General features: G+C 49.0%; 3 protein-coding genes across 5 annotated transcripts; 2 read left to right on the forward strand and 1 right to left on the reverse strand.

Annotated features, from left to right (window-relative positions):
- The first annotated feature begins 1,033 nt into the window (after positions 1–1,033).
- LOC119105583 (uncharacterized) lies at positions 1,034–17,873 on the forward strand. The gene is made up of 5 exons (XM_037229044.1): positions 1,034–1,052; positions 5,993–6,103; positions 13,441–13,558; positions 13,925–14,063; positions 17,691–17,873. Exons 2-5 carry the CDS (start codon positions 6,061–6,063, stop codon positions 17,871–17,873), a joined length of 483 nt encoding a protein of 160 aa, XP_037084939.1. The 5' UTR covers positions 1,034–1,052; positions 5,993–6,060.
- A 31,244-nt stretch (positions 17,874–49,117) lies between these two features.
- Positions 49,118–53,468, forward strand: LOC119105782 (40S ribosomal protein S12). The gene is made up of 4 exons (XM_037229298.1): positions 49,118–49,180; positions 49,286–49,323; positions 52,556–52,802; positions 53,207–53,468. The coding sequence occupies exons 2-4, from the start codon at positions 49,307–49,309 to the stop codon at positions 53,375–53,377; spliced, it is 435 nt and encodes a 144-aa protein (XP_037085193.1). The 5' UTR covers positions 49,118–49,180; positions 49,286–49,306; the 3' UTR covers positions 53,378–53,468.
- Positions 53,469–53,891: 423 nt separating this feature from the next.
- On the reverse strand, positions 53,892–57,590 carry LOC119105781 (PITH domain-containing protein GA19395). Of its 3 annotated transcripts, none has more exons than XM_037229297.1 (6): positions 57,521–57,572; positions 56,895–57,120; positions 56,415–56,458; positions 56,111–56,188; positions 54,916–55,020; positions 53,892–54,334 (listed from the first exon to the last, which is right to left on the reverse strand). In XM_037229297.1, exons 2-6 carry the CDS (start codon positions 57,087–57,089, stop codon positions 54,118–54,120), a joined length of 639 nt encoding a protein of 212 aa, XP_037085192.1. In that variant the 5' UTR covers positions 57,090–57,120; positions 57,521–57,572; the 3' UTR covers positions 53,892–54,117. The 3 variants fall into 3 exon arrangements, with proteins under 3 accessions (XP_037085192.1, XP_037085190.1, XP_037085189.1); XM_037229295.1 differs by having other exon boundaries at positions 54,118–54,334; positions 57,561–57,590; XM_037229294.1 differs by having other exon boundaries at positions 54,118–54,334; positions 57,533–57,560.
- Positions 57,591–71,611: the final 14,021 nt, after the last annotated feature.

Below are 71,611 nucleotides of genomic sequence, written 5' to 3' on the forward strand. Positions count from 1 at the left end.
TGTCAGTCAAGGGCCTTCCACGGATTTTTTTATTCGCCAGAAATGCTCTGTGGGTTATAGTCGGGGCCCATATGTTAACGTGTCGGGCTATTCCCGGTTGCTCGGGGTCCCTTTACGTTGGTCTCAGTTCAGCTACCGAAACACTCGCGACATACTCACGGGCCCTCTGCATTGCTCTAGAGCGTTTACAGTTCTATGTCGCTTGCTTAGGGCTCTACGCTCTTGTCGGGGGCCCCATTTGTTAACCTGCTTATGCACACTCGATCGGTCCGGCCCTCCAAATTGTGTCTTGGGTACTCCCTATTTGAATGGAGGGCGCTGCACACTTGTCAGGGCCCCATCTGTTAACCTGCTCCGGCACACTGGATTGTTTGGGAGCCATGCACATTGGGTGCTTTAGTGTAGGGCCCTACGCTCTTGTCGGGGACATCTGATAGCCTGCTCGGATACACCCGATCTTTCGGGGGCCCTCCACACGGGGTCTTGGGTACATTTTATTTGCATGTTCTTCGCTCTTGTCGGGGGCCTATCTGATAAGGTACTCGGGCACATTTGATCATTCGGGCGCCCTCTCCATGGGGTCTTGGGCACGTCCTACTTGAATGGGGCCCTACGCACTTGTCGGGGCCCGCTTTGTTCACCTCTTCGGCCAAACTGGATTGTTCGGGTGCCCTGTACATTGGATCTTGATGTTTGAATTTAGGGCCCTGCGCTCTTACTGGGGTCATCTGATAACCTGCTCGGGTACACTCCATATTTCGGGGCAAGGTGGGCGGGGGTTGGTTGTCGAACCTTCGGTTCAGCCCCAATAATGTACAAAAATTTACATCTCTGACCATCACGCCACTGTTCTGGGGCCATGCACTCCACTAGCCATCACAATTGTCAACTGCCCAAATGTTCGCATATACGGAAACTACCAAATATTTTGGTATTTGATGTACACTGGCTTACTGACTGCGGAAGACGAGCCATGACGCGACAGCGGCGTATGTCTAGCGCTCAATTTGTAATTGAATCGTCTCAGCGACTTCGTGGATGACGTCGAGCTGGTGGGGCCTGCGTTTGGTCGCGGAAGAGTTTTTGTGAAGGTTGCTGAGAGCTGTTTTCAACTTGGTATTAGAGACTTCAAAAGACACTGAGTGTGTTTTTAGCAAGGTGTTGGAGTGTTACCTTTATATAATTGGATAAATAGGATTTAGACAGGAGTGATAGTTTGTTTATGCGCCCGCGCGCGTGTGCGTGTGTGTATGCGAGTATGTGTGTGTGTGTGTGTGTGTGTGTGTGTGGTCCGTTGTGGAATTGATAGGTCCTATCGACCTATCAAGTTGGCTTGTTGATATGAAGAAAATGAGAGATTCCTTGTCGGGTCATCTGGGAAACCCTGGTTCATACCTAAGAACCAAGCCATAATATGGACAACCACTGAAGTATTTTTCTGTCCATTACTGAACACCACCACCAAAGTTTGGTTGGGCTAAATCAGGCCTTCTGTTGTTTTTTTAGGCTGCCATATTGGTTTTCAACTGAATAACTGTATGAGATTTTTGAACTTTTCAACCTTTCAGTTGTGCTGGGTTTTAGCAATGAATGTTTTCTAGAAAATTGTTAAGATCTTTGGATAGCAATATTAAGACTGAGGACTAACTGGCGGTGGCTCTTTTCTTGAAGACTGCTCTCCTGTGTGCACAATTTCTGTGGCATGTGAGTTTTGAGTTCAGTTAGAGGAGGGTGCGTAGAAGAGTGGCGTGGGAACCATGTCTAGTGGTGACATTGCATTGGGTCAAAAATAAAAATAAAACTATATATGATTCAGCTCAATGTTGCACACTGAGGACAGTATTGTATCAGAATCATTGTTGCTATGTAGGTACAGTGGATATTTACTAACCATGTAGGGGTGGGCAGCTCTATGAGGATGAAATAATTTCTCTGCTTCAGCTGCATTGCCCTTGTGGGTCCCAATCATACAGCAGTCCAGGCATGTAGTTTTGTGCATAAGTTTAGGGAACATAGTGAGCAGAGAAGGTTTTAAACTCAAGTAAATAGTGTAAGCCCTGTTTTGGCCTGAATTTAACCAAATTTCTCTTCAGGGCTGGGGGAGGGAATAGAGTTCCATGCAGCTCAATAGGAAACTATACCCCTGGTCCCAAATTGAATACACCAAGGTCATTAGATGGTTAGGTGGGTGTCACATTGCCTGAGCATCTGCCTGTTGGGTGAGAAAGATTCTGTGTTGGCTGGTAGGTAGCTGCACCAACTACAATGTGCCAGATGTTCCTATTTATATTACAGTAGCTTGCATATTTTAATCATAAGTTTGTCATCATGTGCCCTTGGAAATTATGTAACAGGTGCACAATGTTCCATGCATTTGCTTTGAAGAACTCAGTGGGGCTCATACCTTTAGAATAGAACTGTCAATACAAATAACTTTTCATCTGCTCCACAGCTTTAAAAGGTACTGTAGGTATGAGCACACACTTAGAAATGAAGCACAAAGACAAAACTAAAGCTCAGACTGAAATGTTTCTGAAAGCCATGTTCTTCCAGGGTAATCAACATGATGTGCAGCCAGATGTCGGCATGAACACTTCAAAGGGAACCACACATGCCAATGACCTGCACTTGATTGAAAGTGAGATTGTTGACTGGTTTCAGGAGTTTGGGGTGTCAGGAACCAAAAGGTTCACTAGAAAAACAAGAAGGTCAAAAATGCCTCCACTGTCTTGCTGTGTTTTGACAGACCAACCTGCCCAGGCAAGCTGGAACTAAATTACATGGCATGCCATGTGCATCCCCCATGCTATGATTTGGCATAGAATGCAGAATGTTGGGTCACATAGGAATTAGGTGCCAAAGTGGATGTAATTGTATGACCTGTGGCAACACCTAAGAATAGAGGACCTGTAACCCCCCTTTCTTAAGTCTTGTTTCATGTGAGAAGAGTTTTCAAACTGTGTTTGTGACACTCCCCAGACATTGGTGTGCTGAAGCTCTTATTTAAATTTGTTGACCTCAGGTCAGGTTAAAATGCACTTTGTTTTTACTTCTTTTTGTGCAAGAAAGGTTTGAAGTATGGCTGTGTGAAAGAACTTTTGCAACATATAATGCTCAGCAGTAAAGATTGTGTGTTGAAATTGGTGGTGACTGCACCCCGGGGCGCGGAAACTATGTTCAAGTCCGGAGGGGGGGGGGGGGGGGGGCAAGCTACAAAACATCAAGATGGGCCCCTAAGTTGGTATAGTGGGCCCACTACAAGCCGGAATGGCTCCTATGTCAGAACGGCCCCATAGGGTCAGAATGGGCTTTCTGGAGGACAAAGTAGACTCTTCGCAGTTACGCGCCCGAGTGGCCGGTTGGATATCCTTTGCTCGGGTGGGAACCAATTTGACCCCCTCCCCTCTGAGATCTCTGGGGCTAAGAGGGCTAGAGACACCAGATTCATGGGGTGTGTTGGCCTGTACGTGAACTCACTTAGGTCAAAATTGAAGCCTCCAAGGTCACGCCCTTCGGGTCAAATAAGGTCAGACAATGTCAAACTCCAAGTTGGTCTCTGAAGTGTCCCCAGAACCTAGATACCTCTTCTAAGCAGAAGGTCACATGCTCATTCGAGGTCAGTGACCTTGTTTGATGTTTCGAGGGTCATGGTAACCAAAATCATGGAAGGCTGTTTTGAGTTTTGCATTTGAATATGCAACAAAGAGTAAGCTAGGCAGCATGTTCCTAAAAACGAAATGTTGACTTCGGTCATTTTAGGTCAGTGGCCTACTCTGACCTATAAAAAGCCCACGAAAGATGTCCAATTCAGTTTATGTTATCGATAAATTTGAAATGAGCACCGGAAACTGTATCAGCAAGCCGTGGAGTAATAAAACAGGTTGGTTTTGACATTGGTCTGACCTTCATATCTGACCCTAGGTCAATGGAATTTGGTCTTTCATTTGTTGTGCTGCCAAAGAAAGTATCTTAGAGGTTTATGACTTCGTCGAACACTCCGTTGCTTCCCTTTTAAATTAAACGATTCCCTTGAAATTGACTTAGCTGAATCCATGGCCTGATTTGGGCCTACGGTGGGCCAGCGACCATACAAGGTACATCCAATTTTTTGATACCACACGATCTGCTGTTCAGTTGTCTACAGCTGTGCAAAATCTGACGTGGCTACGCCACGCCGTTCGGAAACAATTACGGAAAAACCTTAGGGAGGTCAATTTGAACCCCAACCGAGCGTATGTTAATAATCGCCCTCTACGAGTTAGAATGGTCCCTCTTCACGTGGAAATTAGACTTCTATGGGCCAGAGCAAGCTCTCATAGGCCTCGGCCTCGATCTGGCACCAATATCCAGAAACCCCATTTGTTTTGACGCCTGCCAAAGCCCACAAGCTGCATCTTCCCAACGTTGACGATCTGTCCTGTGGCACCGAGCCAATCGCATGAAAAGCGCAGTGTCGGCCCCAGTCGCGCCACTGTTGCACTTATGCTACTTCCGACAGGTGACTTTGGGCTGGGTGTCATCGGTGTAGTGCTTCATACTTCACAATTCCGGGCAGCAAGGCCCCAATTTTTTGATACTGCTCAGAAAAGACCCTGACGGTAGCTGCTTTGTTTGCTGTATATTTATTCCCAATGGTTTGCATGGGTGACTTCGGTCTCTGCGCACCCGCTAAGCATAGCGAGTGCGTGCGCCCTGAACGGACCACCCAAGTTGTGTCATCCAGTTGTAAGATAATTTTCAATCAGCCCTTTCGCCAGACAAGCATGTGAAGGGCTATGCGGGACGCGCAATTTCGCGACACGGTAACCTTGGGCCCGGGTTTAATCGTCGTCGGCCAGTTTCATTTGAGCGGGCCGAACAATGCATCCGCTCTGGGACTCGCAGCCGTTACCACTACTGGGTTACGGGTCTAGTTCCATAAGCCACGGAGACGGAAATGCACTTTGCATATAGCCTCAGGGTGTCAGCAGAGCCACCCTAGGTGGCTCTTAAGAGCTAATGTTTCCATTGTCATTTGGGGTGGCCAGTGGCACTAACACATTGCATATTTGTGTGTGTATTTCGAATGTGTTGCATGGTGGCTTCGTCAATAATTAGGTCAATGACACAAAAAAAAATTAAAGTCAGACAATCGGAGAAGTTTCACTTTCCCCGGAACGTCAAGAAGTCGGTCAGTGATATGAATCAGGGCAGGACTTGTTTTTGCGGCGTGGGGGAAACCCGCGGTGAGCATCGGAGAGACGCCGTTCACTCCCAGATAGCATGGGGACCGACCTTGGACAATTCGCCAGTTGGTCTTAGCCGTTACCGGTACCATCGATATTGTAACACAGTATTGGGATATTGGGATATGAGAGGGTGCCCTGCTCGAAAATTCCTTGGGCTGGGGAATGGGTCCATGGAAGTCATTTTTAACCAAGCAGCTGTTGGCGATCGAAGGCATGACTTGATAAATCGCGTCAAAACGGGCCGTAACACACCTGAGGGAAAAACCATCAATTCGCCACGTTGGTTCACCTCGCAACGCGGCACCCGGGATGGACATGGGCGCAGGGAAGCCCAACCGCGAAAACCGCTACCCTAAGCGTGGGATCGCGTGCTTTCTGACAACTTAAACGACTCTCGGGTCCCCTTGCCTCTTGCGAACCGGTGTGGACGCGTCGTGAAGGTGGCCGTTGCTCGGGTCGAGCACATTGCCACGGTCTAGGCAATGACAGGTACAGGCATCCCGAAATATGTGCACAGAGCTGCTCAACTTCCATTCAGGTTACTTGTTCACAAAAGAAGCACAACTTAAAAGTTCGCTTTACTTATTCGCGTACCCCCATCATTCGCCATGAAAATCCTCAGGTTGGACAATAACACATGCGATAAATGACAATGTGGAGTCCATTGCTGCAATCGTCGCCTGGCGTTGCAATCCAAATATGGATAAACTGGTGGTTGGCCAATCATATTTTTTTCTCAAATTGCGCTGTTTGTTATTTTTCAGACCTGTTTACGGACAGCTGCGGGGGTGGTTCGGGGTCACGGGGTCTGTGACCTCCTACCGGTATCGTCATGGCGGGCAGCGACATGAGTGTGGACGACATCTACGAGAGGTGTGAGTGTTTGGCTGACGGTGAAAAAGTTACATGGATCTTATAGGGACGGCTGATGGATTTGGGATGCTTCAGGTCTATTACCGTGTTAGTTTTTAAGCAACCGTTGCGGTTTTGAGAGCATTGGCATGTATTTGAAAACCTTTACCCCAGAAGTGTGTTGTTTCTTACTGTTCCATAGGAAACAGTTTGCTTGTCGTATTAAATCAACTTTATCATTTTGATGGCAAATATTTATAAAATCAACCTGCATAACACAGTGCACAGGCTGCACGAATGTAATTTTTTGTATTATTGTTTGTGGGGGCATGGAGCCTGGAACGTCGGCCAGCACTTCCATAGGGTTTGGAAAATCAGAATGTCACGAAGGGGAGCTATCAGAACGTCCAAGATCGCAGCGTCCAGTGTTCATATCTTCCAAAATCGTACCACCCAGCGTTCATGACATCTAAAATGGTGTTATTTCGTGCCCATTGTCGTAGTTCATAGGACCTAAGCTTGCAACGTCCGAAGTCATAACATCCAATGCTCACAACCTCCAGCGAGCTCGACGTCCAAAGCCATTTCTGATTCATGCCGTTAGATCGCTCCACAGTGGTATACTTCTTTGGAGTCCTGCCGCTATATGGCACAACAATACCACATTTCCTTCTCGCCAACAAATGGCTTAGTCGACCCATTGTTCAACCCATGATCACGTGATAAGTATAGTGGAACATCGTTAGTACGAACCACCTGGAATGCCCGACGGCTGGTGGTCCTACATTCGGTCCCAGCATAGGTTCTTTACCATGAGGGAGCCTAAGCCCCACCATCATCAATTTGATTATAACGCAACCCCGTGTCTACTACGCTCCATGGAAGGGAATTGCCTGGCTAAAATTCGTCGATGTGCTTTCTGACTATGACTCAACGGTGTAACCGTTGGTTCCAAACATTCATTGACACCAGTTGCTGCTCCGTTCCTCTGTGTAGATGAGTAGTAATGGCAGGTACGCATGCGTTTGGTTATGTGGGATACAGTATGCACAATTGGAGACCGGCTTTCCCCACTTGATTGTTATGGCCACACCTGTTTGTTGAGTTAGTAGAATGGGTGGGAAGGGGGGGGGGACGTTCATGCGTGTGTGTCCGCATGCATATAACAATATTTTCACGGCAGACAGGGGAAGCTCGCGGAACTTGCACGAGCGTGCTAGCTAGCTGCGTATCGGTGCGGTCTTGCTCCGCTCCTGCCACTGGCTGAACACATCTGTACCCTCCGATCATACATCATGTTGAAAGAGAATGTCTCACATTTGAACATATTAAAGCAATCATCAGGCATGATGCTACTAGCTCACTGATAACTTGTGGTATATTTTGAGTGGAAAAGACTGTTCTAGACAGCACAATTCACTGTGTAGTAAACATGCTCCTCAATGGGTCGTCGTTTGATCACGTCATAGTGCCCTGCACAACACTGGTTGATAGCCAATTGACGACCGTTATGTCTGGAAATGGCGCTCACAAATGCCAGATATGAATTTTTCTTGGCCTTGATCGCCGCATGGCTCATGGAATGACAGTATGGGAATTTCATGTTGACTTTGAAATACTTTCCCCCCGCACGCCTTTCCCCATTTTCGCGGGCGTATAGCTGAGAATCTAGAGGGACTTAAGTCTTAAGACGGTTAACAGACTTGTTAACCGTCTTAACAGAATTGTTAACAGCACCGTAAGTTCTTCAAGGTGGCTGTTTCAGATCAAAACCCCATATAAACGTGGAACACTCCCGTTAACGATCTTCGCAATGTTGTTGTCAACTGGCTAACCTGCTCTCTGCTGGCGTTGCATTCGAATTTAAGAGGGGTGTTCAACATTTGTGTGAGGTTTTGAGCCGAACTAGGCCTCTTGAAGATCATTCAGTGCAGCTCACAGTCCTTTTCTCCTCAAGATCGAAAACCATCTAGTTTCCAAGCTATGCGCCCGCGAGAATGTGCGCACTATTTCATGCAGACTTTTTCAATGTTACCCAGGTATCCATGATGCCATAATAACGCCATTCAAATTTGGTCATTCTGCTGGTCATGCGGCGCTGGCGGTTAAGACAAGAACGCAGTTGTCGAGTGGTTCTTTTCTGGCGTTCGTGAGCACGATTTCCAAATAATAACGGCCGTCAATTGGCTCCCAATGATTGCTGCGCGAGGCATGATGACGTCACCGATAATGCCACATTAAAGGGAGTGTTCCACACTTATATGGGGTTTTGAACTGAAATAGTCATCTTGAAGACCTTTCGGTGCTGTTTATAATCCTGCCCCTCTTAAGACCAGGCCCCTTTTGGTTTCTGCGCTACACGCCCGCCAAAGTAGGGAAACGCATATCGGGGAGAGCATTTTAAAGTTACCTTGGCATTCATGATATCATAATGACGTCATTCATTTCCTTCCATTCTATAAGCCATGCGGCGGTGAAGGCCAAGAAAAATGTAATTGTCGGGGCGTTCATGTCTAGCATTTGTGGGCGCGATTTTTATATACAGCGGCCGCACATTGCCTCTCAGTGTTGTGCAAGGTACGATAACGTAATCAAGTCATGACGTATTAAGGAGCATATTTACTGAAGAGAGAATTGTGCTGCCTAGAGCAGTCTTTTCCTCGTAGAAAATGTACCAATAGTCATGATAAGTGAGCTTGTTTCACCATGGCTGAGGCTTGCTCCGATATCATCAGATGTGAGACATTTCCTTTAATTTTATTTGTTGCGGAATTGAGACATTGCACTATCTAGAGCAAGCTTTTCTACCTAAAAGTATACCAATAGTTGTAAGTAAGCCCAGTTCATCACATCTGATGCGTGCTTCAATATCGTCACATTTGGAATGTTCGCTTTAAAAGCAAACCAATAGTTACAAGTGAGCTCATTTAATTATATATCATGCTTACTTTAATATCTTCAACTGTGGACTATTCCCTTTCAGTTTTGCTGGAAATAAAATGACTATTGGCAGTCGAACCGTCTACATGGGCTGTCAACACCATAAAAAGCGTGGTAACGGTACACAACATGCAATACAGTGTACTTTGTGATTCGGCATAACTGAACCGTACAGTCAGCCTCGTCATGCATATGCTTGGTTGCGCACAACAGACTATGAGACGCATGATGGGCCATCTGCGCTCTCAATTACCTACCATAAATACATACAAACTTAAGAACTACAGTTAGGGCACGCCCCGCCGCCTCAAGTGGTCATTTTTTTCGTGATTCATCATTTACATTTATGCCTGCGCCCCTGTCTGTCACCTTTTCCGTGTAGGTCTGATTGCGTCCCATTTTGTGTCTACGGCTGCAAATCCCTATTATGTGTTCCACAATGTGTTAGTTCTACATTTTATATACGTGGTGCCTCTTTGCATTTGAACATTTGTAATAAGCACCGCACACTGCGCTCTCTGCTGCCCTTCCCCTTTTTCGTACGGTATCCCGACCTCCATTGCCAAAGGCTTGACAAAACGGCGAAGCGAACTGCGCATATCTAAAATCAATTTTATCACACTCATGTTATCTATGTATACCCGTCTCATCGCTATGCTTTCCTCGGGCTTATGCGAAGTGGTGGTCACTGTCTGGATTACGCAGCTGCAGTCTAGCGCGTGGAAGAATGTGTTTTAATTGGTAGGATGGGGCAAGTTTCTCAGGCATCGGAGCCATCCAACACCGGACCACGGACAGATCACGACTCGTATCGTTGAAGTTGATCTTTAGAGGCGGGCTCAGCGTAAGTTCAAGCAAGGAGCAAGCAGATCTGACATGATCGTCGTCACTCACTGGTTGCAGTCGACTGGCGTTCCGTCTGGTTTTCCGTGCTGTTCCGCCAGGTCGAGTGGTCAAGGTCAAGCCGCCGCGCAGAGGCGCTCCCAGCGAGGTGGCGAGGCCACTATCCCCCTCCCAGTTAGGCTCTCTTCCGCCTGCCCCAACCTCACCCTCTTGCTTTATACTGTTCACTCGCCACACCCGTCTGGAGAGTGATGTACCCCGACACTGAGCCGCGCCAGGGTGCCACTTGTAGCTCCGTCTTCTGTGCTGCTTCTTGTTGGTTGTCTTCATGTTGCTGGTCTTTACATCCGTGTCTTCAGAGTCGTCAGAATATAGATCGATTCCTCATCGCAGAGAACCGTTGTTTGTCCACTGGGATGATTTGCTTATTCGTTTTCTGGTGCCAAACCTGATGTGTATGGTACTGTCGGGGTTGTTGCTCCTTCAGTCTGGATCAGCAGTCGCTCCTTCCTACCTTCCATAGGCTCCAGCTGATCGTAATGGCGGATATCTCGCTGCTGAAAGCCCTGTTCCTTTTCCATCCGGTACGTATTACCTTGTTTACAACTGATGTCAACGAACGGATTGCCCACCGGACCTGAATTTTTTCCGACATTCCCAGCTTCGTCGGTGTCTTCATGAATGCCTTATCTCCCACTTGGTATTGGGTTTCATTTCCACTCTGCTGGATTCTAAACACTCCGTCCTTCTTCTTCTCGTCTCCCCTGGTAGTCGCTTGTTTGTGAGCCCTGGTGAGGTTTTAGGCGATATCTCCTGGCCAACATTTGTTGATAGCGGCGTGGCCAGGCACCAGCAAAAACGAGCGAAATCTTAGTAATTGTTCCAGCTTCCACCAAATCATTGTGTGTTCCTACGCTGCAAAGAACCGATCGTTTCATGAACGCGTTCAACTGCTCCATTTGACTGCGGTTAAAAGGCGCTCACCCGTTCTTTGTCATTCCCCATCGACCTCGCTAATTGCCTGCAGGTCTTCTCTTGCGCCCTGTTGAACCGGAGCTTCTGACACCAATCTCGCAGCGGCTTATCCGCCTGCTGCGCGACTCCTAACTGCTCGACACCCAGCTCCTCCGCAGTGTCAGACGTGACTCGGCAGCGGCGGGGTCCGCCGCAGACTGAGGCGCATGAACATGCGCCCGGCATAGTGCATCGGCCAGATAGTTATTGTCACCTTGTCGGTAATCGGCAATGAGCTGGAATCCCGCCAACCCCTCGATCCATCTGTCATAGCGTCTTTGGGATCCTTGGTATTTCGTAGTCACTGGAGACCGCAATGATCCATAAACCACTGGAATGGTTTACCGAGCGCGTAGGTTGGGAACTTCTGAGAGCGAAAATGAACGCAAAACCTCATTGTCCGGGATGTGCCAATTTTTCTCGCTGTCCGAAAGCATTTTTGAATCAAACCAAACAAGCCTGTCGACTCCATCAGCGTTCTGTTGTGAAAGCCCGCACTCCAAACCGGTATACATCTTATGCATCTGTGCTGAACTCAAAGGCGCTCTGCATGTCCAGAAGGTGCAAAATCGTCGTCTTGCACAGAGCTTGCTTGCGTCTCTCGAACGCCTAGTCTCTACGATCGTTCCAGGAGAACAGGCGTTGCCGAAAATTTTATGCAAGGGCGCGGCTGGAAGATGCAGGTCATGTATTAAGTCGCTGCAGTAGTTACTCACGCCGGCAAATTGACGAACATGCATCGTTGTTTCCGGTTGAAGCCGGTTTCTGATGGTTCCCACCTTAGCAGGGCCGGGCTCCAGTCCAAAGGCTGATACAGAGTGCTCCAACAACTTGATCCGGCGACGGCTGGGCACCGCCTCCGAGCTTTTCGTTGCCAATCCCGCTGGCCGGAGCCGATCTAAACCAGACTACAGCAAATATAAATGTTCTGGTACAGCCTGTCCGCCCACGATGCTGCCATCTGAGCCTGTCGTGTCGTCCAGGCATGATGATGATGTTATGTAAGCACGATGCCTGCCAGCAGACCACGTAACGCCTCCGACATTAGGCGCGTGATGCAACCGGTGGCCGGCCTGCGTATCGAGCGGCACGTCCAGGAATTCACATAGTTTATCCTCCGTTCTGAACGCGAGTTTTGCCGATTGCTTGGAGCTACGGGGACTTGCCAGTATGGAGAGCTCAAATGCAAAGAAGTGCAATCTGCGAGCCCACTAGACTGTCCAAACATGCTTAAACCGTCGGGAGGTACGTGACTTCATCCACTGTGTTGCGATTGAGTTCTCTTAAATGTAGTGCGAAACGGTAGGATTCGCCGGCTCCGTGTCAGGGCTCTTCACCAGGATCGGTATCGTGTTGCCAACGGCGGAACGTGCACGACAAGGAGGGGGAGTAACCCCATACACTCTGTCCTGTATAAAGCAGGGTCAAATATACCACCCGCTCCGAGAAGGGATCCAAAACGTAGCCAGATGCCAGTCGCGCGACTATCGGCTGTACTGGCGTCCCACCCTGCCTGGCCTCCAGCCGGACACACAAGTCACCAATATGCAGGGCCCGCCTTGCGAAATCGACGCTGAAAGACTTCAATTTTCCTGGAACATCGGTGCCGAGTATCGCTGGGATAGATAAGTGTTTTTGCCACTAGTTCACGGACGTGACTGAGCGCTGCTGGCCCGATCAGAATGCTTGCCGGAGTCTCACCCACACAGCGCAGTTCCACGTCATCCTCTCCGATGGGATGTTGTTCTGCGGACGCCGGTGGCAGAGTGTGTGTGCCTGGCAAAGCCGCTGAAACGCACGTAGCTACTGCACCGGTGTGTCGACCGGCCACGTGCAGTCTGGCTTGCCATTGTGTCCCCTCACGTGCAGTGAGTGAACTGCCGGCTGGGCAGCTGACCAAATGGCCGAGGTGGGACCTCTGAAGCGCGCTGATGGGTCTCGGTTACCACCCGCCACTCGGCAGCAACCCGTTTAGTTGAAAGGGAATATTCCACATTTGAAGATTTTAAAGCAAGCATCATACGTGATGACACCAGCTCACTTATAGCTATTTGTATGCTTTATCTGTTTATCATCATTATTATGTTGCGTCATTATTATATTCTTGTTATTATTATGTTCTTATCATTTTTATTTTCAGTACCAAAAAACGTTTGGACTGACTTGAATGTGGACTGACTGACTGACCTTGGACTGACTGAAAGCGGGATTCAAAACGCAGTGTTAAAAGCTGATGCGTGTGTGTGTACAGCAACGAAGCCTTGCCGAATCTAGGTTGGCACTGAGAGTTGGCTCGAAGGGTGTCAGACTGACGTCAGACTAGTCCGGGGCCGGAACCGTGGATTTAGAAAATCTCACGGCCATAATTTGGAGCTTGTATTGGCCAACCGTGTCAAACATGTATCCGTTATGCAATCTAGAGAAAACTCACCCAACTTACGGTTAATTTATTGTCTTGTGATCTTCATGTTCGGACATTTTTCTGCCCTATGTGACATCTTTGTCAGCCTGAGCGGCGCGGACGGGCCTGCGACTGTCCTCCGTTGGGGTCGTGTGTTGGCAGTGCGTCTGTCGTTCCCGTTTGTGCACGTGCGGCGCGCCGACGCGCGGGACACGCCGGAACTGGCCCGCCTCCTGCTCAGCCTGGCCAGACACGTGGACGAGACGGGTGTCTCTCGCAGGTGGGCGCCACACCGGCCCTCGGCCCGCTTCAGTGCAGGCGAAGGTGACCTCCTCGCGTGTGGCATCTCCGGCATTCGCGCCTCGACTGACCCCCACCTTCGAGGCAGAGGCAGCTACGCGGAGGGAACTGTGATTTTCACGTTCGTGCTGTGCGTTATTGTGAAAATCTCTGGGTGCGAACAGTGTCATTTTTAAAACTTACTCTCACCACACATACCAGCAATTGGACTCAAGTCTAGTAGTTTCGGACGTCAGATTTATACGCCCGGTATTTATAAGAACACGCAACGAACACGAAAACGTCGAGTCTCAGGTGCCGTGCGGGCCCTGTGCCTCTCTCAGCTCTCCGTCCCCTGGCTCGACAGCGTGGCTTCCGAGCTGCAGACGGAGCAGAGGCGGCTGGCGCAGCAGCTGCATGGCTACCACGCCACGCGCCTGCTACACACCCTGCTGGAAGAGATGGCGACCGGACTTTCGGCGGCTGGCGACCACACCGACCACCAGGTGAGGGGAGAACTGACCACACCGATCACCAGGTGGGGGGAGAACTGATCACACCGATCACCAGAGGAGGGGGGGGGGGGGGAACTAACCACACCGATCGCCAGGTGAGGGGATAATTGACCACACCGACCACCAGGTGAGGGGAGAACTGACCACACCGATCACCAGGTGAGGGGAGAACTGATCCCACCGATCACCAGAGGGGGGGGGGGGGAACTAACCACACCGATCACCAGGTGAGGGGATAATTGACCACACCGACCACCAGGTGAGGGGAGAACTGATCACACCGATCACCAGAGGGGGGGGGGGGGGGGAACTAACCACACCGATCACCAGGTGAGAGGATAATTGACCACACCGACCACCAGGTGAGGGGAGAACTGACCACACCGATCACCAGGTGAGGGGAGAACTGATCCCACCGATCACCAGGTGAGGGGTGGGGAGAGCTGACCACACCGACCACCCGGTGGGGGCAGAACTGACCACACCGATCACCAGGTGAGGGGTGGCGAAAACTGACCACACCGACCATCAGGGGGCCCTGACCACACCGACCATCAGGGGGCTCTGACCACGCCGACCATCAGGGGCCCTGACCACACCGACCATCAGGGGCCCTGACCACGCCGACCATCAGGGGCCCTGACCACACCGACCATCAGGGGGCCCTGACCACACCGACCATCAGGGGGCCCTGACCACACCGACCATCAGGGGGCCCTGACCACGCCGACCATCAGGGGGCCCTGACCACACCGACCATCAGGGGGCCCTGACCACACCGACCATCAGGGGGCCCTGACCACACCGACCATCAGGGGGCCCTGACCACACCGACCATCAGGGGGCCCTGACCACACCGACCATCAGGGGCCCTGACCACACCGACGACCGGGTAAGATTGAGAGGGAAGATCGGTCTCACACTGGCCATCGGGGGAAATCGGGGAGCACCCAACACGGCGACCGGCGACCATCGTATGAGATAAAGGAGGTGACGGCCACAAGTGAGGTCAAGAGGCGCGCCGACCATGGTGCAGTGTGGCTCATGCAGGCTGCGTGAGTGTTTCGAATATCCATCACGGCAGTTTCTTGTGTGTACTTGTTTTAGTAATAATTATAAACACTTTCGAGTTGTTCAACGTCTTGGCCCCAGCGGTTTTCAGCGCAGCGTGTTTACTGAGCATTAGTTTCTTATCCTACTCCGATCCCTCACTGAATCTGTCGCTGCATTAAACCGCAGCTAGACTGCCGTCGTTGACCCGGCCTGATCGGCATCGCCAGCTGCGTGAGGCTGTGCGGGAAGGCCTCTCGCTGGCCGAGCTCCACGACGCGCTGCCGCTGGCGGCGCCGGCCGCCGACGGCCGCGCCCGCGAGCACGCTCTGCTCGAGCTGACAGAGGACGAGCTGGCGCCGTCGGCCGAGCACCGTCAGACACTGGGCCGGCTGCCGCGTGCGCTGGACCAGCAGCTGGCGCGGCTGGCGCTCCGATGCGCTCCGCTCCTCCAGCAGGAGCATCAAGGTGCGCCTGGGCGGCCACAGCGGCGGCGGGGGGGGGGGGGGGGGGGGGGGGGGGCACGGGCGATTTGTGAGGTGGCGAGTGAAGTCAAGATTGGAGATCTCAGGCGCTGGTTGAAGAGCTGGGCCGCCGGAAAGCGTTGTTGCGCCTGGCTTAGATATCTATTGTGCGGGTTATGCGGGGAGCACATTGTCGACTTCTTCGTAGAGTCAATGACGATGTACCATTTATATCTTTGGCATGAGCTTAATCAACGAACGTGTCGACCCTGAGAGGAGTGCTACCCACCGTTTGGCGTAGAGACTCCGAATTTTTCTACAGTACCTCAACCGCCTCCCGCGCGGTCAGTGAGCGACCCGACCGGTCGACACCTGTCGGCCCACGCGTCGTTCGTCGACGCCGCACGCCGCACCTCTGCAGGCGGTGCGGAGTCGGCGGCGCTTGGCCCGACCTGAGCCGTCCCCGGTGCCACCAGACGCGGAGCCGGACCCGGAGCGGCTGACCCAGCTGCCCGCCCAGCTGGAGGAGCTGCTGCGCGCGCGCGACGACTCGCAGCGCCGGCTGGACCAGCTGCTGGAGCGGCGCGACGCCCAGCTGCTGCGCCAGAGCCAGCTGATGGGCGCGCAGCTGACCATGCTGCTCAGGCTGGTGCGTGGCAGACGGGCCGAGGGCGTTCCCAGCTGCTCCCGTCAAGAGCTTGGTGCTGGGTGGGATGGGCGATAGTAACACGAACGGGCTAGTCTGTGGAGGGCAGGCCGATCGTCGCAAGCCGACGGGATAGTCCGTAGTCCAGGTGGGGTTACGGGACGGTAGTGCGTGCATTTGGCAAGGACAATGGCAAGCGTGTCTTTGACGAGGCGTAGTCATGACGCATGCCGTGGATGACGGAGGGGTCTGTGTTTATCAATAACCGCGCGGCGAGTGACGAGCGTATTGTTGATGGAGATCCGTAAAACTTGTCACGGCCCTGTGATTGTACAATATTTGCTATATACAAGGACATTCCTGGCGGTGTGCTGCCAATCTTTCCGCTTAACTGCGTTGCGGTGATGTTTTCCCGTTCCTCACATTCAGGCATGCTGTCGACGATCACTTGCGCAACCTCCGTCTCGTTTGGGTACGAAAAATATAGCGGGCATCAGGAGAACGGCAGACGGTACAAATTTGGTGTCATGTCCTCATGGAAGAATAAAATGAAATGTGCGGCAGTGTGCGTGCGTGCGTGCGTGCGTGCGTGCGTGCGTGCGTGCGTGCGTGCGTGCGTGCGTGCGTGCGTGCGCGCGTGCGTGCGCGCGCGCGTGTGTGTGTGTGTGTGTGTGTGTGTGTGTGTGTGTGTGTTTTTATGTTTTTTGCATCGTAATTAGCATAGCTGTCCCATTTCCAGGTAAACAAACACAAGCTGGAACACAAGGTGGATCTTGAGAGAAAAACCATTGACCATTTGTCCAGCAACATACAAGGAATACTGCTGAAAATTAGGTAGCGTGTGGCCAGGCGTTTACAGTGGCCTGACACATTTAGCTGTACAATCCCTTTTTGAAGCTATCTTGCCGCTGTCATAGAATGTGAGGTTGTCAGTGCAGGGTTGAATTGGTCATATGCTGTTAGTCAATTTTGGAGTTTTTACTAAAGTCCCTGCATTGAACAATGATGGCTCGTGAAGCGTGCATTGCTGCACCAGAAAACGCGTACTGATGTTAGATTTTGTGACGCATAACTGCGCACACATCTGCGTGTAAGCTTTACAAACTTCGCCCCCTCTCCTGACTAACGCAGCCCGTGCGTGCAGTGTCCTCTAGTGTGCACGTGCGGTGCGCTGTCCTCTCAGCCGACCAATACCCCGCTCGGCGCATACAAGTCTGATGTACTGCGAGTGACGAGTCTGATGTACTCCGAGTAGGCGGACCGCAGACCTGACCGCGAGCGGTGTCAGCCGGCGGCCGGTGGCGCCTGACCGCGCCTTCCCTCGCCGGCAGGCTGCTGACGCTGCAGATCCAGTGCGAGACGTACACCGAGCCGTGCCTGGCGGCGCTCCGCTCCGCAGCGCGCCACGTGCGCGCCGACAGCGCGCGCCTGGACGGCCGGCTGAGCGCCGCCAAGCAGCAGCTGGCCGCCTACCAGACGGCCGGCCAACAGTTCACGGCGCTGGCGCAACGCTACCGCCAGCTGTGCCGCGAGCTGGACCACCAGCGCTGGCTCATCGCCGAGATGGACGCGCTTGCCGACGACTCCAGCGCGGCCACCGCCGCCGCCGCCGCCGAAGGCGGCGCGGAGCAGATGGACTAGCGGGCGGCGAGAGGACGCGTTCGAAGAGCGGCCGCTCGTGGGGCGGTGTGAGCGCGGTCGGCTGTCACATACGGACGCTGGACACAGCGCTGCGCCGCTGAGGCAATGAGTTGACTCGCTGGTAAGGGGAACGTTGCGCTGCTGTATCGTGTGTGTGCCGTTCGGTTGGCAGAAAACCAGCATGCGATTGTCAGGACGCGGTATCTGAGGTGTGGAAGGCGTGGCCATCATCCATCTTGAATGTCTGCACTGACGCGCGCGTCCAGTTTGACAGTAAAAGGTGAATAGTTCTATCGCGGTGGACAGCGGGAAAGTGGCCAGATGTAATGCTTGGGTGTAAGATGATCGTGTTTCGTCTACTATGCGTGTTTTGGTGTATAATTCATGTGGTTCGAAAAGTGCCCTGCATATGTGTCGTTTGATCAGGGGTGTCACTTAACATACGTGCGGAGGGGCCCGAGCCCCCCGCCCTAATGCTGTTCTGAGCTTCTTCCCCCAGTGCTCCTCTGACTTCCCCTCAGTGCTTGTGAGCAGAGGGAGTACTGGGCCAAATAAATACAGAACAATTGTCTGAACTTTGTGTATGTTAGGTAGCATATACCGTGACACATCACTAACTATAAGGTAAGTTTTGTATCCAGTCGTGTCCTGTAGGTGCCTAGTGTTATTGTCATGCTAACTCCTTCATATGTAAGGTCAGGGTACAAATGGTTGAGAAGTTTTCAAATGATAGTGTCTTGATTGGGACAAACAGCAATTGACTGCAGTATGTGCCAGCTTTTAAAAGTACAGGATGGGCCAGGTAAAACTCAACGCATGTTTTTTTCCAAACAGTTGTAAGTGTATTTGTTGCATGTGTGTCTATGTGTCAAAATTATTTTGGGACCAGAGTCTCGGAGGTCGCCATAAGGGGATACGTGCGCAAAACTTGGATTTGTCCGCCTACGATCCGGGTTTCAAATATATATATATATATATATATATATATATATATATATATATATATATATGTATATATATATATATACAAATAGTCACCGGAATGACATCTGGAAGCGTTGCAGTCGGCATCAGCTTTTGTGAAACTTGAAGTGTGAATTTCCACCTCTTTCCTGAATATTAGAAATTGAAATCTGCACATAATTTACCATTATCGGTGTGTGATTTGGGCACTTATCCATGCATTAACAAGGGCAGTGTTCTTAACATACGTGGCTTTCACAACTAGTTTACACGCAGGTTCTCGACAGACAAGTCTGTCGATAAAGCACGTGCATTTCGGTTGAGGTAAAACAAAACAGGTGCCTTTCCATGCAGCAGTTACGAAAATGGTCCTCAAACTTCCCCAGAATAACTTAAGTAGATGCCCTCCTGTTGAGAATGCCCTTCTGCGCGCATTTCGTTACATACGCTTTGCAAGCCTGCTGTGTTTCTGGGGACGCTGTTCCGAACCTTCGCACCTCTGAAGGGAAGCGACCTTGACCCGCTTCATTTCGAATGCATGGCAAATGAAGCCCCGTAACGTCAATGTCCTGCGCAGCGCAGGGCGAGCATAAAAGCGTTGCTAGTTAAGCTGGCTCTTCGGCGGCCACACGCGATCATACTGATGTACTCATACTGGGTGCACAACGAGTTCACCCACGCAGATGCGCAGCTAGAATCCTTGGTAAGGGGGAGGGGCACAGCACTGACAAAGAGCCCCCTCCTGGTGAACGGCCCCCACCCGAAACATAACCAAATATGACTCACTTGATCTCAAAGGTACGATTTACTCCGTTTTATTTTAGTATGTACACTTTTTACTAGAACAAGCCAGAAGGTACCGAAAGATGACATTCTGTTAGTGCTTTGAAGTCAATAACCTGAAGAAGCTAGGCCTTAAACGATGTCATAGAAAAATCCGCCTTCGCTATTCATTTTGTAATTGCTCAGTGAACTCTTTCTGAATGATAACACTTCGGGACGTTGCCGGAATGTTGCTGTGTTGCACAGACACATTGTGGACGTACATAATGGTTAACGTAGACTGTAGATCAACATGGGGTTATAGATTTGCTTGGACATGCCCAATTATTATGTGTCTGCGTATCTACGACCCTTTTCCAGAATCCGGCTGTGAAAGAAGTACATCGCATGCCTTTGACCATGCGCACTCGCAAGCAGAGCAGAAACCATGATGCCCTGCGCTGCAGTCTCAGCAGGGCGCGCGCTGTTGGTCCCGCGGCTGACAATAGGCGCAGCTCAGCGGGTGGATCAAAACGATATTTTTCCGCAACGGTATCTTGAACGATTGAGGATGTCAATTCGTACGTTTAGAAATTAACCCGTGAGCTTGTTTCACTTAGACATTCTCTTAGACGCATAAGCAGGATTCACGATCGTTCACAGCGCGTCAAACAGGTGCCAAAATTTGACCAGGAAAATAGACGAGCTAAGGTACAATCTCTGTATTTGGATTGCTGTCCCTGTCAACCCACACAGAGAGTAGTTTGAACGGCAAGGATTGATTCAAAAAGACTTTCGGAAACGTTGTTTCACGACGGCCGTTCTCGCGCACCAGGCGCCCGTCGTCCTGTGCTAGATGCTGTGTCCGATGCCCCTCGGTTTAAAGAAAACCGCAACCCCGGTCATCGCTGTTCTCGCTTCTAAGATTGCAAGTACGCATGCTCAAGATTTGCTGGTGTTATTCTTTTCACATGTCGATCCGGGTAAGGACGGACGTCCTCGTTTTTGGCGGCCTTTTTCAGTGTCGGCCCCGTTTTGGACAACTGTACTGAAAACCGAAAAGAAGCTTACCTTTTCCGGGTGGGGGGCCAGTGGTTAGTGCAGTGGGGGCAAAGTAATTTCCCGTTCAGAGGTTAACGCAGGGGTCCATTCCATTACAGCACGGGGTGCCTGACGTTTGTCATGCTGGCGACTGGGGGGCGGGGTCTCCAGGTCGATACGGAAGACATTGTAGGGATCAGTCATACATGCCTTCTTTTGGCTTCACGTCGTAAACTCTCATATTCACTTGTCAAAGGGCCTAACACAAGATGCCCTCTAGCATTCGGGGCCCTTCTCTTATCACTGTCCAGCAAATGCTACCCTGGCCGACTTAAGGCCCCTTACCGACATAGAACCCTCTGTCAGGCACCTTGGGGGCCTGACAGGCACAGGAGCACACATTGTTTCAGGGGCACCGACCGATACGAATCGCGGGTACCCACCTTGTCCCCGCTTGGGAAATCGGCCCCCATGACTTAGACAAACACGGGGCCAATTGCTCGGTGTTGGTGCTCTCTGACCGATATAGAGGCCCGCATTGTCCCAGAGTTTTCCACGTGGGCGCAAGGGGCCCCTTGGCTGATATTTGAGAGCCCAACCCTGCGAGTCGCGGTCCTTTTATGACCTACCGCCAACTCCTCGTGCCCTCCAATCTGACACTTGATCGACGGTGCCGAGGGGCACTTCAGGGCCGTCTGCGGGACCCCACGAACACTACTCCCGGCCGGACCCTTTGCTAATACAGGACCCTTGGCAGGTATTGTAATTCCCAGACCGACACAGGGGGGCCCGCATTGACTCAGAGGCACGGGTGATGTAAATCGCGGGCGCTACCTTATCTCTGCCTGGGAAATGGGCCTATGTCTCAGACCAGAGGCTGAAATAATCTTGTGGCGTATCCGCCTCCACCACAGCGTAATTTCACAAGATAGGCATGACGGGCTGAGAGACCAAATCTAACCATCAATTCACAAAATCGCATGTTTCTCCCCGGATTTGACCCACTTTTCTCTCAACGTTTTGAAGTTGAAGCCACCGCCCCAACGGAAAAGGAAACTCCATCCCAGCACCAATGAGCTTTCCCGCTCTTTTTTGACGGAAGCTGTTGACGTTGGGCATCATTATCAGTTTGTTTGGAGTTTTTCGTCGGAACCAGGTTTCGGCAATGGCGTAGGGTCGATGTTATATGGCTTCAGATGTTCTTAAAAATGTACAGCCTTGGGTGTAAAGAGCTCGAGTTGATGTGTGAGACTATTAAAGGCTGCAACGGAAACCCCCAGCTGGTAGCCGCAAGACGGGTGCAGGCACCAACTCAGTGCTCGCACCAGGTATGTTGTCGGGGAATTACTGCCGTTGATTAGTCTGTGGTGTTGATCGCCAAGTTGTGGTAACTGTTCCATCGAGTATTTATGGCTAAGTTGGAGGTCAGCACATTTCAACGGTTCTTCCGGATGTAAACGGCTAGTGACCGTCTCGCGTTTTTGGGAGTCCCAGCTCCGACCAGTTTGTTTTCACTTTATGCTTTCGAAACCAAATCACGCAACTTGCTGCAGTCTAGAGCATGAAGCAACACAATAGCACAAAACGGACATTAGCACAAAAGTAAACAGTAGTGTTAGGCAGTAGTATTAGCCCTATTCCCCGGAGAAAAACCAAGAGAATGGAGATAGAGATACGTTGATATTTTGGCAACAGGCCTTTGTCGTAACGAATAGCAGACGTGCATGCATTCCTGCCTTTCCTTTTGATAAATGCATGTTGTTGAAATATTAAGCATCTACATCTCCATTTCCAGCTTTTTTCTCCGAGGAATAAGTCTATTATTGCCTTCCTATCTATACGCATAATGCTCCTTGCAAATGCACTTAACAACTTGCGTAAAAGACAGCTCAAATGAGGTTTGAATGGGCTGCCTCTCCGCAACAAAACGACTTGGAATCCAACAACATTGCCAGCTCTTTGATTCCGACTTTGAGGATGCAAACTGCAACGGCCGAAATCCGGGGAAATCGGTTTTTGGGAGCAGGGGTCTACCTTTACGACTGAGCCCCCCCCCCCTTTTAAAAAGTGACACTCCTGCATTTGATGCGTATATCCTTCCGACGCACTCGCGATATGCATACGCTCATTCATGGGTCCTCTAAAATGGTCTAGGGCCCATCCAATTCCCTGTCACTTGCTTGGGGCTCTACGCTTTTGTCGGGGGCCCCATCTGTTAACCTGCTTTGGCACACTGGGTCGTTCGGAGCCCTCCAAATTGGGTCCTATGTACTTCCTACTTGACTGAAGGGCCCCATGCACTTCTCGGGGGCCCGATCTATTACCTTGCTTAGGCACACTGGATTGTTCGGGAGCCCTCCGCATTGAGTTTTAAATTTTCGACACATATCATGCCTGTGCATCACGTTCTTGATACATTTCAAATGCTAGGACATATTATACTCCTTCATAATACACAAAACAAAAAGTCATCAGCCATCCGCAAATCACGTCGACCAGGCGGCTAGCCGTAAACAAGCAATCAAGTTCGTGCTTGCTTTTAATGAAGACATCGCCTGTATCATCTCGTCTGTTGCATAATTTGCTGGCGGCATATGACATATGGCCACAGAATTACCCTACCTGTGGGTGACCTCTGAGTTGAGTGCCTATTCGCTCTGGGCCACAACTATGTCACTATCTGCAATTTCGCTTGAGAAAGCATAGGTCAGACGCTGGTGGTTTTGACAGGATGTGTGAAGCGTTTCAGTGCTGCTTCAGCGCTGCTGTTTCAGGTGGGCTGTTGGCGGCTCTTCGAGGTGCTGTCCGGACAAAACTACTAGGCGCTCTAGTGCAGACCCTCTACATGCTACAAACTGCTGGACAGAACAGAAGACTACAGCAGAAACAAACACGCGACGCAGAGCCTTAAGTCCTTGGTACATGTGGACACCGAGGATGGCATTCAAAGCGAAGCGGCTGGCATCTCTGCCAGACAGCAGAATGGGAAATCAAGGGCGTCGTCACCTACCGTGCTGCAGAAACTCATCAGCCCGTTCTGACGTGTGCACGGGCCACCCGTGCAAGTCCACACGGCCGCCAGCGAGGCGGCACAAATCATGGCCGCTCTGCGCACGCACTAAGAACCAGATCCAGCTGACACTGTGAATACGACTTTGGGCAAACAACAGACTTGTCCCCACGTGTGGCGCCGGTCCGGCGTGACGGGGCGGAGGCAGGCGAAGAGAAATGTCCTTGTGGCGGTGTGATGTGCGATGATGACCAGGATATGACCGCGGTATTGGGCGTTGACTATGGTATCTGACCATTGTTCATACATGGGTGATTGCCGCGGTACGATATTGATTGTGGTTGTAGCAGTTAAGAGCAGCGATTCTTCTCTTGCCGTGCAGGCGGTAGCGGTGTTTATTGATGAAAACATTTTGATAAATTGTCCACTACACAAGTGTGGTGTACCAGCTAATGCCGTTGGTGTGTTCAGATGCTGTGCTCCAGGTTACGCGCTCGGCAGACTGCTTGCGTAGCACCATTGGTATATTTTTTGGCCCTCCTTGGCCCGCAGAACGGTCTTGATTACCGAGAGGTGGTATCACAAGATTGTTCATGCATCCTCACAACTTTTTCGTATTTCGCAAGCAGGAAATGCGGAGAAAATTGAAATGAATTACCCGTATATATACATTTAACCGTATTTAATAAAGATTGGCAAGACTACGGAGTGTTTTGGATCCTTACTGTTACTGACATGACTGATACCACCTGCATGTTGAAATAAGTGTTGCCACAGGAACGATTGCTAAGACTATTGCTCTCGTCCAGGGTGTTAGCAAGCGCAGAACGTTCCGCAACGTTCTCGCTTAAGTCAATGGTAGATTGCTGATCTCGTAATATCAGGACCCTGGTTCGGGTCCCAGCAATGTCAATGAGGAAAGTCGAGATGTGACCCGTAGTCGTTGCGAGGCAAGCGCCGAACATATTTTGTCACATGCTCTCCGAAATACTCAGAGGCTTTCATCGCCAGCTACCGCTTGCCCAAATGAGAGCTCTGCTTCACATCGTCTTTCACCAATGAGACCACACGTGATGAAATTAGCCGCTTTATGCATTGCGCTCGAGAGAACGGGCCAACTGAACGTGCTGACCATACGCCGTCCAGACTGCTGCAGAGTAACAATGTGTGCACACATCCCCTTGTGTCTTAGTCGCATCGCTGTTTTGTCCGGCATCGTCATGGTCCAGGCTGCCGAATGGCCACATGCATGTCTAAATGCTTGCCGCGTTCGAGTGTGATATGTGCATTAGGCAATCCAACTATCCTCTCAAAGATGTGAAGCCAGCTGCACACGGAAAGAGATGTAAGGCCCTGGTGGAATTGTTTGCTCTTGTCTCCACACAATCGTTTTTGCGCTGGTCGACTAGTCCCGCGCCTGCCGAATGCTCATTGATGTGTCTGAATATCTTTTGCGCGGAGGACCGGTAGCAGGAGCTCGTGACTTTCAGGCCAGTGGGTACTCCACGGTATTCCGGCTGATGCCGGCAAATGAGCGAAGCGAGTTTGCGCTGGTGACGATGGCGGGTTGTGCGTGAGGGATGTTAAGAGCGATTGCGGCCAAACTATGGTACAATGCAGAAATATTTTGGGTGAATATTAGTCACCTTTAACCGGGCTTTGCGCCAGTGGTGTTTTCACGGCTCCAGGTGCTGGGTTTAGGCACCAGCGTGTTGTGTTCGAGATTAGCTTCGAAAAACGCGACATCGCCGCGTTTTTTAAAACGTCCTGCGCTTACGAACATGTTGTTGCGTCCGGTCGAGTGCTTGCGTCGCCATGGGTCTGACGGTGTTGGACTGACTGGGTGATTGATCGGCGGTACACGTGGCTCCTTCACGCCAGAACAGGTAATGTGCACCATATACGTGCATAAGCAACCAGGTTCCATTTGCCGCCAATTGTTAAAGCCAACGACACCGAACCAATATCATCGTTCATTCTTCATATCAACCTCCATATTTTCATATCAGCTCGCCAAAAATGCAGGCAAATGCGACCGGGCGAGGACCGGTCACTAGTTCGATGAGTGTGAAGCACTTTTGGTGATGCTGTAGGGGGAGGGCCGGGCCCGAGACTCATTTGGTCAGGAGGCCCCTACAATACTGCCCCCCTGCGTCGGTCAGAGACCCGCAGTGCCTAGCAGGGCGACCGGCGCCGGCAAGGGAGCCCGAGGCGGTCAGGGAAACCTGTGTTAAACCGGTGTGAAAATCTGTGCTGTTGATTGTCCCGTGCCAGCCACGGTCCCCAGTCACTAACGACGGGTCCTCCAGCCCAATCCTAGCCATGGGTCCGTTAAGTTGACCTGGAGTCTTTGTGCCAATTTTTAGACCACCTGAGGCGATCAGGGATCTTTTTGCGACGTTGAGGGTTACTGCATCGATCAAGGGTCGACTGCGCGGGCCAGAAGGCCTCCGCGTCAGAGAGAGGGGCCAATGCGATATAATGTATACCTCTAAGGGACTCCGGATCGACCAGGGGGCCCCACCCCCTGTCGCCAGAATGGCATCCGGATGGCACACTGCGCTGGGACGGAATGGACGTTTAATCGTTTGAATCGACCCGGAACGATAATGTGTAGACGGCCGCCACGTCGAAGACACCGAGGTTTTAGGTGCACTATATCTGATGACCGCCCATCGCCAACACCGCGCTTCAACTCCTCGTGGACGCTGACAGGGAAACAACGAAACCTCGGAAATGGACAGACTAGACCTAGAACTAAACAGAGCGGAAACAGACAGAACAGAGACTAAAATTAGCAATACAAAATGAATACCAAAATAGCATGGATTGACTGACGCTAAATTAGACCTCAAGATGATCGCAAGCTAAGTGACTCAACAAACGAGAAGCGAGCACTAAATCAAACTAGAAATGCAAACGGTGCACCGACTACACCCGACCCCGTTAACCAAAAAAAAAGACATCCACTTCGCAATCTTCCGTCGCAGCGCACGATCACAGCACGGCCGCAGAATGCCGACGCGGAGCTCGGCCGCAGAACACCGACGCAGAGCTCGGCCGCAGAGCCCGTCCGCATACATCTCGGCCGAAGATCTCGGCCGCGGAGCACAGCCACGGGGCTCGGCCACGGAGCCCAGCCGCGGACATCACGGCCACAGAGCTCGGCCGCGGAGCTCAGCCGCGGACAGCACAACCGCGGGCAGCACGGCCGCAGCGACGACCCATCTGCGAACGCTAGGCAAAACACACGACATACGCAGCACACGCAACCCACAGTGCGGTGTAAGTTCCGTGTAATTGTAATAATAAAGGACAGCTTCGGCTTGAGGCATGACTGGGGGACTGGGAAACAGGGTTCGTGAAGTCAGTGAGCAACACTCCAATGACGTGTCATGCCCATGTGCACCGTCCCGTTAACAGGACACACCAACCGGTAGCGCTACACCGGTAGGCCTGCGAAGACATTGCCAAACACGACACCAGAAAAGCACCCAGGCAGTACATTTTATCCCATATAATCCAATTGCATTTCTGCCACATTTAGCCAAACCTAAGAAAATTTTAACCAACGACTTAACTCGGACAATAGTGATCCGGTGGCCTAGAAGCTCTGTCAGAGCGCCGGGGGGCTGGCACAGGAGCAGGGGCCCTCGGAGACGCATCATGGACCAACACAAGAGCGGCCACGAGCCCATCAGGCACCAGCACAGGTGCGGCCAGTGGTCCATCTCCACCATCCGGAGCAGAAACGGGAACATCAAGCACATCAGAGGCGTGCTCACCCACATGTCTCTCCGGAACCGCAGCGGACATATCCTGCACCTCTGACAGAACAGGCATCCCTGTCGAGAGAGGCGCCGGGCCACCCACAGCAACAGCCGCGGTTACCGAATTCTCGCCGGCTGGAAATGTGCCACGAGCAAATGGCGACAAGTACGAGTCGCCCTTCGGTGACGCGCCATCTGGTGGCGGAGGCGATCGGGGTGAAGGCTGATCTCCAACCTCGTGGTCCGCAGATAACGCCGAGCCTGGAATAGTCATGTCTGGGTCTGCGACAGGCACTGAGGGGTCATCGGAACGAGGTTTCAGTCTATTGTGGTGAACAACGACAGACTTTTTCCCTCCCAACACCCTCACCCTGTAATTGAGGTCAGATGGTCAATGGTCAATGACAATGTGATGACAATGTCAGGTCAATGACAGCTTAGCCATAACCACCGCAGGCTTCCATGGCCTGACAAACTTGTAGTACTGGCCTCGCTGAGCTACACTCTTGAACAGATACGCCGCGTCACCAGCCTAAAAGTGGTACATGGTCAGCTTCTTGTCGAACAATCTCTTGTTGCGCGCACGACGCTTGTTTGAGGCCTGCAGCGCAAACTTGTGGGACAGTTTGATCCGCTGTGTGAGTCTGGACAGATACTCAGAAATCGTGGCGCACTTGGGGACAGCAGATGGTGCCTGGATTTGCACCGCAGCTGGTAACCTAGGATTTCTGCCAAACATCAGGTGGTATGGAGAGTGTCCCAGCGAAGAATGTACCTTGGCTCTGTATCCGAGCATGAGCAGAGGCAAGTGAGCGTCCCAGTCGCCATGGTTCTCGTCCAAGTACTTTGCCAACATGTCCAGTATCGTTCGCATCATTCTCTCACACTTTGAATTCCCCTCAGGATGGAAAGCAGAGCAATGCGTTTTCTCAACACCCAGCAATCGACAAACCTCAGCAAGAAGAGTGACAGAGAAATTTGCAGCATTGTCTGAATGAATGCGGCGGGGGCACCCGAAACGTGCGATAAATTGGTTGACAATCACATCAGCAACAGTGGCGGCAGTCATGTCGGGGACCGGAAACACTTCACACCAGCGAGTAAGATGATCACAGATCACCAGAAGATGCTTGTTCCCATGGGTCGTCATGGGCAGGCCACATAGAAAATCGATAGACACAGTCTCAAAAGGTTCTTCGGCAAGCAATTCACCCATTGAAGCCCTTGGGCGCGGAATAGGAGTAGCTCGTGTGTTGCACTTCTCACACCGGCTGCAAAAATCTTTGATGACGGCCTCCATCCCGCACCACCAAAACTCGCGTCTCGCCGTTGACGTCAGCGACTCTGAGCCAAAATGGCCACCAGGAGGGCCGGCATGTAGGGACGTCAGTACACCGGGTATCAACTGTTTTGGGACAACCAGCTGTAGCTGGTCTTCACCACCAGCGCAAGTCCGATAGCAGCGGAAGACAACACCATCGATAAGTCTCAGACGGTGCCATTGGCGCAAAAGTAGAATCGACTCAGTGTCTACAGAAGAGGATCTTGGTCTCTTGCACAGAGATAAGTGTTTCGCAACCAACCAACCATCTCACACGGGTGTACCAAAGCGTTTGATCTCAACACGAATTTCGCCTCATGTAACGTCTAATGATAACCTGAGGTAGGGAGTTTCGTGTGGCATGAACGGCCCTGGTTGGAGGACAAGACAGACCATGGTCGAGAGTCTTGTGTTTGTCACGACGGTACAAGCTGCAACATTTTGTCTCACCCCAATATTGTCATGGTTAGCAAAGAGAGAAAACATGTGAGTTATCAAAAAAATTTCCATCGTATGTCATGAAAGGCCTAAGTTGCCCGTTTAGAAATCAGTTTGAGGTGTGAAACGATTTATGGTGTAGACAGCAGAAGGAATTTCCCAGGTTTAACTAAAAGTAAACCCCAAGTTTACCATGGCTTTGTCTGCCAAGCGTGCCGTTCTGTTAGGGGTCCCTGTTTTGAATCTTAGAATTTCAGATGCATTTGAATGTTTTTGTTCAAGTGCGCGGGTTCCTCCGTTCACGGGCTCCGTCGTGGCCGGCTCTGGCGTGCCTACAGATCCGGCGCGGTGTCGTCAGTAACAGCATCATGTCACCAGCTCCGACTTAGCTTTACCGTCTTCGGCGCATCATCGTCACCTTTTTGGTATCACGATTAAGGGCTGCGTAAATCCTGCCAAATCATGACTTGACAAATCTTAGAATTCCTTCGGTCTGCAAATTCCAAAGTCTGGTTCTGGCAGCCCACACGCACAGCGGGACGAGATGTAGCAGGTGCCACCTCTTTCGGAAAACCAACTGATCTTAGACTGGGGCACACCGCTGGGTATCCATCGTTGATGCTCTGTAACCAAGTCATTGTGACGGCACTGGCTCCGATGCTGTGCATCAAAAACCGTTTCAAAGCATCAGGTGTGCTATGGAAACACCTATTTGTCTCAGGTGCGATGCTGGGAGCTTTGGCATGGCATAGCGATCTCCTTCGCCAAGTCAAGTTTATTGGCATGTTTCTTGTTCATAAAAATGTGGCGGACCGTGTACAATCAGCTCAGAGATGCATCTTGTGTGTGGTCGTTAAAATGTTCTTTGTTGCCGGTTCGGGCTATACGACATTCTATGTGAACCATTGAATTACTAATAAATTCCGTGACACATGGTGCACTGTGCTTCGGTGTTTATCTACCTATTTTCTGAAAGTAGGTGACATCGAAAACTACACTATGTAAACAGATGCGGAGTTGTCGAGATATTTTAGAGGACACAACAAAGGTTGGGGCTGTGTGGAACTATAAAGAAGAAATAATGTTTTTAGGAAGAGTCTAGGACAAGAAGAGAAGCGTTGGAGAATAATGTGGTGGTATAGAGGAGAGTCTTGGTGAGTTGAAAGGGGAGAGCACAGCGTAATAAAGGCTCCTGATGAAAATCCTCAGAGGCTTACCGGAAATTACCTAATTTCCCTCATCTTATATCCCGGTTCTGCCGGCCTTCGCGCTTTTAGTGGACATCGATGATTTCTACAAACTTAACAAGCGCTCGGGGGTCGCCACATTGACCCTCCTCCAAGCGTTTTTCCGGAATGGTTTCTGAACGGCGCAGCGTAGCCTCGCCAATATTCGCGTAGCTGTAGACAGTTGAATAGCGGACCGTTTGACATACAAAATTTAGATGTACCTATTAGGGTCACCGACCTATTTACTGTATTTACTGTATGGCAGGTCAAAGTCATGCCATGATTTCAGCGAAGTCAATTTCTCGGGAATCGTTCAATCTGATGCAACAACGGAGTGTTAGACGAAGCCATGCATCTCTGAGATGCTTTCTTAGGCAACACAAATGTAGGATAAGCAATAAACGTCGACCTAAGGTCAGATATAAAGGTCAGACCAAGATCGAAATCAACTCGCTTTATTACGCTAGGGCTTGCTGTATGGGATAGTTTCTGGTGCTCATTTCGAATTTAGTGATAGCGGGAACCACCTTATGCATCTTCCATAAACTTCTTATAGGTCAGAATAGGTCATTGACCTAAAATTACCTGCAAAAACATTTGATTGTAATCTTTGTTGATTATTGAACTGCAAAACTCAGAGCAGTCTTGCATGATTTTGGTCACCATGACTTGCAAAAAGTCAGACAAGGTCACTTACCTTAAATGAGCACGTGACCTGTTGCTTAGAAGCAGTTATTTAGGACCTGGGGTCAATTTCGAGACAATCCTTAAGTTTGACCTTGTTTGACCTTATTTTACCCAAAGGTCATGACCTAGGAGCCCCAAACTATGACCTGAGTGAGTACAGATCAACACACTCTGCAAACGTGGTGTCTCTAGCTTTCTTAGTTCCCGAGATCTCAGGGGGGTCAAACTGACCCCCCACCCGAACAAAGGGTATCTACCCGGCCGCCCGGGCGCGTGTTAAGAGACCCTCGGATATGCAGAACGGAGGAGAGTGTGGGAAGTACACTAGGATGGTAGATATACTGGTGCATAGCATACTGCACTACACTAGTAGATGATTGCACACCAGGGGAGGGGTAATACTTTTCCGGTCAGTGGATAAAGAACCTTTCCCTTCCAGCCCAAGGTATTCACCAGCTGCCATCTCGCAACATGGAAATTGGACCCTTTGGTCCATTCCGAGGCCCTCAGGGAATGCAATGTACACCGGTCCCCTCCCCGACGCAGGCCGTCTTTTGACCGTAGCAGCTGCAGCCGGATCGATGCAATGGCTCTCACTGATGCAAAAAGATCACTTAGGGCACAGAGGGTCAAACAATTTGCACTGGGGACCTGGCTCTACTCAACGAGCCACTGGTCGCAGTGGGGTATAGGGCTCTCGGTGCCCACTGAGGCCGCCGGTGAGAATCGGGGCTCTTCAACTGTCTCATCGACTCATTATTCACCCTTTCACCGCTATCAATCTTCTATCGTTTTCAGAGGGCCCGAACCAACGGGAAAGGCTCGTGGTGCGCTGCGATGTGTACCAAATGAGCCTTTGGCCGGATCGAGCAGCACAAAATTTATTGTTTTGTATGCGCTGTGATCAGAGGACGTCGTGTCAGCCAGGGAACTTCCACCAAAGCGACTTGTGAGGTCTTCTGGATGTTATTCGTGGGCCCAGGCTTTCTCCATGCTTGGAAAATGGGCTTCAGTCCGACAAAGGACCGCCATCTGATTTGTACGTGAAGTAACTGGCACGTCGACGCTTCAAGCTATGTTGGGTCGAATTAGCAGGGTACCACAGACAGGCCAAGTTAAGACATTTAAGTGTGAAAAGGAAAAAGTAGCAATAAAAGCGTTACATAACATTGCTACAGTACGAGAGAAAGTTACTTTCTTCTTTTTCTTTTCCATACTCTTGGAAGCTTTAAATGCTGTCAAAATAAACCAAATGATTGTAGAAACACGTGTTCCAAATATTCCATCCGAGGTGCTTAGCATCTAAATAAGCTTATAGGACTCCAACGCATAATGTTTTTGAGTCGCGTACTTCTGGAAATCGAAGTCTGACAGGATCATCTCCTTACCTTCAATTCGGCGTTGCATATGATCTGATTTAACTTTTTTGTGTTTCTTACATACGATGGCCACCGTTATGGCCACCGGTACGCCGTCCTGCGTCCCGTCCCCAGTCGGTCTGACAGCCACCCCACTGACGACGGCACTAGCGACCAGCACCACATTCTTACACATTCATCCTGGTCGACCGCGGTGTGTTCCCACGTTCAGATGCTTTTTAGGTGTTTCCGGGCCGTTCACAACTTACGTTATACATTTACGGCCGTTTTCAGCCCTCCCTCTCGAACTGCCACGCACTGTGGGGCTTGGCAACCTCTTACCTTCTCCCCTGGTAACTCTGTCTTAATTAAACGTAACGCCTCAAAGAGATAACGTCTGTCTGACCCTTAATTCAGCTGGAGGTGCAAGAAAAGACGGACGTGTCGTTTGCCACGAAGGCACGCCAACAGTGTACAGTTCCTTGGTTTTGAAATATGCCGTTTGTGTCGCCCCCTCTGCCGATCCAACTACACCTTCCTTTATTTAAGTGGCCCGTCTGAGGCGTTCGTGCCAAGCGCACCTGATCAAACCACGTCTCTCGACGGATCCCACTGCCTCTCAGTGCAATAGAAGCCTCGCTTCTAGTGTACAAAGCTCCCACTCTGCATGTCATGCAGCGCGTCACCACGGTTCTACCTGATCCGCAAAACAGACCCACTGTTTAACACTAAGCATTCGTGTACCGGGCGGCGAGGGCTATTTTGGTCTTTGCAAAGCACGTTCTCCTTCATTTCAGTTCCCTTCACATCCACTCACGACAAACCCATAGTTTGGGTGATGCTGTATTTCAAATCATCATCTGACAGAGTAAGTAGGCTCGCACGACCTCCCCGCCGTAGCACTCAGCGGCAAGTGCCTGTCTCGCGGACCACGATGCCCCGGCCGGCTACGAAACATGCGACTGGCTGCGTGACTAAGAAGTGCGGGCCGAGGAATGACTGCCAGCAAACACAGATTTCAAGCGTCGTGCAGTTGGTGACAGACAGATAGCCGAAGTGAATTCACTTCGTTGTTTGTTTCGATACAGGCACGTTGCCGAAATATCAATGCATCTATATCTCTATTCTCCTCGTTTTTCTCCGAGGAATAAACCTATTACCTCTGTTTTGCCTTTGTAAACAATCTTCCTCGCAAATGCAATTAACAACTGAAATATACTCTTCGATATGTCATTGTTGGTACATGATGATGCATCATCGAACCTCGTACAACGTTGAGAGCCAATCGACGGCCGTTATATCTGAAAATCGTGCACACGAACGCCTGATATGAGCGACTATACCATTACATATTTATTGGCCTGAATGATTGCACAGCTTATGAAGTGGCAGGGTTCGAATGATTTTATTATGACGTCACGAATGCCAAGTTGATCTTGTAATACTCTCCCCGAAAAAGGCCCCTTATGGCATGCATGCGGGCATGCAGTTCGGAAACTACAGGGGTTATGCCTCAAGATAGGCGGATTAACTACACATACTGATCATTAAGATAGCTATTTCAGTTCAAACCCCAAATAAATATGGAGGCCTCTCTAACATTTGCTTCAGAGAGCAAACATTAGAGCGTTTTGTGGTCAGTCATGATGTCGCGCTGAGGATGCCGGCCGTCGAATCACGTCGGGCACTGTACATCAGTGCCGATGGTCACCCAAGCCCAAACGTAGCCCTCATGTACGTTCGAGCGAACTGGGTTTGTGGAATGTGCCTCATTGTACGGTGACTCAAGTGATGGAACGTAGAACGAAAAAAACTGAAACGATGATCGCTGTAGCAAAACTCACATTGACATGCTCAGTTTTAACTGTTTTCCAGACAAATTGGACTATATGGGCACCGGTTTTGACGGGCCAGGTCTCCATCTAAAACTGAGGGTCCGAACAGGCTCTACAAGTGATCAGACAACTTCGGAGGTGGCCTTGCGAGGGTCCACGAGTGGGACAAACGTCCCGTTTTTCTTAAACTTCATCAACTGTGTAAGCCGACGTCATTTTTGGCATTTCCAAACGACATATCTGACGACCAGAAAAGCACCGCTGCAAGGCACCTCAAATTCGTGGCGAAAGCAAGATCTTAAGGATACACGATGCGCTCATTTTTCATACCAAACAGAGTTACGATGTAAATTGCAGATTTCCCAATCAGCCCAACGTTGTAATACTTAAATCTGCCTCTGTGTATAACCCCAATCAGCTGCAAATGTATGATAAACGAAATTGGCTGAGAAAACGCATGCTTGATGCATCGCTGGGAGGCACACAGGTCAACCGGCACAAGTCCTCATCGCGGCGGTGGGTGCCGTCTAGGGACCTCGGCTTCACGGGTACAGGTGGTTTCGGAACAGGGGAGCTGGGCTGGCGGGGATCCGGCGGGTGCGGTACGATGGAGGTGGGCTGAGCACCGACCTAGGGGGTTTTATGGGACAGCACAGCTGACGGGGAGCGGGTAGGTTTCGTATGGGGAAGCTGGGTTGGCGACCGCCAGGTGAGTGTTTGCGGTGGAAGATGGGTTCGCAGAAAGCAAAAGGGAGGTCCTGCAGCAGTGTCCTAGAATTGCCGACTTTGAGTGTAAAGCAACACCCTATGAGGAGGAATTTTTCACTCCTTTTCCCCACATTATACGTGAATTTTTCACTCCTGCCTGACATTGTCTAATCGCACATGCCAAACCACTATTTCCCTTTCTGAGGTTTTCAGATGTCATCTAAAACCGAGCTCACTTGACACCACCAAGCATAAACAAGGTTTCGCAGAACCTGGACACCTATGGCTATGTCCTGCCTCACCTACATCTAAATCGTGTCTATGTATGCACAGAGCACGGGCGCCAGGTACCTCCAAGCCCAAGAACCCCAGCGACCCCAGCCGCTTACACGCATTGAGTTTGGTTTGTTTACAAAATGCATCACAATCTGCAGCTGTGCGCCAAATGCAAGGTTTTCACGCATACCCTTTTTTCGTCTCACCACGACACCACTAAAGCAGAGCCTGGTGCAAACACCAGAAAGGCCTGGTAGAGAATTTTACTCCACGTATTTCTTTTTTCCCGAAGAAGCTTGACCATTAAATTGCATCACTCCCAAAATGCATGAGTGAAAAGTTCAAGAAATGTCTTTTAAATTAAACTTACAAGATAAACACCACCATTTGAGCACTTATATTAACAGGTTTTAAGTCAAACCAGCTGATCAGAAAATTGTGCGAGAAAAGTGCTAGTAATTATATATATATATATATATATATATATATATATATATATATATATATGTATATTTGTGTACCTTTTTTTCTTCGTATCACACCAGTGTAACACCACTTTATTTTTCCTTCCTTTCCGATTGTCTTTAGAGGCACCATCTGCTGCTTAAAATTTTGACCAATCTCTCTACAAGATGTTCCAACTACAAACGTGTACGTATTTCATACATAAATTTGATTAATTCGCCAGCCGCCCAAACATGTTTGATATGCAGCCAAGCGCGAACAATTCACAGGGAATGAAGGAGACAATTTGAAGCACGGAACTTATATTTATCGCCATTTCTGCCCTCTTAAACCTTCGGTTAACCGTTTTCTTGGTTCATGGCGGTGCTCCATAACAATAAATCCGAGCCTTTCGAGTGTCTCACTCACCAGGCTACCTGACAAGGTTATTCTTATGCTGCCATATAGAGCCTGGGGACAGACCTGACCCAGCAAAGATAGAAGTGTTTGATGGCGAAATTCTGCCCTCGGGAGATGTTTATCAAGCACATCTCTTACTTGTTTCGCATTTTAATCTCGATGGTTGGTGGGCATGATCGATAGTTATGTTTGGGAGGTGAGTCGGATGACTGCCTGACAGCAGACCATGCAAAAGACACTGAATTTTTGTTTTTGGAGGAGCAAGAAGAAGCCAGTAAGCCTCTTGTGGTCCATGTAATTGCTTACCTTACCTGCTTTCAACACATGATTGGTAACCAAAGCTAGCCATTTTGTGTTTTAATGCATCGAGTTTTGCCATAACACCAATTGTGATGCCACAGGGCGTGCCATGGGCTTATTTTGTTCCACATTCTTGGTTACTTGCCCCAAATTTCTTAAAGTTGTCCCTCATGGCTGCTTTAACCAGATGTTTTTTATAGTTGTCATGGTTTGCTGACCGGCAAATGATTGTACTGTGTATATGCACTTTATTTTCAACAAAGTGATATGCTAAGCTGCATAGCAATAATAAAATGACTTAAATATTAGTATGTCACAAGTAGTGAGACCATCTTGTTTAAAATGTGAAGCCAACATCTCAAACTTTGTCATTAAGTATGAATAGACAAGCCTAAATGGATGCATCTGCTGCGGCTGAAGAGGCAAGTACTGGCATGGTCATCTAAAAGTTACGTTACTTTTGGAGAAGAGAGATTGTTTTGTGAAGCACACTTATTACTGCCCTTGACATAGGTTAACCATGACAATCAAAATAAGTTGTTCAAAGTGATTTAAAGTGTTTTGATTTGTGTGTGGTCAACTTTGTCTGATGTCAACAAGCATACACAAATGAACTGAATAAAAATGCAAGTTGAAACCAGCCAAAAACTAGCTTTAGGTGTCATGTTCTTATCACAAGTGCTGCTGTCAGCAGATAGGTGAGCTGAGATGACGTTCATCATATGGGCTACTCTAAGTTAGGTTACGTTGGTCAAGTGCATGGCAAGTGGCAATGGGAATTGTGCAAGAATCAGTAACTCACAACTGCTGCTGTGATACAAACAGGTTATGCAGGATGAGATTGTGCAGGGCCTCTTTTGGTTAGACATAGGCTACTTTCATAGAAATAAACAGTGGTATTTTGTAAGAAACAGTGACAAAATGTTCGTTTTCTCTGACCCTATATTAACAGAAGCCAGAAGTATGTCTATTGTGTTTGACTTGGTGATGGGCTGATGTGTAGGAGTCCAAGGTTTTTTTGTTTGAGTGTTTTATGCTTGTTGAATTTTCTGTTGTTATTTTGTTATTGAATTCCTTTGCTTCGTTTTGCTTTAAAAGTGCTATGGAAGGAAATTGAAAAGTGCAGCATCATGTTATTTGTGTTAATAATTTGTTATGCTGATAATACTGTCATCAAATTACTATGCTTTAACACGCGCCCGGTTAGCCGGTTAGATACCCTTTCTCAGGTGTGTGTGTGGGGGGGGGGGGGGCAATTTGACCCCACCTCTTAGATCTCGGGAACTAAGAAAGCTAGAGATACCAAATTTACAGGGTGTCTTGACCTATACGTGAACTCACTTACGTTCAGGTTTCAGCTTCCTAGGGTATGACCTTCAGGTCAAATAGGGCCAAACAAGGTCAAATTACAGGGTGGTCTCCAAAGCGCCCCCAGAACCTAGGCAACTGTCTCTAAGCAAAAGGTCACAAGCCCATTTGAGGTCGTTGACATTGTTTGATCCTTTGAAGGTCATGGTGACTAAAATGATACAAGACTGCTCTGAGTTTTGCATTTGAGTAAGCGACAAGGAGTGCGCTAGGCAGTAAGTTCCTAAAACAAGAAGTTCGACCCGGGCCATCTTATGTTGGCCTGACTTTGACCTGTCATAAGTCAGCGACCTTACAAGGTACATCTAAAATTTGCGTGTCAAACGATCCGCTATAAATTTTCTACAGCTATGCAAAATTTGGCGCGGTTACGCCGCGCCGTTGAGAAACCATTCGGGAAAATCCCTCGGGGGTGGGGGGTATAATTTGCCCCCCACCCGACCGCGTGTTAATGTATTCTGTTTCACTTTAATAGCCTAAGAGGTTAAAAAACGAAATAGTTTTGTCAGGTTCGTGATGTTACATCCATGCCAAATTGAAATAGATATCTTTGTTTGCTGAAAAATCAGTCACGAGCTCATAAGTTCCATCTTTTGTGAATTGAATTTTTCACTTCCGCACGGTCTTTTTGCGATGAAATTTTTCACTCCCACCCAAGTTCAAAAACTATTCTGGCTCCCTGTCCTGCAGAGATCCCGGCTGACGGGGAAGCCAATGGGCGTTATGACGGAGTTTGGCTGGCGGAAAACGGATGGGCGTCTCTGGAGGGAGCTGGGCTGGCGAGGAACGTATTGCATGGATAAAAGTAAATTGCTGGCCAGGCTGGCGATAACCCTCTGTAGGCTGGTCTTCCTTCCCAGAAACTCTGCTTCTTGCAGCTCCAGCAGTGAGGACTAACAAATCCTTTTAGCGTCTGTGTTGCTCAGCAGTTCTGTCCGGCACCTGTAAAAATAAAATGCATGTTGACTCTATCGCAGCTGAATACATAGGAGGGCTGAACACCTCTAAAAACTTCAGGGATGCGAGATTCGATTCGATTACTCGCGGTGTCCGCCCTTCCTCCCGGGGTAAAAAGCAAGCGACGCCGCATGCCCTCGACACCTGAGTCGGCACCGCGGCCGTAGCCGAGCTGTGGACAACTTAATACAAGCATCAACGAGCGCACAGCCGCAAACCGATTTCGCAATGAACGAACGAAGATGACAGGGTATGGGAAAGAATGATCACAGCTGTGAATACGAGCTCAAAAACATAAGGCGTTGCCATCGTAAAAAATACTTCAATCTGCGCTTGCAGCCCATTCGCTTGCATCATCACTGTACAGGGAACACATGTGCAGAATCCTGTCCGATATACTACACATGATGGTGTTTCACCATGTCTGATAGTAATGCTCAGACTCTGATAGTGTTGCTCATGCTCTGATGGTGACACTCATATTCTGATAGTGATACTCGTAGTCTGATAATAATACTCATACTCCGACACCACACTTAACATTGAGACATGTCCACAGAGTGAAGAAAAAAAGGTGGAGGCTATGATATGCAAGCTAATCCTGCCATCAGTATCTCAGGAGTCGCGGAATTGAAATCCACCCCAACGCCGAGTTATATTTTTCCAACCCATAGGCATATGATTGTGCATGGGGTTTATTTTTGCAGCTTCTGCAACATTGTGGGCCCGGCCTAATTGAGGGACGATAATTTGTAGACACCTACACCTTCGTTTTGACCTCATTGCATCATATAACACAATTGCTGAGCACGAGCAGAAGTGCCAAGATTCTGAATCAATGTGTTTTTTATTTTTAGAAGTGTGTTTTTGGAAACTTTTTAGCTTTAAAAACCCATCATTGATACAGCTTTACCTTATGAGCTATATATGCTTGCCATCAGTATCTCAGGAGTCGCGGAATTGAAATCCACCCCAACGCTTGAAATCCACCCTATGCAAATGTTCTCTGGGACCATGGCGTTTGTGCGTTTAATATCTTTTTCTGCAATTGTTCTAGTTTTCTGAAGAGGAAGCTTCATGTTCTGGAGGCTGTCGCAATTAAAACACTGTCACCGGAACTGAACAAGCAAGCCAACCCTTCAGCCCCCTTCACCTTATTTAGGCATGCGCAATACCATGAGTAGATTGTATATCCTCCTATTCCGCATGGTTTGCCGCCTCAATGCGTATGCTCCTAAAAATGCCAACCACCTCACTTACACACTGTGCTATTTGATGTTCGAACTGATTTTGATTATACCTAATCACTATACCTCACTGGTTATACCTTACTGTAACATGTAATCACATATTCATCGCTTGTATGTTGTATGTGTGTACCTTTGTAAATGGAATATGTAATTCCGAAACATCAACCCAACCAATAAATGCCAAAAATCGGTGAAATACATTACAGTCTCAATGATGGACAGAAAACCGCAATCAGAAAGCCAGAGCAAATGTAGAAAAAGCTTATTAAATGTACCTACGCCAAGGTCCTTACCAACACTGCAATAGAACACTATTTCCTGCCTACATATACCAATATATATATATATATATATATATATATATATATATATATATACACATACCATATAACAGAGGATTTGGGAAGCAGGCTTTCTTTTGCACCTTGCTGGTTGTCCATCGCAATCTTTTCAGCGCTGATGTCCTTGGTCGTTTGTCCAAGGCTTCATATTGTGCGCTCATCAAGTTCGGAGTGCCGAAGGAGAATGTTGCCAAAGTTAATCCATTCGTTCAACGTTTCGATTAGTTCCATAATCATTTGTCAGGAAAAGTACTACATTTTAAACATGTAGTTACAATCACAGTACATCTACAAAAGTTTGTTTGATCGTATTGCCATAAAATGCATTGTTGAGAACTTTGCAAAATAACATTTACATGCTTAATGCTCTAATTCCAAACACACTTTCATCAACCACATTAAAATATTACTTGTAACATACGCCTTTTACAGTCCAGTTCACATCCAGGACCCAAAATTGTGTCTCGGCTCAAATCAAGTCAACATTTCAGGCATGAAATGCCTTTTCCCCCGATACCATATCATGGTGATGACTTAGTATCCATCCACTGAACTGGAGAATTTCACGCAGATGTGTATGCTTACCAAACATGCTTTTGACTCAAGCTGGACCATGAGTCTGCTCAGGACCAAATCATTTTAAACTGGGTTGTAAGCTGCGTCAACTCACAACGAAAAGTGCTGCTTCGGGTCATGAGCCTATTACATTCTTCAGAAATTGCGTAACCCTAATCATGAGCTTAATCATGAGTCTACCAATGTTGTGTCAGTGCTTAAGATGGCTGAAACTGACCTGGTGCCGGGAGGAATTACACCATGCATTTGCGAAACCGCAGCCAAAAACTAGGGGATATATACACACATACAAACATCCATACATACATACGTACACACACGCACACACACACACACATATATATATATATATATATATATATATATATATATATATATATATGCATACACATACATATATATACACACACACACATATATATATACATATATATATATATATATATATATATATATATATATATATATATATATATATATATACATACTGCAAGCATACACATCCTAAAAGACACACGTTCACATCCAGGATTTCAACTTTTAAATAAACTCGTCTGGTTGCGCTGTTGGGCATGAGACAACAAAACATGGATTAAAACAGAAAATGGCTAACTCTGGTTACCAATCACGTGTTGAAAGCAGGTAAGGCAAGCAATTACTTGGCCCACAGGAGACTTACTGGCTTCTTCCTGCTCGCCCACAACAAAAAGTCAGTACCTTTTGCATGGTCTGCTGGCAAACAGTCATCCCACTCACCCCCTTAATATAAATATAAATCATGCCCACCAGCCTACGACATTAAAATGTGAAACAAGTAAGGGGTGTGCATGATAAACAGAGGGCAGAATTTCGTCATCAAACACTTCTGTATTAGCTGTGTCAGGTCTGTCCCAAGGCTCTATATGGCCGCATATGATAGCCTTGCCAGGTCGCCTGTTGAGTTAGACACTCGAAAGGCCTAGATTTATCATTATCAAACACCGCCATGAACCAAGAAAACGGTTAACTTCGTGTGTAACAGGACAAAAATGGCGGTAAAACTAACTTCGGTGCTTCAAATTGCCTTCTTCATTCCCTATGAATTGTTCGCTCTTGGGTGCATATGAAACATGTCTGGGCGGCTGGCGAATTAATCTAATTTATGTATGAACTACGCACCATTTTGCAGTTGGAGCATCTTTCAGAGAAATTGGTCAACATTTTAAGCAGCAGATGGCACCTCTAAAGGCAATCCAAAACGAAGGAAGAATAAAGTGGTATCACACTCATATGATACCAAGAAAAGCAAAAGTGGCTAAATAAATATAAAGACTAGGGGCGGCTGGCGAATTAATCCAATTTTTGTATAAAATACGTACAAATTTGCAGTTGGAGCATCTTGCAGAGAAATTGGTCAACATTTTAAGCAGCAGATGGTACCTCTAAAGGCAATCCAAAACGAAGGAAGAATAAAGTGGTATCACACTGATATGATACCAAGAAAAGCAAAAGTAGCTGAAGAAATATAAAGACCAGCATTTTTCTCGAAAAGAATTTAAACAGCCGATTTGACTTAAAATCTGTTAACAGAAGTGCTCAAATGGTGATATTTATCTTGTAAGTTTAACTTAGAACACATTTCTTCAACTTTTCACCCCTGCATTTCGGGAGTGATGCAATCTAGTGGTCAAGTTTCCTCGGGCAAAAAGAGGTACGTGGAGTAAAATTCTCCACCAGACCTTGCTCGTGTTTACACTAGGCTCTGCTTTCGTGGTGTGGTGATGAGACTATATATATATATATATATATATATATATATATATATATATATATATATAAAGGGGTGCGTGGAAACCTTGCATTTGGCGCACAGCTGCAGATTGTGATACATTTTGTAAACAAACCAAACTTAATGCGTGCGAGTGGCTGGAGCCGCTGGGGTTCTTGGGCTTGGAGGTTCCCGGCGCCCTTGCTCTGTGCATACATAGACATGATTCAGATGTAGCTGAGGCAGGGCATAGCCATAGGTGTCCAGGTTTTGTGGAGCCTCGTTTATGCTTGGTGGCTTCAAGTGAGCTCGGTTTTAGACGACATCTGAAAACCTCAGAAAGGGAAATAGGGGCTTGGCATGTGCGATTAGACAATGTCAGGCAAGAGTGAAAAATAAACATAAAAGATGGGAAAAAGGGGTGAAAAATTCCTCCTCATAGGGTGTTGCTTTACACCCAAAGTCGGTAATTCTAGGACACTGCACTCCGCTGTCGGCACTCCTGTGCATTCAGTTGTGATAAAGTCAACATACGTTATATTTTCACAGGTGCTAGACAGAACTACTGAGCAACACAGACGGTAGAAGGATTTGGTGGTCCCCACTGTTCAAGCTGCAGGAAGCAGAGTTTCCGGCGAAGAAGACCAGCCCACAGAAAGCTATCTTTCACCAGCCCGGCCAGCAATTCACTGTTATCCGCGTAATACGTTCCTCGCCAGCCCAGTTCCCTCCAGAGACGCCCATCCGTTCCCCGCTTGCCCAGCTTCGTCATGACGCCCATTGGCTTCCCCTTCAGCCGAGCTCTCTGCAGGACCACCCATCTCCTTTTTGCGAACCCAGCTTCCGCCTCAAACACTCACCTGGCCGTCGCCAACCCAGCTTCCCCATACGAAACCCACTTGCTCCCTGTCAGCCGTGCTCTCCCATAAAGCACCCTAGGTCGGTGTTCAGCCCACCTCCATCGTACCGCACCCACCGGATCCTCGCTAGCCCAGCTCCCTTGTCCCCAAACCACTGGTTCCCGTGAAGGCGGGGTCCCTCGACCGCACCCACCGCCGCGACGAGGACTAGTGCCGGCTCACCTGTGTGCGTCCCAAGGCTGCATCAAGCATGAGTTTTCCCAGCCAATTTCGTGTATCATACATTTGCAGCTGATTCGGGTTATACCCAGAGGCGGATAGAAGTATTACAACGTGGGGCTGATTGGGAAAGCTATAAGTTACATGGCAACTCTGTTTGGTATGAAAAATGAGTGCATCGTGTATCCTCAAGATCCTGCTTCCGCCACGAACTTGAAATGCCTTGCAGTGGTGCTTTTCTGGTCGTCAGATATGTAATGAGGAAATGCCAAAAATGACGTCGGCTTAAATAACCTATGAGCTTCAAGAAAAAAGGAAAGTGTGTCCCACTCTTCAGCCTTCGCAACGACGCCACCAAAGTTGTTTGGCCGCTTGTAGAGGCTGTTCAGACCCTCAGTTTACATGGAGACCTGGCCCGTCAAAATCGGCACCCATATGGTCCGATTTGTCTGGAAAATTGTTAAAACTGAACGGGTAAATGTGAGTTTTGCTACAGCGATTATCGTCGCAGTTTTTTTTCTTTTTACGTTCTGTCACTTAATTCACCATAAAATGAGGCACATCCCACAAACCCAGTTCACTGAAAAGTACATAAGGAGTGTCTTTGGGTTTGGGTGAACATCGGCACTGATGTACAGTGCCCGCTGTGATTCGACGACAGACATCCTCAGCGCGATAGTTAACAACTCCGCCTATCTTGAGGCATAACCCCTGTAGTTTCCGAACTGCATGCCCGCATGCATGCCATAAGGGGCCTTTTTCGGGGAGAGTATTACAAGATCAACTTGGCATTCGTGACGTCATAATAAAATCATTCGAACCCTGCCACTTCATAAGCTGTGCAATCATTCAGGCCAATAAATATGTAATGGTAGAGTCGTTCATATCAGGCGTTCGTGAGCACGATTTTCAGATATAACGGCCGTCGATTGGCTCCCAATGTTGTGCGAGGTTCGATGATGTATCATGATGTTCCAACAATGGCGTACCGAAGAGTATATTACAGTTGTTAATTGCATTTGCGAAGAATAGTGTTCACATAGGCAAAACAGTGGTAATAGGTTCATTCCTCGGAGAAAAACGAGGAGAATAGAGATATAGATGCATTGATATTTCGGCAACGCGCCTGTATCAGAACAAACAGCGAAGTGCATTCACTTCGACTATCTGTCTGTCACCTAATGCACGACGCTTGAAATCTGCGTTTGCTGGCAGTCACCCCTCGGCCCGCACTTCTTAGTCACGCAGCCAGTCGCATGTTTCGTAGCCGGCCGGGGCATCGTGGTCCGCGAGACAGGCACTTGCCGCTGAGTGCTACGGCGGGGAGGTCGTGCGAGCCTACTTACTCTGTCAGATGATGATTTGAAATACAGCATCACCCAAACCATGGGTTTGTCGTGAGTGGATGTGAAGGGAACTGAAATGAAGGAGAACGTGCTTTGCAAAGACCAAAATAGCCCTCGCCGCCCGGTACACGAATGCTTAGTGTTAAACAGTGGGTCTGTTTTGCGGATCAGGTAGAGCCGTGATGACGCGCTGCATGACATGCAGAGTGGGAGCTTTGTACACCAGGAGCGATGCCTCCATCGCATTGAGGGGCAATGGGGTTCGTTGCAAGACGTGGCCTGATCTGGTGCGCTTGGCACGAACGCCTCACACGAGCCACCTAAATAAAGGAAGGTGTAGTTAGATCGGCAAAGAGGGCGACAGAAACGGGATGTTTCAAAAGCAAAAAGTTGTATGCTGTTGGCGTGCTTCCATGGCAAGCGATACATCTGTCTTTGTCTCACACCTCCAGCTCAATTAGGGGTCAGACAGACGTTATCTCTTTGAGACGTTACGTTTAACATAGAGTTACCAGGGAAGAAGGGAAGTGGTTGCCGAGGATCACAGTGCATTACAGTGAGGGAGAGATGGCTGCAAACAGCCGTAAATGCGTAACGTAAGTTGTGGACGACCCGGGAACACGTAAAAACCATCTGACCCAGAGAGCACACCGTGGCCAACCTGGACGAATGAGCAAGAGTATGGTACTGGACGCTAGTGCCATCGTCTGTGGGGCAGCTGGCAGACCGACTGGGGACTATGGCCACCGGACGCAAGACGGCGCACCGGTGGCCATAGATCAATCAAAGCGAATCGGCTGGGCGGCGTATCGGCGACAATTAACCCTGCCACCGGCTAAGCTCGGCAGCGAGGAGCAGGCTAACTTGCGGTGTAGCGTACGAGCTGGGGAGCTGTTGGGCGTCCATAGGTTTGGCGGATGGAGGGTGTCTGATGGCTGCACTGAAACGCTGACTGTTAACAGAGGCTGGTCATGCATCAGCTCACAAATGGAAACAATGTGTCGACGGGTGTGTTTCGGGCAGATGCGAACTGAAGTTAACATGCATCGGTCAAAATGGGTTGAGTTCGCGGAACTTTTAGGTATACTTCATTAAATCCTCGCCCGGTATATTGGGTGCTCCGGTCTTTCTAATGGGTGCCTTCTGTTGGGTTTGCGGGGACACTTGTGTGTGTAATGGGGCCACCTGTGGATCATTTCGGGCCTCGTGTCGACCAATAGTGCGTGATGTTAACTGTCCTGAGCCTCTTACAGGTCAGATGTTTTCGCCTACGTGCCTTATCCCTCGCCATGGTAGGAGGAGAGGGGGGGGGGAGAGCTCATGCACCCCCCCCCCCCTAAGGTCTTTGAGGATGCCTCTCCGTTATGTTGAGCGATTGCGTCCAAGTTTTCAGCAACCTGTGAAGCATCCATTTGTATGTTTCAACACCAAAATCGTGTTCCTAGCTCTCTGGTTTCGGAGCAGTGGCGGTTTCGGAGAACAAAAACTGCACGGCGATATACGGCCGACGCGTGCGACGTGCAGCAACCAACGATGCCGTGGAACGCGCGGCGGACCGACATTATCACATTAACGTAGCGATATGCCATAACTGTATGCTCAAAACACAAAATACACCATTGAGCTCAAAATGGAAAAAGAATCACGTCTATTTAAGTTTTGTGGCGCCGCAAAGAACTTCATCTTATGTATAATCCTGCAAAGCTGAAAAGGTGTAATTCTTTGGAAAGTACGAGCTTGGACCTGCCATAATGGGCTCCATTGTTAACCAACAGCTTAAAAACTAGTACCAGTTGCGAGATACCATTGAGAGCGAACCAATGATGTTTTCTGCTAATTCTGATTGCAAACGCGAGGCAGTTCGCAAGTACCTCGCTCATCAGTCCGCGTTAGAAAAACGGTGAATCAGGGTGAGGATTACGGGCCATTCTTTTGAGTTGATGAAAATGCATACAAGACTCGAGAACAACGTAAACACGCGCATGGTCCGCCGATGACGTCGGCAACGATCCTCTCATATTGGGCCCACTCGCTGAGAGCATATTTTCGGCATAGTCGCTACAGTACCACGGGCCGCATCGCTATCAGAACACATTTTACACATGCCAGTTCGAGACCGTGAACAGACCGGCTGTCCGAAGAAGCGTTAGTCGTGTAAAATCTCATTTATCAGACCGGGGGACTATCGTGGACTTTGAGCCTCTTCTGCCAATGTTTCTAAAAGGCATGTTGCCGAAATATCAACCTAGCTATGCCTTCATTCCCCTGTTTTTTCCGAGGAATAAGGCTAATATTACTGTCTTATCTGCTGAATAATGTTCCTCGCTAATGCACTGAACAGCTCACGTATATTTGCCTGATGTCTTTCAGCGTCTTCAATTTGCATTGGTGTTCATCACCATCGCCAGAGCAGATGTTTATGGATTTTTGTAGTTCCAAACGCATGTTAGTTTTTTCGTTGTTAGGTGGGGGCGCAGTGTTCGAGGACTATGTCACTCAATCTTTTCTGGACAGTTGTTTCTAGACGGGTCTTAGTATTGTCGTACGCAAGTTTCAATGTTTCATGACGATTACGAGAGCCACTATTTTGTTTGTCTGTTTGGAGAAAGTGGTCGAGAAGATTTCGTCACATCATCAGAGCCAGTTTTTGGGTAACCGTTATTGATAAGTGTTTGACGCAACCGCCAGCCTACCTCCTCATGGCGATCAAAAAAAGCCTCGACCAAAATAAACTTGGGTTGAAGCACACTAACGCAGTTAATTGTTTCCCGTGTACAATCGGAGACTGTGCAACCCGCAAAGTAATCTACACTGGCCTTGCTGCAACAAGTCTCAGCCAACGTATAGCCATGCACTTGCGGGAGGGGTCAGCGAAAACACGTGCGCGGACACACGGCAACATCACACTCACCAGGAATATGTCATTTATGACCACTACCATGCTTGCGCACACCATAGACCATATGGGCTTCGTGACACTTGAAGCATCATCCATCAGAGACATGATATCCATGAACATAGAAAAAAAGACTGGAAAGTAGATGCATCACAAAAAACAGCTTGCAATCTCATTTATGGTGGTTGTAGTTGGACACTCATGTGGTCTCAGTGATGTCTGGGACCATGCACCTGAGAGCAAAGTGCACACACTTTAGGAGCAGGGAGGCTGCAAAAAAGGAAACTAGACAGATAACAGCACACCATGACAATAAGCCAACAAAGAGAAGACATATGGAAGAAAGAACAGGACAAAAGCATGAGCAAAGCATTGAACTTGAAATCGCAGCAACAAAGTATAAAGAGAGACCAATCAGTGGCCAACAAAAGCATGGACGGCCAGCTAGATCACCAGATATCCCACCACCTAGGCATGTACGTCATATTGAAAATGGACAGTAGCAATTTCCCCCAAAATACTGTCCCTCGTGAACCAGTCCAACAATACACCCCAAGCTCACCTGCTTCATGATAATTGCTCTCTCTAATTTGGTGATGGTATCACAAATACACTGAAATGAGAGGTGGGGGTGTAAATGGGACCCAGAAGTTATTACCTTTCATGTAAAAAACAATTATTGTCCATCCATTTCCAAGACTTATCCATTTTTAAGCTGTGAACTTTTTAAGGCGACCTGACCGTATACAGTGTATGGGGCCATATGGTGTCCCCGATATTTCATCCTGGCTGGAGGGGTGGGTACCCAGAGAATGGAACCCTGTACCTTTGGTTTCCCAGGCGTGCAGTGGTTAACGCGTGTGTGTTAACCACTGCAGACAGCTTTTTGAACTGCTGTCTTAAAAATAAGTTATAAATGCTCTTGAGTGCCACGGAAATGAAAAGGGTTTAGCCGCAGACCCTTACGATTTCCATAGAGCTGAAGTTTGTTTACAGCCTCTAAACCTTGCTGCCATTTTATTGTTTATTTAATGTATACAAACAATATTTTAAACCAATTTTTTATCAATCCCCAAAATCGCAACATTATCTTCATTACCCGGATACTACATCATGAACATGTCATCTCTTTCCCCTGAACTTCCTTCTCAAGCTTGATTCCGAGTTGTTCAGGCCGGGCACATTGTAAGTCCTGATATTTGGTATATGGAAGGGTATCGTGATGTCGTTTTGCCACACATGTGACATCCGGTTTATGGAATTGACCAACCACCCTCTTTTTTCTTGCAGAAGGAATTCCACCGTGCAGACATGTCTGACGTGGAAGGGTAAGTGCAGCGTGCCGCGAACAGCAGCACGTGGTGTACGATGATTGTGCGACTTACGCTATTCGAAGTCGGCGTTTGGTAAATGGTTGGCTATAATTTGTGAAATTATGGTTTGGCAATATTGGATTTGTGCTTCCACCATCTCTGCTTGGTGGACTGTGTGGCTAGGGCTGTTGGCATGCCATAAATATCAATTGTGGCTGAATATGTATCATGGCCTAAAGTTCCATGTTGGTGGAATCATGTGGTTTTGCTCCAGATGAAGACCTATAATGCGGGCTATGTTGAATATGTCCAGATTTATAATCAGGCTGTGAAATGAATAAGTTGCATGAGTAATGTCAGATATAAGTGGCATTATGACTGGAATTTTAGAGCATCTGGTTTATGAACTTAAGAGTGAAGCTATTGGTGTCAGTAAATATCTGGGCATTTGTTCATGGTATACATTGGTACCTGATGTTGAAAAAGATGTACATCATTGGTCATTTTAAAGGTGGAACATGTAAAAATTTAAAACTGCTCATCTTAACTCCTAACTTGGAACTTAATTAACTGGGATAGGGAACAGTCAAGTGCTGCAAATGCAGTAACTGCAACCCTGGCATCATTGCTACACATGGTTACAACATTACTCTGCATCAAGAACCATAAAAATGTACAGGGCCAAGGCAACAAGAATTCACTTATATGTCTGTGTATCCAGTCTTCCATACTGTTTGTGCTATCATAATTATACAAATTTGAAGGTTTGAGCATGAATCTATCCATTATTTACAATATGTTCTACCTTAAACACAACAAATGATATAGAATGCTTCTTTTAACATTAGGCACCAATGTATGCCTACACTGGGCATTTCAGAAAGTAGATTTGAAAAGCCTTGATATTGTCATCTCTGTTTCAAGGAAAAACCACAGGCTGTCATGCTAAATTAAGTTGAAAATTTGGTTGAACTAAGCTAAGTTCAGTGCATGGGATACAATGAAGTCTGTCAGCATTGAGCATAGTTGATCACTTTCAGCTGGCTGTGCCAGTACTAAAATTGTGCCTTAAATTGTTATGCACTTTGTGGTTGAACTAGCTGTCTTTGGTACACTGGCGTCACTGATTTCAACTTCATGAATGATGTTTGATGGAATTGAAGTGTTCTTGCAGTCATCTCTAGTAAGAATACCTGTGAAGACTAAAAGTTTCTTATTTTCTGCTAATGATTTGTTTTGTTCCATCTGGTATGATAATTTAACTTTGTTTAGCATGAAACAGGTTTGTAGTCACATATGCCAGTCCCAGCTCACTAATGTTGCTTTCACATCCATCTGAGTGGATGGATTCTCAACTATGACCCAGCTGGTTGCTGCATGAAATAAGTGGTGCTGTTGATACTGATGCCATATAAACTGGGTATGCCAGAGCATGCACAAAGATGCAGGTTCCTTCCACAATGGTCATTTGACAGAGGTATATATGTTACTTCATCATGCTTATTTCAATAGTGAGCACTAGTGTGGAGTGTTGTTTGTCTAGCCTTGTGGGAGAAGACACATTGGTGAAATAAGTGTGGACTACTGTATGCTTATTTTATTTTTGTAGATGCATTTTCACTCAATTCCTAGTTTGTAGTGAATTTCAGTCCTAGAGATTCAGCACTGTTCATACAATGTTTCCAAATGCATTAATCCCCTTGATGGGCAGTCTGCTTCACATGTTCTTTCTGCTAAAACAGCTAATCTGATGTCAGTCTCAAAGATGTATGCAGTTATTAGATTGGACAATTGGTGAGAACTTGTAGTTTGGTCTTAAGTTTACGATGTCAAGCAGTTTGTGTTGTAGTTTTGAATAAGTTTTCATTGTTACACCCATTCTGATAGTTCAATAAGTTAGTATGACAAGCAGGCCCTACAGGAGTGCCTACAGCCTTCCTAATGCTGGTCAAAGACATGGGGCTTCCATGTTTTTGACATTGTGACTGTTTGGAGTTCATGTGCCCATAATAATCAACCTTTGTTATACCATGGCATAATAGTAAGACAGTGCTCTAGACAAGTCAAATGAAGTAGCTGAATGTAAGAAAGCCAGAGCAAGCATACTCAAGATTAAAGCCAAACAGATCAAAGTTTAATGAGAAAAAAGTTGAGGGGGGTAAAAATAACAGTCATCAGGGACAGATGATTACAACATGCTGAAGAACAAAAAGACCATAGGGTTTAAACAGTAATCAGAAAGGGATAAATCAGATTGGAAAGCAAATAAGTGGTAGATAAAACAGTAGAAATAGCTTTGCTCCTCAGGAAAAAACAGGGCAGTGGAAATATAGGTGTTAACATTTTGGCAACATCCCTTGATCAAAACAAGTAGAAGTATGTTCCTGCACTATCAATCCATCTTTGTCATCATTCTCCTGGCTTTTCTCTGAGGAATAAGGCTTTTACAACTGTATCTATGTGCATAATGCTCCTTGTAGTTGCACTTAACTACTCACAATTTATTGGTCAACAACTTGATGTTGGTAAATACTGACCAGATAAAGCACAAACAAGCAGGTTGTTAATTCCAGGCTTGGGGCAGCAGCGCTGTATCATCGCATGCTATGTTACGTCCTCTGTGGTTCTGTCTGGCAAAAGGGTGGATGCAAAATTGGTCGCTGGATGGGACTGCATAACTTGGGTGGTTGGTTCAAGCTTCCAGGTGAAGTCAAGCTATGCTTCCAGGTTCCCTGAAGGGCCAAACCATATGGAATGTGTCCTAGGATGTTTGGTGGCCAATCTGCAATGGATACTGACCTTTGTCAGCCATGCCCATGGGAATTTCCTCCAGCCATTTTCTGAAACGATCTCAAGCAACGCAGGTGGCCACGGCGCGAGGTCACAGTAAAATCCCATAATCACAATTAAAATCCCAGCTCGTCACAGATCCCATGTCCTGGTTTAGCTTTGGGGCTCAGACAGGCATGTATCTGGCTCCCAATATTGGTTCCTAGTTCTTATTTCTCCCTCTGAAAATGAAATTTCGGATCCTTGGTGGCTGTTATTTCATAACTGACACTTCTTAGCTACAGATTCTTGGATCCTATTAGTTGTTTTGCAAACAGCTTGGTTCAGGTCAGGTCAGGTCAAACAGCAGGTCTTGGTTCACACCAGTCCTTTTATAAGTGATAGTGTGGATTCCTGTTTCCCACTGGTTTCCCACTGGTGTTGTGCTGTGCCTAATGTCAATCTCCTCCTCGCACAGAGATGTTGTTCCCGTGGCCCCGGCCCCCGTGATGGGTGGTGAGGTGATGGACATCCACACAGCAGTCCAGGAAGTGCTCAAGAACGCCATGGTGGTGGACGGCCTGGTGCGCGGCCTGCGCGAGGCGGTGAAGGCGCTCGACAAGCGTCAGGCTCACCTCTGCATCCTGGCGGCCAACTGTGACGAGCCCAGCTACGTCAAGCTGGTTGAAGCCCTTTGTGTGGAGCACAATATCCCCATGTTCAAGGTATGTGGCATAGAGATCATTTTGTTGTGGGGAGCGCCAGAAGGCAATGTGAAAATGCAAGGAGTTTGTGGACATGGTTTCCATAGTGATGAGCTTGGTTGGTAATTTTTGGCCATTAGTTTTTAAAGCAATTGGCAGCTTTTACTTGTTATTTTAATTCAAGGGAAACTGGGCAGAAGGTAGCATTTTGCGCAACTGATAAACTGTTGCATGTCAGATAAAGCTAACAGTTTGTTTATTCAGATGTGTTAAATGTTGATTTGCCAGCGTGATGCAAGTTGGATGGATGTAGCTTAGGTGTGTCAGGTACTGTCGTTCGCGGCCGACAATGCCAACGTTAGGACGGGCCTTTCTCGCCCCGCCTTTACGCGCAGCCCGCGCCTGACCACCCCGTGTTCGGCTAGGTGGACAACAACAAGAAGCTGGGCGAGTGGTCCGGCCTGTGCAAAATCGACCGCGAGGGCAAGGCGCGCAAGGTAGTGGGCTGCTCGTGCGTCGTGATCCGCGACTGGGGCAATGAGACCCAGGCGCACGACGTGCTCAACGACTACCTGAAGAAGAAGGGCCGCAACTGAGCGCTGCACTTCCAATCTCCGGTGGAGGCGGACCAACCGCCCGGGGACACCCACCCACACGGGGCCGGGAAAATAAACAAAAAAAAAGCAGTCTCGTGTGTAGAGGAGGCCCGAGGTCGGCGAATTGAGATGACGTGGGTCGATGACGTCGACGAAAACGCGGGTCTATGGGGAGGCGCGGACGTTGATCGAACGGGGGTTGGCCTGTATATATATATATATATATATATATATATATATATATATATATATATATATATGCTAAAAAGCTGCTATTTATGCCATCAAGGGACGCCTCACCCGTGGCGAATTTACCATTCATCAGTCGCTTAAACGTGAGTTTTACATAACTGTGTATATGAGATCGATCGGGTTTCGGTTCTTGACGGTATTTTGTTTCGGCCTGAGGCGTGGACGTCCGGGGCTAACGGGTCATTGGTCATCGTAAACAACCGCCGCCGCCCCACTTGAACACAATCTAACCATGCGCCAGCCGAGGTGGTACAGAAACCAATCAGTCTGCTTGTAAATGTATTGGAGCGTTCTTCACCAATGCATAACCATCGTTTTGACCGCGTCGTCGGTCAGGAGACCATGCCGTCACGAGATTCCTCACTTCGCCGCACTCACGTCGGCCCAAGTCCGCGTCCACACTGGCCGCCTCTCCGCGGCACTCGCCTCAGCCCAGCGCCATGGCGCCAGCACGAGGGTCCTCAGGCACAACCAGACGCCGCCCATGATCACTGCACCTGCTGGTTGGCCGTCTCATGCAGACTCTTGTCCTTGAGGTCGGCGGCGTTGGGCCGCAGCTCGTAGTTGCAGATTGTGACGCCGTGCCGGTGCGCCGGGGAGAACTCGCCGCGCAGTCCCAGGTAATACAGCCGGGTCAGCTCGCCGCCGCCCATGTTACCCGGGATGTGGATGGTCAGGTGGTGGACCGACGAGAAAGTCACCACTCTGCAACGGCCGCGTGTAGGCGTGAACGACCAATGGCTAAAGAGGCGCTGAGGAGCGCAGGTCCGTAGCTTTCGTTACGCATTTTTGGAAGTGTGACATCTCCCTCGCGGGTACGCACCGTTTGCACTGGGCGAAAACCGCGTTCCCACGGTTGCGTTGTGTTGAGCGTCACGTTCCAAAAATGTAACGCCTGTTTGGCCCCTACTTGAGCTAAAGGTGCAAATGAAAAAGTACAGGCATGTTGCTTGTCAATAGAGGAAGCCAGACAGATTTTCAAACAAAACGAAGAACAATACCAGCATAGTTCGCAACCGCGTCTGAGTGCGACGTTCACCGTCCAATGCCCCTTCTTGCTCCCCATTGGTTTCGAACCACGCCCCTCCCCTCTTCATGCGTAACGTAATATATGGAGCCGGACCCCAAGCGAACCAGTGATGTGTGATATGTTATCACGAGGCGTGCCGGCACCAGCCTGGGCGCGTGGGTACGGACCTGGAGCCAGCAGTTTGTGTGACTCCCGTCTGCAAGGCATTCGACACAAGCGACATGGGCGCGCCGCACTCGCTGCAGCAAGCGCTTACTTGGTATTGTACTCCAGCTTTCCCTCGGGGTCGCGGTGCAGCTCGAACTCCTGATCGCAAGCGAGCGCCATGTCGTCGAAGGTCATGTGCTGACGGTTCTTGTAGCTGTTGGCGAGGCTTTTGTCGTTACAGCTGCCCGGTCCCCGCACAAGGAGCTACGCAATCTTCCGTCCGCAAGACCTAGGACCTTGTCCAGAGGGGCCAAGCTCACGCCCCAAACATGGTTCCAGGACAAAAAGGGAGCGTGCTTTTCATGGAGCATGCACCTAGACATTTTGCAGGCCACAGTTTTATCTAAGCGCAGAACTCTCTTAAGACCACAACGCTTAGGCTGCCTGCTCTACACCGGCCTCGTGTCGAAGAGGGATGCGCCTACTGAAGCGGTTCATGACCTGAGGGGATCTACAGATCTAGTACAGAGGTGTCTTGGCCTATGCAGAGAGGGGTCTCATTATCCGGTACGGGGCCTTCCGATTGATTGAGGGGTGGCAGGTTTACCTGATATCTACGCCTCACCAGCCAGCGGCCCCTAACAAAAAACTGGATCTCCTGATCTGGAACAGGGCCTGAGCGGTTGATAAGGCGGGCCTCCTGGTCCAGGAACTGGTCTCTTCAAGCAAAAGGGGCCTTCTGAAGTGTGTTTACCTATATCCGAACCCGAGCCATGTGTGTCCCCCTTACGGAATTTCTAACGTATATGGGCGTACGCGGCGAACCAGTGATAGCTCCAAATTCGAGGCAGGCGCGTCGAAGTGGAATGGTATCGGAGAAACGAGGCGTTCTTTCAAGAAACTGCAAAGTTGCGAGCGTCTCCGGTGCACTAAACTTGGTCCTCTCTAACCTGAATTTGGTCCTCCGGCGCGCTAAACTAGAGCAAATTTTTGAGCTGTGTCCCACCCACTTAAGTCCTGCGCAAATTCCTGGTTCAGCTGTGACCTAGATATGACTTTTGTTCGCATATGTGCACCTACAAAACTTCGGTTCGGGTAAAGGGGGCAAAGTGGGGATGACAAATACACATTCATCCCCAATGAGGAGCCCGGGATAAGTAGTGGTAATTGGGCCACTTAGACTGCGCGGTGATACAGCGTCCATCCCAGCAGGCAGGGACGATCTCATTCCCCCCCCCCCCGTCTGTGAGGGAGGGAGGGCCAGGTAAAGTTGAGAATCCTGGCTCACAGTTATGGCTGCTTACAGACGAATTTTGGACGGGTGAGTGCCTTCTTCACCTCCGATCAGTATGAGGCCTTTCAGTTTGATGTTGCCGGTAAACCTGCCAAAATACGAACATTGCAAGGTGCTGGCCTTCGGACCACCACTTCCGTCACTGCCCACGGCTGGGGTCAGCAGACAAGGGCCACACAACACATTTTGTCCAACAACTAAACCAAGTAATACTGGGGTCCATGACAGGATCTGCTTGACATTCAACTTGAAAAGCATGTTAACTTAACTTTCAGCAACCTTTAAGTCAATAATTTGTCAACTTTGGTACTTACGGAATATTGAAGAGCAGTTCTTCATCAGCATCTGAATCCACAAACTGAAAGTCAGGCCATCATGTAAGGATGCAAATGTTTCACTGGCCATCCACAAAGTTCGGAGCCATTGGACTATACACTAATATAGAAATTGAAATATCTGGCTTTGTCATCAAATTACAAAAAGGTTAAGGAAAGTCAAGCCAACACAAATTTTGCACAAAAACAAGATGGAGTAATCCGCCAATTCACTCTGCTTACAGGATATGCAGAGCTCTGTTTATCTGGCTTGTACTCCCTCCCTTAATGGGAAGTTTAGAGCAAAAGTGTAGGATGTAGTGCAGCAGTTACAAAGACCTGTTCTCAAACATATTTTTTTGCTGCTCCCACAATGGCCAAAATTATGATGCTTTAACCACCCTTCGAGGTTCAAGTCCGGATGTCAATCTTTCTCAAACTTGTGTATATTACATTGGTTAATAAATGAACAGTGCCTACCTTCTCCTTGTCAAGCCTGTCCTCCCAAGCCTTAAACACATGCTTGCCTGAGTCCTCCTCCTCTTCATTAAGGCATACCACATGGTCAATGTCAATTTTCTGGTACAGGCTGTACATGATCCCCATTTCAGAAGGGTCAATGCCATTGTTTTCATGCTCACAGTCTCCTCCATGATGATGGTCGTGACCACCCATCTTGGGCTCTGGCAGTGCCCACTAGCTAAGGCTGAAAAATATGGTGGGTTTGGTTATGCTGGGTACAACCAGGGAAAACAATGTCAATAAAAAAGGAATAAAGGATGGGGTCAACTTAAACACATTAAACACTGTAAATGAATGGCCTGCATGATGAGGCAACACATGAATATGTGAGGAGACCATGGGTGCTGGAATAAGACGCAAATTCAGGAAATATAGTGCCAATATTAGCAATGAGGAACATCATGACTGGAAGATAAGAAAACAAAAGGGAATCAAACCTGGGGGCCCGGAAATAGTGCATACGGAGAAAATGGCAAAGGATATTAATAGCAATACAGCAAACAAAGACGGCTCAAAAATAGTTCCAAAAACTGATCAGAGCTGGGGGAGAGCATGGAAAATGTGGGCGGCTCATGCAAACATACGCCGGCTCTCACACAGACACGCCCGGGTATGACATCCGACCTAAACCACGTTTATCGATATGCAGGATTTCGTCGGTCGTGCTTGCGCGTTATTTTGTCTTACCTGCGTCGGGTAACGGGTCTCATTTTTATCACCATGACCTTGGATGGTCCTCAACTACTGCAAGTATTTCAAGAAAATGCCGACGTACGTTTCATACGACTTTCCCCGACACAACTCCGCCGATGTTTCACGAGTTCAAACAGGGCACGACGTAACATAATGTGGTTGACTGTTATGTTCTTTCAAAATCTGGGAACAATTATTTCTTTGCGACTTCCTGGTTCGTCCTAGTGTATTTGTGGGCACATAAATAACATTTTGTTATAGGCAGTGCGTTTATACCCTCCAAACGTAGGACGGTTACACACCGGGCTTCTACGCCCTCCAAAACACAGGGCGGTTACGTACCGGGCTTATACACCCTCCAAAAACCTTTCAGATGGTTGCACGTGTCAAGCATACACAGATTGGCAGCCTTGGAGGTAAGAGAGTGCAAAAATACAGAATCTCGTTCGAAAAGTCAGTTCTATGCGTAATGGACATCAAGCGATCACGAAATACCTTAACTCACTCTGAACCAAGGCCATGTAGTAAGGTATGATCATCCGGGGATTTTTCCAGCACTTTCCCTTCACTGTTACCGTGAGGTCACAAAGTCGCAGCCTGGCATCACCTCTCCGCCTGCATTATCTTCGCGTCTGCTACACCGGTGCACTTACAAACAAATGCATCTGGTGATCGCCACAGGGTGCTTAAGAAGTTTTATCAGGAGATATGAAAGGGGGTGTTTTAGCCACGCTGGGTGCATAACAGCTAACATAGGCCTAAGAACCGAGAGCCTGTGTGCCATGGCACTCCCACTTGCTGAGGATGTCAAACATTGAGTCTATGGCGATGTATTGAATTTAGCCAGCCTACAGCTGCCTAAATGCAGGCTGGCGAGCCTGCCCAATGCCCAGCCACTGGCAAAGGGGAACTGACCGGCACCAGAATCATCATCCGAACTGTCGCGCTGAACCTCAGCATTATGTATAATGACGCGCCGGGTTGAACTGGTGTGTGATGGAGGCAGTTTGAGACGACGGAAGAGGTGTGCTGTCTGGTAGAACATAGGACATTGTGGACATTGCACATTGCATCGATTGTGACACGAAGCCTCCGGAGGTCGTGGCGCGTGGCGTTAATCAAGAAAATATCCGTTACGCCATACAGCCAGTTCATCGAACACACGTATGGCTCATAATTCACTGTATTTTACTAAAACGATTCTTGCGCCCAGCATACACTTTAATGTGCACACTTGGCGAGGACACAAAGCAAACAGGGAGGGGGGGGGGGGGTGGAGAACACAAGTGTATAATTTTCAGCTTAAATCTAGGGTTATGCGACATGATAACCAGTCTGAAACAACCCCAACGTTTATCTGCGAAGGAACTGTCTATGCCTCAAACAGACACACAAGCATGCAAGACAAAGATGGCATGACGATACTCACTTAAGGTCACTTACTTTTGTTCACATGAGCACAACGATGTTCACTTAACGCTGTCCACCTGATGTCGCACCTATTTGGCTACGCGCCTGGCAGCAGTTCGCTCAGCCCCAGCCTGATTAAGCCATCCGAGGCGCAGATGGATGCGCGTTGTCACCAGCTACCGAGTAATCTGTTTGTCCAGCGCAAAACTTTCTCAGCAGGAGCTTTGTGAGGTGGTCGACAATACCAATGTCTCCGTCCCTGCCTCAGCCCACCACTAGCTGGAACACGATCTTGAAAAAGCCTCGACAACGCTCGTCCAGGCCAGCAACGGTACCATCAGACCACCCTGGCTAATCGCGTGTATCCACCCGTCTGGTACACAGCTGGGTGGTGTCTCTCGGGTCGACAGTCCCATACTTGGATCGAGGTGTTTGCACTTTGCACCGCCACGAAGCAGGCAACGAGGGTCAGCGCCCCGTGCTGGATGTTGACCTTGTCCATCTCGTCGCCGCGGCGGGGGCCATTTTCGGCCCTCTCGCCGTCACCACCATGGAGCGTGTCTTCGCCCGACTCGTTGACCCCGCCGTCCTCACCGAACCCGTTCGGGACGGGCACTGGAGGCCTCACGACTGTTTGCTGGTAGGCAGCTTCCGCTTTGTCCGCATGCTCTGCGACCTCCATCACAGCTGGATCTTAGGTCTGTGATACAACGAAACACAGTCATTTCCACGTACCTGACAGACGCATTAATCAGACCGTATTACAAGTCACCAATGTTGCTTCTTATTGCGACAGCAAAACGTGTTGGACCCGGACATGCCCTTTTTTGGGTTATCTCATGCTTGTTTTCATACACAAATGCTTTTTGGTGGTCCAGCGTGACATAATTCGAGTGGGTAAGAGGGACGGTCAATGGCCGACGAGTGCTGCACTGCATGCATCATTCTCATATCCACCGCTCCTGGCGATAGCCACGGATTTGTCTGGATGGTCCCGTTTCATGGTCCCATTTCAGTGCATCGGTTGCCCCAGGGGGGTGGCGCCGCCATTACTGTTTTCCGATGCAAAAATACACGAGAACAGCGCGGCCCTCCGAGCCCTCCCACCTCCATTCGTCTCTGCACGTGAGGTTCAAGGTCTAAGGTTTAGGCACATCAGCATTTTTTTACCATGATATTACTGTATGTAATCCCGAACTTTGGTGGCCAGGCAAATACCTTTTGTTTGAAATCTCAAACACTAGCATGGACAGTGACACGCAGAGTACAAAAGTGGCTCATTAGTATTAAGGCTCGCATATAGGCGGCGAACATGTACGGCACGCGGCTGAAAGAAATGTTCAAGGCACCAGGGCAAACCAATACTGGTAGCTCATTGATGCGCTAGGTACTGCGGTTGGGTGCGGTGCGGTGCTAGGTGCGGTGCTAGGTGCGGTTTATTAGCGGTTGGGGTGTCTATTAGTCAGTTCACAGTGCATAGATGTGTTGTCAATGGGTTTCGGACTCGCTCGTGCAAACTTGCCCTCCCCCGTCGCTAACCATGGCTCCACCCCTGACACGCACTCCCTTCGCCAGTGTAGCATAGATGGCTGTACCACTTGTGTGGTAGTCAGGCCCCACTTTGTAAACAAGATTATGGTTGGAAAGTCTCGTTTGAATCTCGTATTGTAGTCTGCAAACTGCACAGATGGGCATAGATTGCGCATGCCTTAAACTGTAAATCGGGCTGAAAGATCTCTGCATAAAACAGACGGTAACTTTCCTTCTTAAGCACACACATACTCACTTCGGCGTGCCGGCGATGTCCAGTTGCATGGAAGGAACTGCACTTGGTCGAAGGCATTTAACATTGGGTTTGGGACTGGTCTTAACCAGAGGGCCAGGATAAGTCACGATCCTGAAAATGATCAGATCAGGTTACCGCATTCTCCACATTTATAGTTAGTCCAAGAGCAACTGTGCACTCATGTTTTCATGACAGTTGGATCGTTTTTTTAGAAATGTAAAAAGCTTTAGTGCCTTCATTGCGCCGTTTAACATCTTTGCAAGAGGCTGCCTCACAGGATGGCATCTTGCTGCCAAAAAACCGCCTTTGATGCTCACTCTTGCCCAATGCTCCCACACCATTTCGAATTTTTCCGACCCGCGACATAATAGCACGCACCGAGGCTACATAACAATACAAACTTGGTACCACGCCGCACGATAATAGACAAGACCGACCACAGCATTTCTGCGTGCCTGCTGTTTTCCAAACGACGCAGTCGACGTTGCCATGCAACGCCGCTGCTCAAGCCAGCGCGACTTCGTGATGTCACCGCCTAACGTTACGGAGCCGCCCGCCTGACCAATTTCCCAAGCTGTGATGATGGCCCCTGCTCTGAACCATTTCTATTGTAATCACGAATTTTCGCCCGCCGGGCCCGCGCTCACGGGCTCCCATCCGACCGGCAATTCTGAAGATACCTCGACCAATCACGCGTCAGTTCTGCGGTCTACCTTCTTCCTTTCCAGGAATACCCTCGCCCGCCCAGCATTGCCTGAAGATTGTATTCCAACTTTGGAAGCGCCGATAGAATTGCACGTCAGAACAGCTGTTGAGTTTGATCGCGATATGACAACTAATAATGCGATGCCTGGGTCCAATGAAGTATTGCATGATTGATGTCTTCACTGTCTTATGAGAAAGGCCTAGTGTCAGAAATTGGCTATGGAGATCTAATTTTTTTGTTTACTGCATTGAAATGAAAATAAAAGTTAGAGTGTCGTCCCCGTCTTTGTTGTCATCAAGGGTTAGGAACAATCAATGACGTCCTTTCACCAATTCCCTTCATCCCTGGATAAGTGAGTAGATACCTAGGTGCGCAGGTACCAAGCCACTTAGCTGCTACACAATAGCAAAGATTATAGGCTGGCGTGTTATTTGCTCCCGTGTGAGGAGCCTGGCCTCTGCAATGTTAACTTGCCTCCCCCTTTCTTGATTTGGGGCTACCAATGGGCAATTCACTGTTGCTGAAATCTTGCAAAACTGATGGGTGTATGAGTTGAAAAATTGTACGTGTCACCACAAAATGGCCATCTTTGGACATCAAGTGATTGTGATAAATGCTACGCTGGCAAACGGATTTTGCATGAATTATGCAAAGGTAAATGCATCGTTCAACAAAAGACGGTGCGTGTATATTTACTTCACTACGCACCGACCTGACCAGGGACTGTGCAGGACATAGCCTTATGGCATAGGACCTCACGAAATAGCAGGTGAATGCATTACTGTGGAAGGTTGTAGGAATTTTTGATGATTTAGTGGGATGGTGAGCTTCTTGTCAGGAAAACAAATATATTATGGCTTTTGGTGAAGTATGAAAACAAATCATTGATGAGGTTTGTTTATGCTGTTGCAGTCACGACCAGAGGGTAATGTTTCCGATTCGGTTCATGGGTCTCCATCCGCTTTTTTTTTGCTTCTGTCCTTTGTTTCGAGAGATTAGACCAAAGCTGTGCAGAAACACATTTATTGGTGCATTCATTTAGGGAAGTTTTGTTAATATTTCACCATTCAGACCAACGCAACTTACTTTGCATACGTTGCTGTTATATATATATATATATATATATATATATATATATATATATATATAGCTACAAAACCATTTTTACATCAAAATGGGACAGCTTGAAGCATCACCGAGGAAGTACTGCACTGGACTGGATAATGTAATGCACGTTTGATTGCTGCAGATCGCTGCACTTTATGCATAACCAAGCATTATTGCTTCCATGAAAATCAGATGACCTACAGTCCTTGCGTGATATGTTCCCTGCAACATGTACATCATGGAGACCGTGAGTGAGTTTCAGATCTTGATTTACGTAAGCTTAAAGTTTCAACTGCATGTCGGCAAGCTGTTTTCGGTACAAAAAGCTTAACCTCATGCCTTCGTTTCAGGCAGTGACCTGAAAGGCTTGGTCTCACCAAAAGGTAAATCGAAATTTTTAATGACTGACCTCAAATGCCCATCCAACAAATTTCTGAAATAATATAGCTCAGCATTCCCAGCGAGAGGAAATCAGCATGCCGGCACGGGGCAAGATATACGCAGAATAATATTGCATCATATCAGTGAATTAGCAGGCTTTATTCAGAACAAAACGTGTCTCAGCACACGTTTTATGCCCACAAACCAAGAAGGAAACCTCCTTTTTTCAGGACGTTTCTCTCGTAATTTGTAAATGTCAAATACAAGCTTTTTTATGGCGGCACTGACCAACCTGACAGCTATGACACCGATCTTCTAATGGCTAATGGACCCAGGCGCAGTGGCGGTCGGGAGGAAGGCCGGGGATGCTGCACACGGGCTGCATCGTGCGCGAGGGGATCGCAGCTGTGTTATCCGGCCCTAATCGTTTATGACTTCATGGCGGCAAACGTTCGCGGCGCCAGCTGTTGCTATGCGGTTTTTATCGACATTGAGTATTAAAATAAGCACGTAGGTGGGTGACTGGGGCCATAAGTATTACAAGATCGGTGTCTTAATTGTGAGGCTGGTCAATTCCACCTTAAAAATGACCAGCTTGTGTTGACATTTACAAATTACGAGAGAGAAACGTCCTGAAAAAAAGAAGTTTACTTCCACTCTCTCAGCCGTTTCCTGTGGCATTTGTCTGTGATATGAAACATAAATAGACAATGAACACAAATGGACGTGACTTATTTTCGTTGGTTTGTGTGCATAGGACGTGTGCTGAGACACGTTTTGTTCCGAGTAAAGCCTGCTAATTCACTGATATGATGCAATATTATTCTGCGTATATCTTGCCCCGTGCCGGCATGCTGATTTCTTCTCGCTGGGAGTGCTGAGCTGTATTATTTCAGAAATCTGTTGGATAGACGTTTGAGGTCAGTTACTATGAATTTCGATTATCTTTTGGTGAGATCAAGCCTTTCAGGTCACTGCTTGTTGTTGTTGATTAGAGTTTTAGGGCGCGCCAACTACTGTAGTCATTTTGCGCCCATAACAGCTAAATGACTGCCTACGGCAGTAAATGACTAAAAAATGTATTATTCAGAAATGAAAACCGCTGAGTTGTGACAGGAACGCGTCACCAGTGATGTCCGTACACGTGAACCCATAACATATTGACAAAAAATTTCCGGCAACCTAAAAACTTCCTACACGCGGTATGAACTATTCAGGCAGGTGTATATAAGGTGCAGAACTTAACATGCGATACGAACCTGAGGGTATGTTCGATATATGGTGAGCTGTCACATAGTAAATCGGAGAGCGTCAGGGATCACAGGTAGTATCACTGGCGCACTTACACCGAGGGATGAGTGAAAATAATGTCAAAGTCAATGTGTGCTAAAATGCGAATATATCTCCAAGTTCAACGACATGGGCCTCGACCGAGTAACCGATGAAGGGACGCCGGAGGAAAAAATTGTCGCCTCTCCGTCTCAAGGCGCCGGCATGAGACGAGGACATGTTCTACAGACAACCGGTCCCCGTATCTATCACACCGTGGCACATCCCTACGCGCCAAGTAAACGAGCGTGCTGCATGTGTATGACCCAACCGAAGCCTACAAAGGACGACTTCCTGGAGGCGGCTTCGGCGGTGGGAGGATTCCCAATCACTCAGTTGGGGCTTGATTTCCCTGAAAGCGTGAACATGTTGGTCGAACATGTGCTGCCACGTATTGCGGACGTATTTGGAAATGACTGACTTCAGATCTCGGGCGGGTACATGAATTGGTGTTGGTTTTCTCTCACACGCCGCAGCTTTCGCTGCGGCGTCTGCTTTCTCATTTCCCATTATCCCTATGTGGCTGGGGATCCACATAAATGCAATACGGCAGGAAGTGTTGTCCAGCCATTCCAGTTCCTCCCAAATTGAGCGCGTCAAAAATGAGTGGTCACGCGACATCGCCGTCGGGTCTAATGATAAAAGTGCACTAAGTGAGTCGGTCAAAATGGACTGCATCCCTTTCAGGACGAGAAGCCACGTACTGAAGCGCTGCTAAAATGGCAAACAGTTCTGAGGAAAAAACTGACATGTGCTGCGGAAGGCAAATACCTACGGTATGGTCACCGCAAACAAATGCGCAACCCGTTCCTGTTGAGCCCTTGGACCCATCAGTAAATATTTGTAATGATTGTGAGATCCGTTCCATTGAATAGCTGAGAAACTCTCGTGGTGAAGTGCCATTTTTATGATGCTGACAAAGTTCCAAATCATACCTAATACTCAGACGTCTCCACGGAGCTGGGTCCCGAAGAGTGTGCGGGGCAATGTCATCCAGCGTAATATCCGCCTCGTACAGCCAGTCCCGGAAGCGCAGGCACATCGGGCCGCGCTGACGTGGGCCGCTCCCTCAAGAAAGAACGGACTAACGTCTGGGAGAAGATGAAGTTAAAGGCTGGGTGATCCGGAAATTGTGAAATCTTTGTAGCCTAATTCCAAGCAAGTCGTTGTCTCCTAAGAGGCAAGGGCGGTTCTTCGCTTCCACCAGCAAGTTTCTTGTTCGGGTCGTACGAAACGCCCCAGTGGCTATACGAACACATGTATGGTGGACTGTGTCCAAAATCTGCTTCGATTCCCCGCGGTGCCCGCCCTTCCTGCCAGGGTGAGAGGCAGGCGACGCCATATAGCCTCAGTCGCTGAGTGCGCCGGTAAAGCCCCAATCACACACAAAATCTGCTTCGAAGATGTAGGAGCACTATCGTAGACAGGGCCATAATAGACAGGACAGATGACATAATCGATGACTGATCGAATTAAGGCCCCATACAAGTTCAACAAGGTGTTTCTATCGGCTCCAAAGGTCATACGACACATTACTTTCATGAGGTTCATGCGCTTGAGACACTTATTCTTAACCATCTTAAAGTGTTGCTTAAACGTGACGGTCAAACGTGAGGCCCAGGAAACAGGTGTCATTACAAACTGGGATAGCGGCATTGTAGAGTCGCAACTCCGGGTCTCTACAGCCTCTAATCCGTGGGCAGAAGTGCATACACTTGGTCTGGTGGTCAAAAATTTGAAGCCATTCTTTAGGCTTCACTCAGTTAGCCGAGCCAGGCATAACTGAAGCTGCCTCTCAGCAGACGTCATTGTGGATGCTGCGCACCAGATGGCAAAGTCGTCCACAAACAGTGACCGACTAATGGTAGGTGGCAGACAGTCGGTGATGTCATCGATCATCAGCGCAAACAGGGTTACGCTAAGGACGCTCCCTTGAGGGACACCGTTCTCTTGCTCATAGCCATCAGACTGCGTACCACCCACTCGGACGCGGAAAAATTGACGACATAAAAAGTTTTCAATGAAGAGGGCCATGTGACCTCGGAGTCCACACTTGTGTACTTTGCTTAGAATGCCATAGCGCCAGGTGATATCATAAGCCCGCTCAGTGTCAAAGAAGACTGCTAGCGTCTGACGTCTTTGTTTAAAAGAATGTCGTATGGCTGTGTCTAAGATCGTTAAGTGGTCAACAGTGCATCGGTTCTTCCGAAACCCACATTGCACTTTGGGAAGACAGCCGTGAGTTTCAAGATACCTCATGAGACGATCATTCACCATCCACTCTAGCACTTTGCAGAGGGCTGAAGTAAGCGAAATTGGGCGGTAGTGCAGTGGGTCGGAACCATCCTTTCCGGGTTTCTGCGTCGGGACTACAATGGCCTCCCGGAACGACTCCGGGAAGTCAGCATGCAACCATTTGTAGCTGAAAAGTCCAAGTAAAGCACGGAGGGATCCCTTTTTTTAGGTGATTTAACATATCATTGTGGACTGTATCCAGCCCAGGGGGACACACTCTTAGCTCTCTTAAGAGCACTGCAGAGCTCCATGACAGTGGATGGCTGGTTGTACTCATTACCCTCTGAGTCAGAAATGCTAAAACTGGTTGATGCCGTCCCACTCTGTTCCTTGTAACGAATAAAGCGTGGATCGTCTGTTCCATGTCGGCACCTTTCTGCAAATGCGAGACCTATTTTGTTGGAAACTTCCTGTGTGTTCAATATCGTGATTCCCGCCACTTTCATCACCGGAACTGCAGTAGAAACGCTCCTACCGGAAATGCGACTAACTCGCTGCCACACTGCACTGAGTGGGGTTTCACGATTTAAACCATTCACATATTCCCTCCATGAGGCACGCTTTGCCTCGCGTATTGCGGGTTTCGCCAATGCTCTGGCCTTTTTAAAAAGCGATGAGGTTGCTGGTCGTTGCAGAACGCTTAAAAACCTTGCACGCCCGCTTCCACTTAACAATTGCCGTCTTGCAGTCTTCCGACCACCAGGGACAAGGATTCTGCGCGGCTCAGGTGATGTCAAGGGAATGCAAGACCTTGCAGTGTCGACAATTGTGGATGTCACTTGTTGTGTAAGAGACGCTGCATTGTCGTCCTCGGTCGGCTGCACTCTAAGATGGCACTCGTCAATAAACCTTTGCCAGTTAGCACGTCAAAGGTTCCAGCAGGAAGGCCTCCTGCCTGGGTGTCCAGCATTCATCCCAAACCATATTGGAAAATGGTCGCTCCCACATGTAGTGCTCTCAACGAACCAAGACAACCGACGGAAAAGGGACGAGGACCAGATAGAAAGATCTATCGCTGAAGTAGTGCTGGACGGCAGAGATATATGGCTATGCCGGCCGGTGTTGACAACACAAATATTATCTGTATTCAGCAAACGCTCAAGATGTCGGCCTCGGCGGCTTGTATGACTGCTGCCCACGAAGGGCTATGGGAGTTGAAGTCACCTAACAACAAGAACGGCGATGGAAGCTGATCGAAGATGGACTGTAGTATCGAATCCGGTACTTCCTCAGCAGGAGGGAGGTAGATAGAACAGACAGTCGGCCTCAGCGACCGAAGGTCGACGACGACAGCAACAGCTTGGAGGCCAGTGTTAAGACTTACAGGAGAACACGGTATACTGTGATGAACTAAAACCGCCACCTCACCGTGGGCGATCGTGTCAGTTCTCACGTCTTTCCGAAAGATGCTGTAACATTTGATGTTAATGTGGGTGTCGTCAGATACCTTTGTTTCTTGTAAGCATGCCACAACCGGGTTACGATAAGATAAGCGTGTGTGTATGTCCGACATGTTGGCCCTCAAGCCACGCATGTTCCATTGTAAAAACGTCAGTGGCATGCTAGGTACGCTGGTATGTGGGGCGTACGGTTAAGATCCATCGGTATAGCTTACATCTGCTTTAAGCGTTCATCTAGGATTTTGCACTAAACAATCTTCCTGGCGACGCTCTACTTCAGTGGAGGTAAGCCGGACCCTTGGCCGAGCTTTGGGACTTTCACCCTCCGTAGGCGACGTCGGCCAAGGAGGGGCGCGCTTTGTTGCACGACCTGCCACCGGGGACTGCAGGGTAGGCCGACCCGAAACCCCGTCTCCAGGTGGAGGAATGGGAGACGGACCCATTGGCCCTCCCAGTGAGTGGGGCGGAGTCGACAGCGGGAGCCTGCCCCCCGTCCGCTGTGCAGACGCCGACTTGGCGGCACGCCCTGCAGGTCCAAGGTCCAGAGAACTCGAACGAACAACAGGTTCAGAAGGGCGTCTCCGGGAGGGAGTGACGAGTGGGGGATGCCGAACCTTGTCCGGCTCCCGTGAGCCGGGGGGACCGGCAGGGCCACTAGCTGGGGAGCCAGAGGGGTTAGCTCTCGTAGCACCCCTCTGCCAGCGACGACAGATCCCGTCGTAGCTGGTGTGGATGGAGGGGGAGATGGAGCCCGGGAGGGCGTGTCTTCAGCACGGGCTGGGCCGGGGTGCGATGATGGGGGGCGAAGTCCACGACCTCGCTGGACCGTGGTCCATCCCCCGTTCCCGGGTCGCAACCCAGCCCCGGGCTCTCTGGCAGCTCCACCAGGGGGTTCCAACCCCATAGGCTGAGCTTCTCTAGCGGCGGCCAATGCCGCAGGTGGATTCTTTTCCGGAGGATCCGACTTCCGGTACGACGGAACAGCAGAGCCAGTTGATACAAGTGTGCTTAGTATCAGCTGTACAAACTCGCCTACAGTCATGCCTTTGAAATCATCAAGTCCACTCAGTTTCAGTGCCTCGTTGGCCGCGGGTGTTACTTGGACTAAATTTCTTGCCGGATTGGTAAGGGCGTCTTTGTATGTCCTTGTGGTAGTCGCATCGTTGTGTCGGCGTTGGGCCTCCCGAAACGAGACTCCTTCTATCACTTTGATGTTCAGGACAGCTTTTCTGACAAAAAGGACTGATAGCTGCGATATGACGCCACATGACCCTGACCACAGTTGACGCATTTCACGGTTTCTGATTTACACTCAGAGTGTTGGTGACCTATTGCCGCACACCTTCCGCGGCTAACTTCTTTCCAGCAGTTGTTCGTGAAGTGACCATACGTCTGGCATCGGTAGCACCGGACTGGATCGGGTACATAGACCCTAACAGGAACCGACTGATATCCCACGCGGACCCTATCTGGCACTCTCGCAGAGCAAAACGTCAGAATAATCGAATCAGTATCGGTCAGCTCTCCTCTCTCTCTCCTCTTGATACGTCTCACCGCCGTTACCTCTTCCTCACACAAGCCCTCAGCAACATCCTCATCACTCACACCGCGAAGGTCCCGGCAAGTAATCACACCCTTGGAGTAGTTCTTAGAGGGGTGAGGGTGCACCGATACGGGCACCCTAACCTCTCCCTGTCCTCGTACTTTGTAGATAAGTGTGGTCGTCTTGAACATGCGCTGGATCTCGCGGTCGTCTGTTAGATGCACTTCTATGCCACCATCCGCATACGAAAAGACATCCTTGGGTATCCCGATCTTTGAAAATGCCTGTTGGCGCTGAAATGGGTTCAGTCGGAGCGGTACTGTTCTTGCTTGATCATCTACTTTGGCGGATCTTACGACCAGAAACTGGGGTGGTGGCACAGGACGACGGTCGGGGTTTGGGGGGTTGGTGGATGATAAAGTGTCCATAAGTATGTGCTTATATTCGGCGCGCTGATTCCCCGCCCACCACGGAGCCCAACACGGGGACGATCCACTTCTAAGAGAGGAGCCGCCAGGGCTACCAGCACGCTATACGCAGACCAGTGTGCCAAAAGAGTTGCTGCAAGAGCCACCGGGCACGAGCCTGCGGGCACCAGTGCCTCGGTTCGCAGGAGCTAACCAGGCACCCTGGTAACAAACCTTAATGATGTCAGGAGGCAGACACTGCACCCGGCAGCTCCCTCCTCAACACCCGTCACATGACCTGCTTGCCCCCAAGCCAGTGTCACGAAAACACGACGCCTGACCAGCCGATCTCCTCGTATGGAGACTTCACGAGGCATCCGCAGGATCACAAATTCGGGCCAAAGCCACGTGTTGGTAAGCTGCCCCGACTGACCCGCAGAGCAATTCCCTCAGTGACCAGGATCCCTTCATCGCTGCCTGCGGATCCAACGGGGTACGGCGAGACCCAGATAAGACTGAAAAGCTGGGGCCGAGGGGTTGCTAATCCCTATTCTGAACGAGTCCAGAGCCCTTGCGGGAGGCACGTTTGGTCTGGCCCCTCCTCTCTGGCCGGAAGGGGCGCTTTACAGGTCTCCCCAGCCGCCCGCAGAATCATTGGAGCACGTAATCCCCCCCCCGCCCCACCACGGAAAGGTGGTGCCTCACGGGGGAGGGAGGGGGGGGGGGGGGCAGCGGAGCACGCGAAGCGGAAGCGGACGAAGGTGGCGAGGAAAACCGATGCGGAGGCCGGTAGATCCCGCGCGCCACGGCCACGCCGGACCACCGTCGAAGCCTCCTCTCCGGTAGGAGACAGCAGCGCCGGGGGAGTCGGCAACACGGAGGGTGCCGACCGGCCAGGCGCCGGGGATGGAGCAGGGGCTTAGCCCGGACGCCAACATCCGCCACAGAGTGGTCGGCCGGCGAAAAGGGAGTCCGGACTGCTGGCTGGGAGTCCGGTGTAAGCGTTGATGGTACAACAGTGAGACCAAACGATCTCAAGAGTCCTATGAACTGAGTGACAGTCATCTGCTCAATGACGTTGTTGTGCGGCGAAGCAGTTTTCGCTTTCGATGCATACGGGAGCTTAGGATGACTCGCGTCATACAGGTCTCTGGCCTCTCGGAAAGATATGTTTTTGGACGTTTTTACCAAAGTATCTCCTTTTCTTTCAAGAACGCTGGACATGTATGGTCAAACACAGTGTGTGGTGTTTGGTCCTTACCACAGTTGGCGCAACAAGGCTGGTCAGCGGTGCAGTTGTCACTCAGGTGGGTCGTGGACGAACACCTGCTGCACACTGGCGTATTGCGACAATGGGGTTTCGTATGGCCGAACCGTTGACATTGGAAACAGCGCATTGGGTTGGGGACAAGCGGACGGACTTTCACGGGGGCATAGCCCACACGGATATTTGGTGGTAAATCTGGACGATTGAAAGTGAGAATGATGTTGTTCGTAGCATCAAGTTCTCGTCCTCTCCTAACCAGGATTCTACGCGCGGCGGTTACGCCGAACATCGAAACCTCCTCGACGATTTCGCTCTCACTTACATCACGAAGGTCAAAACAATTTACGACGC

Source organism: Pollicipes pollicipes, unplaced genomic scaffold (assembly GCF_011947565.3).
Source record: "Pollicipes pollicipes isolate AB1234 unplaced genomic scaffold, Ppol_2.1 Scaffold_6138;HRSCAF=7277_pilon_pilon_pilon, whole genome shotgun sequence".
Taxonomy (NCBI): domain Eukaryota; kingdom Metazoa; phylum Arthropoda; class Thecostraca; order Pollicipedomorpha; family Pollicipedidae; genus Pollicipes; species Pollicipes pollicipes.

Bases quoted from the DNA above. Each gene is read 5' to 3' on its own strand.
- LOC119105583 (XM_037229044.1), top strand. From the start codon at position 6,061: ATGGCGGGCAGCGACATGAGTGTGGACGACATCTACGAGAGGT. The intron at 6,104-13,440 runs GTGAGTGTTTGG...GTGTGTTGGCAG, and splicing joins GGACGACATCTACGAGAGGT to TGCGTCTGTCGTTCCCGTTT. The intron at 13,559-13,924 runs GTGGGCGCCACA...CTGGCTCGACAG, and splicing joins GAGACGGGTGTCTCTCGCAG to CGTGGCTTCCGAGCTGCAGA.
- LOC119105782 (XM_037229298.1), top strand. The intron at 52,803-53,206 runs GTATGTGGCATA...GTGTTCGGCTAG, and splicing joins ACAATATCCCCATGTTCAAG to GTGGACAACAACAAGAAGCT.
- LOC119105781 (XM_037229297.1), bottom strand. From the start codon at position 57,089: ATGGGTGGTCACGACCATCATCATGGAGGAGACTGTGAGCATGAAAAC. The intron at 56,189-56,414 runs GTAAGTACCAAA...GTATTTTGGCAG, and splicing joins GAACTGCTCTTCAATATTCC to GTTTACCGGCAACATCAAAC. The intron at 55,021-56,110 runs GTAAGCAGCCAT...CCTCGCCAACAG, and splicing joins CACCCGTCCAAAATTCGTCT to CTACAAGAACCGTCAGCACA.